The following is a 72,089-nucleotide window of genomic DNA, read 5'->3' as shown; positions in this document are numbered from 1 at the left end:
GCAGGGGTGAATGAGTGGTGTTGAAGAGTTGCTGCGAACAACAGCGAAGAAAGGCTAACAAAAGTCTGGTGACCTTTGATTGGACCAAGAAAAATTGGAGTAAATTGTACCTCAATCGCTAACGCTGCTGCTTGACCGAAAGAATGGCTCAATCAAAACCCCTGAAGGAAGTCTTCAGTTACCTGTCCTGGGTGCATGCGGTCTCCGGCGCCACGGTAATCCAAACATCACCGGATTGTTAGGGCATGCATTAAATCTAATGACTTTTTTTTTGTTACATTTTAGGGTAGCGTTATTGCCATGTCTGCTTTCTACCCACTGGACACGGTTCGTTCTCGTCTTCAACGTGAGTATCGGTTTCAATGACATCATTTTTCTTTAAGGTTGTTTGTCTTAACTTGCAGTGAGGAAGCATAGTCGCGAAACAAGTTTTGCAAATCTACAATAAAATATAATATATTCAAATTCGAGGTTTGGAAGTTTCAGTAGCGGAAATGTTTTACCATCAATAATCTCTGACGTCAAATATTTTCAATCCTTATCATTTATCGCAGATCAATTTTTATTTAAAATTAACTAAAACTAAACTATGTACTGCATTTTTATCTTATCTTATTTTTATCTGGAAAAGATGCATTAAAGAACGTGAGAGAGATAAAGATATTTTTTTAGTAAGCACGATGGATTCCTACAAGTTTGAATAGGTTTATCTTGAGCTGTAATTGCTTACTTAGCAACTAACCCGTTTTTCCATCTGTTCCTTTTTTAGTGGAAGCGCCAGAACGTCGCAAGGCACTAAGCACATGGGCCATCCTGAAGCAGCTGGTGGCGGAAGAGGGCTTCGCTACGCTCTACCGCGGCATGGTGCCCGTCCTACAAAGTCTCTGTATCTCCAACTTTGTTTACTTCTACACATTCCACAGCCTGAAAGCCCTGCGTGGATCTATCACAGGTGGCAGCCAATCCGCGCTGGCCGATCTTCTACTGGGATCGTTGGCAGGCATTGTTAACGTCTTTACCACCACACCATGTTGGGTGGTCAACACACGCCTGAAGATGAAAGGATTGGGCCATCGGCTGAAGGACAGCACCATGCACTACGACAATCTGCTGGATGGACTTATTCACGTGGGCCGAACAGAAGGAGCCAAAGGGCTCTGGGCGGGAGCAATGCCTTCTCTTATCTTGGTCATCAACCCTGCCATCCAGTTCATGGTGTATGAATCGCTCAAGCGAAGAATGATTGGCGATCCCAAGCATTCCTCGTCAGCTGCATTCTTCGCCATTGGAGCCATTGCTAAAGCGATAGCCACAGTGCTAACCTACCCATTGCAGCTAATCCAAACCAAATTGCGCCACGGTAATTCGGATAAGAATTTGGATCTCCCGCCGGACACCGACATGGTACAGATGCTGTTGATAATCCTGAAAAAGCAAGGCGCAGCTGGTTTGTTTCGAGGGCTTGAAGCTAAACTACTGCAGACGGTGCTGACGGCGGCCCTGATGTTCATGACCTACGAGAAGATTGCTCGTTTCGTCACGGCTCTGCTGGTCAGAGGAAAAAAGTGATAATCGAATAGGTTTTTATAGTTTCTCGCACGTATTTATGAAGGAATAGGGTTCTACACTTTTATAAGCAAACTTTTCAATCTAGTCCTACACATTCCATTTTCTTGATCATTGACATGCATTGGCGCTTCTTTCATGCAATTTCCTCTTAGATGATTGGCTCTCTTAACGAATATTTCGGAGGTGAAGTTTTTTAGTACGTAGATATTTGTTGCTGCAGAACACCAATGGTAGGTTTAATTGTATAAAAGGTAATGGATTTTCGTTTAAAACTATGAAGTATCTTTCGAATAGCAACGCATTTGATATACGCATTTTCGACTGCTTAGAATATCTACAGTCAAATATACGGGATTGGTTCCAAGGTCCCGTTTTCATTCTATTATTCGTTTTGAAGTATAGTCAAAATGGGTATATGAGCTAAATAATAAGAATGGTAATAAACCCCTTACATAATTCATTAATTTTAAACCAAAAGATCAATTTATGTTCCCAGTTGAAAATTATGACAAAAGTATTCAGAACAAAGAAATACCACAAAAAACTTTATGTTTATACTAGAAGTATGTATTCTATGAAGTAATAATAAAAGGTTCACATGTCAAGTGTTCAATTCTGGAAATAATATTTAAATCCGAAATGTTTTGAAATGAAATTTGACTAATAAGGCTATTGAAAATTCAGGAATCCTGGGAAACAGAACAGCTATCGGAGGAGTGGAAGGAAGGGGTCATATGTGCCATTTATAAGAAAGGCGAAAATCTGAAGTGTGAGAACTTTTGAGCGATCTGTATTGAATGCGAATGTATTGACCGCGTAGAGCTATGAAGAATTATGGACGAGCATATCTTCCCTGAGAAGCTTACCAGACTGATCAAAGCAATGGTGGATGGTGTGCAAAACTCTGTGCAGATTTCCGGGCAAACACTCCATTTCGTTCGAATCACAACGGGGACAAGGTGATGGACTTTCGTGCCTGTTGTTCAACATTGCCAAGCTAGAAGGTGTCATGCGAAGAGCCGGGTAACAGCCGGGGTACGATTTTCAACATATCGAGCCAATTTATTTGTTTCGTATGTATGACATGAATACTGTTGGCCGAACATTTGCAAAGGTGGCAGAACTGTACACCCGCCTAAAACGTGAAGCAAAATGTTTTGGACTGTTGGTGAATTCTATGCATAGAAGACATGTACATGCTAGTGGGCGGATCCCAGCACGACAGCAGTGTTACGATAGACGGGGATACTTTCGAGGTGGTCGGTGAATTCGTCTATCTTGGACCCTTGCTAACGACTGATGAGAATATTAGTCGTAAAATACGAAGGCGCATCATCTGTAGAAGTCGGACCTACTACGCGACGAGCGATGCGTCGCGTTTACTCTGGCTTGTCCCTAACTCAGGTAGTGCGGGGATGGGTGTTATATAAGAGCTCAACCCGACCCACTAAAACAAAAACCCTTCCATGTTCTTTACCAATTGAGCAACGAGGCTGCTCTCTTGACACGTCGCACTTGCAGCACAGAGAACAGACATGGATGCTCGAACAAAATTTCGTTATATAAATACGTGTGTAAAGATTTAAATCGCACCTGAGCGCCGCCAACGCAGGCTGCCCGACATAAAAACTCAATCTCACTAAGTGATGGCGTTGGCATATACTACATAAACAATGTAGTGCTGCCACCTAGGAGCGAACCTAGAAGCAATTCAGAATGAACCATGAATTTTATCCATGTTTATCAGCACACTTCTTCTTCTTCTTATTGGCATTACATCCCCACACTGGCACTGGGACAGAGCCGCCTCGCAGCTTAGTGTTCATTAAGCACTTCCTCAGTTATTAACTGCGATGTTTCTAAGCCAGGTTACCATTTTTGCATTCGTATTATCATGAGGCTAGCACGATGATACTTTTATGCCCAGGGAAGTCGAGACAATTTCCAATCCGAAAATTGCCTAGACCGGCACCGGGAATCGAACCCAGCCACCCTCAGCATGGTCTTGCTTTGTAGCCGCGCGTCTTACCGCACGGCTAAGGAGGGCCTAGGAGCAATTCGGAATGAACACTAGCGCTAAAAGTAAAACACGGCAAATTCTAACCATATTTATCAGCACACTAGCAACGCGCAACGGGGGCATAACGACATACTTTAAAATGACCAGTACAATCTTTTACACAAGCACGCGAATGAAGATGAACGTCTGTTTTCTGTGCTTGCAGCGAGTCCCTTTCGTTAAAGCACTGCACATCTTTCTCCAGTAGTATGCCTATCGACATTATCCCAACAATGACGCAAATCGCCTCATAAGATATGGTGCGGTATGCGCTTGCGACCCGTAGATACAGCAGCCGGTGTACTCTGATCAATTTCTTGATATTGTACCCAGCCGTGGATCATGCTGGTACGACGTATCGGATTATAGACAACACCACTCTTGATATAGTCCTACGCGCATGGCTATGCACTGCCAATGCGTTGGACAACTGCGTGATAATTATTTTATCGCTAGTGATGCCTTTTAGCATACATAATCGACGAGACTCGTAAAATTGAGCTTATCGCCTATCGTCACGCCTGTCGTGACTTCACGTAGGAAGAGCAGGGAAGAGTACGTCTATCTACCAACACAATCGTTTCAAAACTGACTCATTCGCATTCATTGCTAAGAGCATACACGTTTAATGAAGAGTGCCTATTTTTTTGCAAATTCAGACAAACTTTTGAAAATGGAATATATTTTTTTATTTGCTTAATCTACTCTGTCTCTACATTCACCTTCTCCCCCACTCTAACGGAACTGATTATCGGTAAAAAAATCTTCAACTTGCAATAATTCTCTTTTTAATTCTCAATATCAAGCAATCGTTGATTTGTATGTCCTTTTGGATAAGCTCAAAACACCATTCCAGGATCAAAATCAGAAGATATCAAACATTCTTTACCGCAATAATAAATCTCATATTCTAAATCTCTACATCTAACAATAGCTATTTTATGCCTTCTTAGGTTGAGTTCGCCATGCTCAAATGGTCATTCCAGCATCTCTCGAGTATTCCAACTCTAACTAACCAGCATTTCCAACTCTCGAGATCTAACCAGATATCTAGATTTCAGCATTCTAACTCTCAGTAACTAACAATATCTGATTTTTGTTATGCCTTCTTGGGTTGAGTTTTCCAGGCTCAAAAATCATTTCAGCATCAAAATCAGAAAATATTTAACTTTCACCTCCGCAACATCAATTCTTATATTCTAACTCTCGATGTCTAACAATAGTTGATTTTAATTATGCCTTCTTGGGTTGAGCTTTCCAGGCTCAATAATCAATCCAGCATCAAAATCAGCAAATAATAAACTTCCACCTCAACAACATCAAATCTCATATTCCAACTCTTGATTAGCTTATTCTGCTTATGCCTTCTTGGGTTGAGTTTTCCAGGCTCAAAAATCATTCCAGCATCAACCAGAAAATATAAAACTTTCACCTCCGTCACATCAATTCGCATATTCCAACGTTCGATATCTAACAATAGATGATTTTAATTATGCCTTCATGGGTTGAGTTTTCTAGACTCAAAAGTTATTCCAGCATCAAAATCAGAAAATATTAAACTTCCACCTCCGCAACATCAATTCTTATATTCTAACTCGCGATATCTAACAATAGGTGATTTCGGTTAAACCTTCTTGGGTTGAGTTTTCCAGGCTCAAAAATCATTCCAGCATCAAAATCAGAAAATATTAAACTTCCACCTCAACAACATCAATTCTCATATTCCAACTCTTTTACATCTAACAATAGCTGATTTTGTTTATGCCTTCTTGGGTTGAGTTTTCCAGGCTCAAAAATCATTTCAGCATCAAAATCAGAAAATATTTAACTTTCACCTCCGCAACATCAATGCTTATATTCTAACTCTCGATGTCTAACAATAGTTGATTTTAATTATGCCTTCTTGGGTTGAGCTTTCCAGGCTCAAAAATCATTTCAGCATCAAAATCAGAAAATATTTAACTTTCACCTCCGCAACATCAATTCTTATATTCTAACTCTCGATGTCTAACAATAGTTGATTTTAATTATGCCTTCTTGGGTTGAGCTTTCCAGGCTCAATAATCAATCCAGCATCAAAATCAGCAAATAATAAACTTCCACCTCAACAACATCAAATCTCATATTCCAACTCTTGATTAGCTTATTCTGCTTATGCCTTCTTGGGTTGAGTTTTCCAGGCTCAAAAATCATTCCAGCATCAACCAGAAAATATAAAACTTTCACCTCCGTCACATCAATTCGCATATTCCAACGTTCGATATCTAACAATAGTTGATTTTAATTATGCCTTCATGGGTTGAGTTTTCCAGACTCAAAAGTTATTCCAGCATCAAAATCAGAAAATATTAAACTTCCACCTCCGCAACATCAATTCTTATATTCTAACTCGCGATATCTAACAATAGGTGATTTCGGTTAAACCTTCTTGGTTTGAGTTTTCCAGGCTCAAAAATCATTCCAGCATCAAAATCAGAAAATAATAAACTTCCACCTCAACAACATCAATTCTCATATTCCAACTCTTTTACATCTAACAATAGCTGATTTTGTTTATGCCTTCTTGGGTTGAGTTTTCCAGGCTCAAAAATCATTCCAGCATCACAATCAGAAAATATTAAACTTCCACCTCAACAACATCAATTCTCATATTCCAACTCTTTTACATCTAACAATAGCTGATTTTGCTTATGCCTTCTTGGGTTGAGTTTTCCAGGCTCAAAAATCATTCCAGCATCACAATCAGAAAATATTAAACTTCCACCTCAACAACATCAATTCTCATATTCCAACTCTTTTACATCTAACAATAGCTGATTTTGCTTATGCCTTCGTGGGTTGAGTTTTCCAGGCTCAAAAATCATTCCAGCATCAAAATCAGAAAATAATAAACTTCCACCTCAACAACATCAATTCTCATATTCCAACTCTTTTACATCTAACAATAGCTGATTTTGTTTATGCCTTCTTGGGTTGAGTTTTCCAGGCTCAAAAATCATTCCAGCATCACAATCAGAAAATATTAAACTTCCACCTCAACAACATCAATTCTCATATTCCAACTCTTTTACATCTAACAATAGCTGATTTTGCTTATGCCTTCGTGGGTTGAGTTTTCCAGGCTCAAAAATCATTCCAGCATCAAAATCAGAAAATAATAAACTTCCACCTCAACAACATCAATTCTCATATTCCAACTCTTTTACATCTAACAATAGCTGATTTTGTTTATGCCTTCTTGGGTTGAGTTTTCCAGGCTCAAAAATCATTCCAGCATCACAATCAGAAAATATTAAACTTCCACCTCAACAACATCAATTCTCATATTCCAACTCTTTTACATCTAACAATAGCTGATTTTGCTTATGCCTTCTTGGGTTGAGTTTTCCAGGCTCAAAAATCATTCCAGCATCAAAATCAGAAAATATTAAACTTCCACCTCAACAACATCAATTCTCATATTCCAACTCTTTTACATCTAACAATAGCTGATTTTGCTTATGCCTTCGTGGGTTGAGTTTTCCAGGCTCAAAAATCATTCCAGCATCAAAATCAGAAAATAATAAACTTCCACCTCAACAACATAAATTCTCATATTCCAACTCTTGATATCTAACAATAGCTTATTCTGCTTATGCCTTCTTGGGTTGAGTTTTCCAGGCTCAAAAATCATTCCAGCATCAATAAACTTGCACCTCCGTCACATCAATTCGCATATTCCAACGTTCGATATCTAACAAAAGTTGATTATAATTATGCCTTCATGTGTTGAGTTTTCCAGGCTCAAAAGTTATTCCAGCATCAAAATCAGAAAATATTAAACTTCCACCTCCGCGACTTCAATTCTTATATTCTAACTCGCGATATCTAACAATAGGTGATTTCGGTTATGGCCTCTTGGGTTGAGTTTTCCAGGCTCAAAAATCATTCCAGCATCAAAATTAGAAAATATTCAACTTTCACCTTCGTCACATCAATTCGCATATTCCAATGTTTGATATCTAACAATAGTTGATTTTGATCATGCTTTCTTGGGTTAAATTTTCCAGGCTCAAAAATCATCCATCAGAAAATATTTAACTTCCACCTCCGCAACATCATTTCTTATATTCTATCTCTCGATATCTAACAATAGTTGATTTCAATTATGCCTTCATGGGTTGAATTTTCCAGGCTCAAAAATCATTCCAGCATCAATCAGAAAAAATAAAACTTTTACCTCCATCACATCAATTTTGGATTTTTTGTTGACCCAACTAGGCCCGATGGCGATCCTGGCCACCGACCAACTCACTCCAGAATTGAATTTTTTCTTTACCCAACTAGGTCCGATGGCTATTCCGGCCACCGACCAACTCACTCCAGAATTGGATTTTTTTTCTTGACCCAACTAGGTCCGATGGCGATCCCGGCCACCGACCAACTCACTCCAGAATTGGATTTTTTCTTGACCCAACTAGGCCCGATGGCCATTCCGGCCATCGACCAACTCACTCCAGAATTGGATTTTTTTTCTTGACCCAACTAGGCCCGGTGGCGATCCCTGCCACCGACAAACTCACTCCAGAATTGGATTTTTTTTCTTGACCCAACTAGGTCCGATGGCGATTCCGCCCACCGACCAACTCACTTCAGAATTGGATTTTTTCTTGACCCAACTAGGCCCGATGGCTATTCCGGCCACCGACCAACTCACTCCAGAATTGGATTTTTCTTGACCCAACTAGGACCGATGGCGATTCCGCCCACCGACCAACTCACTTCAGAATTGGATTTTTTTCTTGACCCAACTAGGCCCGATGGCTATTCCGGCCACCGACCAACTCACTCCAGAATTGGATTTTTTTCTTGACCCAACTAGGTCCGATGGCGATTCCGGCCACCGACCAACTCACTCCAGAATTGGATTTTTTCTTGACCCAACTAGGCCCGATGGCGATTCCGGCCACCGACCAACTCACTCCAGAATTGGATTTTTTCTTGACCCAACTAGGTCCGATGGCTATTCCGGCCACCGACCAACTCACTCCAGAATTGGATTTTTTTTTTCTTGACCCAACTAGGTCCGATGGCGATTCCGGCCACCGACCAACTCACTCCAGAATTGGATTTTTTCTTGACCCAACTAGGCTCGATGGCGATTCCGGCCACCGACCAACTCACTCCAGAATTGGATTTTTCTTGACCCAACTAGGTCCGATGGCGATTTCGGCCACCGACCAACTCACTCCAGAATTGGATTTTTTTTTCTTGACCCAACTAGGCCCGATGGCTATTCCGGCCACCGACCAACTCACTCCAGAATTGGATTTTTTTCTTGACCCAACTAGGTCCGATGGCGATTCCGGCCACCGACCAACTCACTCCAGAATTGGATTTTTTCTTGACCCAACTAGGCCCGATGGCTATTCCGGCCACCGACCAACTCACTCCAGAATTGGATTTTTTTTACTTGACCCAACTAGGTCCGATGGCGATTCCGGCACCGACCAACTCACTCCAGAATTGGATTTTTTTCTTGACCCAACTAGGTCCGATGACTAATCCGGCCACCGACCAACTCACTCCAGAATTGGATTTTTTTTCTTGACCCAACTAGGTCTGATGGCGATTCCGCCCACCGACCAACTCACTCCAGAATTGGATTTTTTTTTATTGACCCAACTAGGTCCGATGGCGATTCCGGCCACCGACCAACTCACTCCAGAATTGGATTTTTTCTTGACCCAACTAGGTCCAATGGCGATCCCGGCCACCGACCAACTCACTTCCAGAGATGGATTTTTTTCTTGACCTAACTAGGTCCGACTGGATTATGTTCTCACAAGTTGAATCTCTTTAGCCCAACTAAGCATGGTGGTGATTTCAGGCAGTGATCCACCTATTCTCGAGTTGCATTTTCTTAACCCCATTAAGTCGAAAAGCAAATGAACCGTCGTAACTTGTTTTATATTTTCTAAACCAGTACAAATCTTTCCTGAATATGTTTCACATCTATTTGGGTTTTCACCTACAATGTAGTCAATTTGATTCGGCCGTACCTTGGACAAAATATTTGATTTAAAACTGAAATCGAGGCCACTGCTAATTACGTAATTAGCGGCGACAATACTGTAATGCACCTGCTTCCTATTTCGATCATTCCAGGCTTGTTTCTGATAAAATGACACTTCTAGACCAACATGTACAATATAATATAATTGTTCATAAGCTTAAGAATAATCCTCTTGGCCACAAACTCCACCATGCCAACATCAATGCTCTCACCAACAATCGATAAGCGCAAACATTAGCCATCTACAATGTTTTTTTTAAATAGTCAAATCACGTAAAGGAGATCCGATAATACTATTGTGAACGATGCTAACCCTATTAGTTTTCAGTCCAATTTTCAAGCGAACAAATGAAATTCCTGTTGCTGCCCTCCCAACTAACATTTAATGTCAATGTAAATGTTATTTCAACTCGTCTATACGGCTTCAAGCTGAATAGGTGTGCTATACATATGAACAAGAACTTCTATTCAATGCTTTTACCAGCAAATCTGGCGAATCTATTCAGCTGTTTTTGACATGCCTGCACAACTACTTTACAGCATGTTACACAATTTTTTCTCCATCTTTACTAAACCATTTAGTAATATAATTCGCTTCAATGGCGCTTATTCAGATTTTTTGAATCTGTTAAATAAGTTTTATACAGCCACTGAATTCAATTTGATTAAATATTATTTGAGAGGAGAGTAAATTTTGGAGTTTATTTATTGTTTTTTTTTTTGTGAAAACTCAAATACCAATTTTGTTGCTACCTAGATTCAAACTCCTGATCTCCTTATTCAATGGCCGCTGCTCTGTCATCACCGTCACTTTGACATATGTAAATAACAAAGAAAATTACGGATGTGCTTCTTCGCATACCCTATAGGTTATTTCACTAACTAACTAACCTTTATGCATCATCAATCGCTGAAATTGTTTTTAGGCAACATTTTCTCGATCTGTATAGATGCTACTCTGCTGCTAATCGTTTAACAGTAGCCGTCAACAGCAATATCGCTTCTAAATGGCTTGTTTTCTTACATTATCTGCTAGCATTAATGACAGCGCTTTGTCAGTTGCTATAAGAGCAGGTGAATACCTTTATAGCTGCATTACAGAAATCAATAGCTCGTACACAGCTCCGGCAACAACAATCAAATGTAAACATTGTGATTTTGACGTTCCATACAAATAAGCTATTAAAAGAAGCAGTATAAGGTTTACTTAAACGTTGTGTAATCTTCAGAGATACCGAAGTAGCCTAAAAGCTTCGTTAGTTCATTTATAGCGCCAGTACGCTATATTGTTAGTGCTATAAGAACAGCGAAAACGTTTTCATCGTGAATGCTACTCACCGTAATTTGGGAAGTTGCTAACAAGCAACTCAGTTACATACATGAGCTCATAACCGATAAGCTTTGTTGCTAATTCAGACAGAGCTGTTTTATGACTATATGAAAGCTGCATAAACGATAAAATATGAAATATATTCGACACAAACTGACTAGCTGATAGATATTTGGGTAATAGTCGAGTTGAAGTTTAAGGGATTATTTGCGGAGACTTTTCTTTTATTCAGCATTGGCTGCTTTTATTCAAATATTATACAGCCAAAGGCTAGAAGTTGAAGCTTTTAGCACCAAAATTGTTAGTTGGGCTGTTATGAGACGCACTAAATGTTTTTTTTTTCAAACAAATTTCACGTTTCAGCTCCTGCATACCAATTCGTCACAATTAGCAGGTGATAATTTGAATGATAACAATAATTCCACAGCATCAGCAACTATTTGTATATTTTGCTGGAAACGGTTTGACAATTCAATAAAGATAGAACTCTCTGAAATGTGTAAGCATTTCCTCCATAGATCCAAATACGAACTATTTCATTTAAATTCAGTTTCCAATCAAATAGCCTCTTGTTACCCTGTATGTAAGTACTCCTGTACCACTTCAAGCCCAAGAAAACTTACCTCGAAATGAGTCGCATTCTACTACATGCTTCCACACAAATCATCCCTTCAGCAACACTACACTGAAATGAATATTGTAGTAATTGTAACTATGGAGCTGCTTTTAAAGCAACTATTTTGCAATGTATTTATTTCGACTCAAATAACGATCAAATTAACTACTTATTTGTTAAATATACTATGCTGTCGATGATGCATGGTATTCTTAACAACAATTAATAGTGCCGCTGTCGTAGAGACCTAAAAAAAAGTTGAGAACGCCATTTTCATTCACTTCGCTGGTGCTGGCGCTCTCGAGAAGGAAAATACTTTTGCTTTTAACATTCAAAATCCGGTTTATTAGAAAATGGATTACCAAATTCTCATGGTGATTTCTGTAACTCGGATTGAGGTAAGTGGTTTCTTATCACGCTGTTTACGCTAATAATAAAGGCAGAAAATACTCTTCCATTGCAGTCGATACCATCATTGAAAAAAATCCGCAATCTTCGATTCGCACCCTCAAGTCTCCGGAAAATTCAGTTGGTAGGTTGTTGCCTCTGTTATGTTTACCAGAGATAACTATTTTTATTATTTATTTGCAGTTTTGAGAATACCACAGAAGGTCTAAGCTTGAGGAATATTCAGAATGCTTATTGTGAACGCAACTCGTCAACAGCAGAATAGCACTGCCTTTCCAAAAAGAATGATTTTCGACATAATCTTTCAACTAAATATGGACCGAAGTGCCGAAGTACCGGGTCAAATTTATTAACTGCAATTTAGATGTAATTGTTAAAAATAAAGAAATTCAAACAGATCGTGGATTGGTTGGATTTTGGTTTTTTACTTTGGTTGTTTGTTTTGGTTCTCTATTGACCACACAATAATCGTCAATATAAACACGCGATAATTGTCAATTTCACTATACAGTATAGTTCCGCTGACCATGGGCATGGTATTTTCGCTGTCATCCCATTCTTTGCATGCATAGTAAAATTTACAACTTTTTTCGTTTGAAATAACTAAACTATGTAGTCTGCACAAATTAAGTGGCGTTGTGCATTTAATTTAAACCATCAGAATGGTAATTTTAACCGCAAAGCTGTTTTCAGTGTAGAAACATCCAAGGATGCAACTTTTTTATAATTAACATGTTTCACTAATTTAATCTATATATACTGCAATTGAAACGAATCAACTTTGCACATAATTCTCATTACAAGCTGTGTTGGCTTGCATATAACAAGCAAATGATACATATACGTTCCATTCTTTCATATTTGCATGTATCAACGATATGTATTGCACTTAACAATGAAATGATAACCCGAAAGCAAAATGATGTGGGATGCATATAACCCGTACCAACCATTTTACCTCTGAGTTAACATTCATATGCTATTCCAATAGTGCAGAATTATATGTCTATCTTATAACATCGATCGAGAAAGTTAGCTCAGTGTAGGAAGAGCAGGGAAGAGCACGTCTATCTACCAACACAATCGTTTCAAAACTGACTCATTCGCATTCATATTGCTAAGAGCATACACGTTTAATGAAGAGTGCCTATTTTTTGCAAATTCAGACAAACTTTTGAAAATGGAATATATTTTTTATTTGCTTAATCTACTCTGTCTCTACAACGCCCAGATTCTTTAATGCTCTCACGGACTTAGCTGTGCAGGTCTCTACCTTTGTCTTGGCTTCTTCTTGCAATCCATGGCGGTTATGCACTTTCGTTCTTGTGATGTGCTAACACCAACGTTCTCTAGTTGAGCCATTCCTCGACTTTGCTAATCCCATATGAAGGTTTAAGTTCAACTTCAAAACTACAAAAACCCTGAAAAATTGCTTACGTAATAAAGTCCACGGCCCCATGCTACACAGCTCCTCAAAGCAAACTATCTTACTACGTTTGAACTTGTAGGTTAGAGCTCTGCTCACTGTCTTGACTCTTGAACACTTGAAGTCTTTCGATCCTGATTCATACCAGTAAGATCCTGATTATGGTATACTAGTCACGGCAAACGACATTGGACGATTCTCGGTTTTTGGATTTATTTATCATCAGACTAAGGCCGGAGTGGCCTGTGCTGCACATAAAAGACTTCTCCATTCAGCTCGGTTCATGGCTGCACTTCGCCAACCACGCAGTCTGCGGAGGGTCCGCAAGTCGTCCTCCACCTGATCGATCCACCTTGCCCGCTGTGCACCTCGCCTTCTTGTTCCCGTCGGATCATTGTCGAGAACCATTTTCACCGGATTACTGTCCGACATTCTGGCTACGTGCCCGGCCCACCGCAGTCTTCCGATTTTCGCGGTGTGAACGATGGATGGTTCTCCCAACAGCTGATGCAACTCGTGGTTCATTCGCCTCCTCCACGTACCGTCCGCCATCTGCAACCCACCATAGATGGTACGCAACACTTTCCTTTCGAAAACTCCCAGTGCGCGTTGGTCCTCCACGAGCATCGTCCAGGTCTCGTGTCCGTAGAGAACTACCGGTCTTATAAGCGTTTTGTAGATAGTCAGTTTGGTACGGCGGCGAACTCTATTCGATCGGAGCGTCTTGCGGAGTCCAAAGTACGTACGATTTCCAGCCACTATGCGTCTCCGAATTTCTCTGCTGGTATCGTTATCGGCGGTCACCAGTGAGCCCAAGTACACGAATTCTTCAACCACCTCGATTTCGTCACCACCGATACAAACTCGTGGTGGGTGGCTCACATTGACCTCTCTTGAGCCTCTTCCTATCATGTACTTCGTCTTCGACGTGTTGATGACTAGTCCAATCCGTTTAGCTTCGCTTTTCAGTCTGATGTAGGCTTCCTCCATCCTCTCAAAGTTACGTGCCATGATATCAATGTCGTCGGCGAAACCAAATAACTGGACGGACTTCGTGAAAATCGTACCACTCGTGTCAATCCCTGCCCTTCGTATTACTCCCTCCAAAGCGATGTTGAATAGCAGACACGAAAGACCATCACCTTGCCGTAACCCTCTACGGGTTTCGAAGGGACTCGAGAATGCCCCTGAAACTCGAACTACGCACATCACCCGATCCATCGTCGCCTTGATCAACCGTATCAGTTTATCCGGAAATCCGTTTTCGTGCATTAGCTGCCATAGCTGGTCCCGATCGATTGTATCATATGCGGCTTTGAAGTCGATAAATAGATGGTGGGTGGGCACGTTGTATTCGCGGCATTTCTGCAATACCTGACGTATGGCGAACACCTGGTCTGTGGTAGAGCGTTCACCCATAAATCCCGCCTGGTACTGCCCCACGAACTCTCTTGCAATTGGTGTTAGTCGACGGCATAAAATTTGGGAGAGTACCTTGTAGGCGGCGTTCAGCAATGTGATTGCGCGGTAGTTGCTACAATCCAGCTTATCGCCCTTTTTGTAGATGGGACACACGACACCTTCCATCCACTCCTGCGGCAGAACCTCATCCTCCCAAACCTTGGTAATCACCCAGTGCAGCGCTCTAGCCAGTGCTTCACCACCGTGTTTAAACAGCTCTCCTGGTAGTTGGTCAACTCCAGGACTTTGTTGTTTTCAGCCGGCCGATCTCCTCCTGGATTTCCTGGAGATTCGGAGCCGGAAGTCGCATGTCCTGCGCGCGTGCTCCTAGGTTCATTACCATACCGCCACCGTTGTCTGCCATATCGCCATTTAGGTGCTCTTCGTAGTGCTGCCGCCACCTTTGGATCACCTCACGCTCGTTCGTAAGAAGGTTCCCGTTGTGGCACGTGGCCCTTACGTGAACGGTTCAACTTCTCATAGAACTTTCGTGCGTTATTAGCGCGGTACAGTTCCTCCGTCTCTTCACGGTCTCGATCTTCCTGCTGGCGCTTTTTCCTCCGGAAAATCGAGTTTTGTCTGTTCCGCGCCCGTTTGTATCGTGCCTCGTTCGCCCTCGTGCGGTGTTGCAGCAATCTCGCCCATGCTGCATTCTTCTCCTCAACTAACTGCTCACATTCGCCGTCATACCAGTCGTTTCTCTGATCCGGAGCCACCGTGCCTAGTGCAGCGGTTGCGGTGCTTCCAATGGCGGATCGAATATCAGCCATCTTCAAGAGATGCTGCGCCTAGCTGCTCTTCCGTTGGGAGTGCCACTTCCAGCTGCTGCACGTAGTCTTGGGCTAGTCTACCGTCTTGTAGCCGCCCAATGTTAAGCCGCGGCGGACGACTCCGACGCGTGTTGATCACCGTCGAGAGTTTTGAGCGCAGACATACTGCGACGAGGTAGTGGTCGGATTCAATATTCGCACTGCGGTAAGTGCGTACGTTCGTGATGTCGGAGAAGAATTTACCGTCGATTAGAACGTGGTCGATTTGGTTTTCCGTTACTTGATTAGGTGATTTCCATGTGGCCTTGTGGATATTCTTACGGGGGAAGAAAGTGCTTCGGACTACCATTCCGCGAGAGGCTGCAAAGTTTATGCATCGTTGGCCGTTGTCGTTCGATACGGTATGCAGACTATCCGGTCCGGTGACCGGTCTATACATTTGCTCCCTTCCTACCTGAGCGTTCATGTCACCGATGACGATTTTGACGTCCCGCAGTGGGCATCCATCGTATGTCTGCTCCAGCTGCGCATAGAACGCTTCTTTCTCGTCGTCGGATCTCCCTTCGTGTGGGCAGTGCACGTTGATGATGTTATAGTTGAAGAAACGGCCTTTTATCCTCAGCTTGCACATCCTTGCGTTGATTGGCTGCCACCCAATCACGCGTTGGCGCATCTTTCCCAGCACTATGAAGCCGGTTCCCAGCTCGTTGGTGGTGCCACAGCTTTGGTAGAAGGTAGCCGCTCGATGCCCGCTTTTCCACACTTTCTGTCCTGTCCAGCAGATTTCCTGCAGCGCTACGACATCGAAGTTGCGGGGATGTAATTCATCGTAGATTATCCTATCGCAACCTGCGAAGCCTAGCGACTTGCAGTTCCATGTTCCAAGCTTCCAATCGTGATCCTTTATTCGTCGCCCAGGTCGTTGCCGATTGTATCGAGTCGTATTATCTTCTATGTCGTTCGTAATAGTTGTTTTTAAAGGCGGCTTATTGGGCCTGCGCAAACCTCCTGTCTCGTCGGAGGGCCGTCGTGTCAGGGCTGTTTAGCGTCCCACCTAACACCAGGACTTGGGCTTGTGCGCTTTGAGCGGCACACGGTCGCTTTGGCGGAGCCTACTTGCGGATACATGCAGCTTTTTATAGAGGTTTAACAGGGCCCACTGTCAAACCCCACCACATCCTAGGCAGGCGCCACAACTCGCAGATGGCCTGGGGAGGGATCGTCAAGCCCTTGGACATAGTCCCTGCTGCCCCCGGTTTTGGATAGGATTAGGTGTATATGGCCTGACAGTCGAGCTATTCTGTTTCCTGAGTAAAAAAGAGTGACATCTTTTTGAAATGGCAAGCAGGCTAATGGTTCGTCTGCCTCCGTCCCGGTAAACAACCTGGCAGGCCTCCGGTAACGCTCAACACTTGTCACCTATACCGGTGGGTCGTAGGTTCAGATGCACCATTCCTGATTTACGCCGATCCGGCTCTGAACACGGTGTTATAAGGCACCGGAGTCAACCCTTGCATGGACCTCACTGTTTACAAAGACACCCATGGGATCACAAGAGGCGACTATCTACAACAGGTAGAGATAACGGCCCGGAGGGGGGACCCTTTTAACATGGAAACAAATTCTACAATCAACGAAGGAGCAGGCGGTACGAATGTTTTCGCAAAGAGTGGGAGGCTGCAGCGATCTCCAGTGATGGCGCAGGCAGCAGTAGCAAGTACCAGCAGTATGGCCAAGGCTGCTGAGAACCAGGCAGGCCAACAGGAGCTAGGATCCGGGAATAGGGTGTCCACCCCAAAATCGGAAAGTAGTGCTATTCAGGAGGATCTACAATTTGGGAGGTCCAACCTGATGGAGGTGCGGAAGCGAGTCAACGAGCTCTATGACTTCGTGAAGGACAAGCACAATGTTCACACGAAGATCAAGCTTCTAGTGACGAGCATCAAGTCCGCCGTTAAATCTGCTGAGCACGAACAGAACGCGCTCAAAAGAAGAGCGGAAGCAGCTGAAAAAACACTGCACTGAAAAAGCGGAGCATACAACAGTCGAGGCACTGCAAACACCAATGAGCTCCCGAAATACTCGCTCGGATAAGCGAAGCAGGGACTCTCCAGGAGAGCAGGAAATCCCGAAGAAGCAGCGGAATGTGCAAGATTGTGCTAGCGTACTGAAGGAAGGCGTCAAGAACGGTGATTGGCAAACCGTGGAAAGTCAGCGGGAGAAGAGGAAGAAGCAGAAGGAGTACGTGGAAAAGAAGAAGGAGCAAAAGAAGAAAGAAAAACAACGCTCTTCTCGTGAGCGGGTCAAGGGGGACGCCTTGATAGTCGAAGTGAGCGACAAGACGACATATGCAGCGATATTACGGAAGGTGAGAGAAGACCCGGTGCTCAAGGACTTGGGTGAAAAAGTGGTGAGGACTAGGCGTACTCAGAAGGGGGAATTGCTGTTCGAGCTGAAGAAGGATCCCACGGTCAAGAGCTCGGCCTTCCGGGAGCTCATTGCCAATTCCTTAGGTAGTGAAGGAAACGTAAGGGCTTTAACGCAGGAGGCCGTGGTCGAATGCAGAGACCTGGACGAGATCACTACGATAGACGAACTGAGGGATGCACTGATCTCACAATGCACGCTGGGCGAAGTTCAGATGACCATTCGGTTGAGGAAAGCGTACGGTGGTACACAAATAGCAGCGATACGACTACCGGTAGATGCCGCCAACAAAATGGTGGAGGTGGTCAAGGTGAAGGTCGGATGGTCTATGTGTCCGTTGAGACTCACCCCTCGAATCACCAAACAGATGGAGCGATGCTTCAAATGTATGGCATTTGGACACCAGGCGCGAAACTGCAGTGGCCCAGACAGATCCGGTCTTTGTAGGAAATGTGGTGGAGAAGGACACGTTGCTAGGGACTGCACGAAGCAACCAAGATGCCCGCTCTGCAAACCGGAGGATGGAAACGACCACGGGTGGCTTCCTATGCCCTGCCTACAAGAAGGCGATGGCGGGCCGAGATTAATGGAGATCATCCAGTTGAATCTCAACCATTGCGACACCGCACAGCAGCTGTTGTGGCAGTCGACAACAGATGCAATGTGCGACGTGGCAATTATTGCTGAGCCGTACCGGATTCCTTCTGACAACGACAACTGGGTGGCGGATGCTACGGGGATTGCGGCCATCCAAGTGATGGGCAGATTCCCTATCCAAGAAGTAGTAGACAGTTCAAGCGAGGGTTTCGTGATCGTCAAAACTAACGGGATCTTTGTGTGTAGCTGTTACGCACTCCCAAGGTGGACTTTGGAGCAGTATAACCGGATGCTGGACTCACTCACGGAGAAGTTCAGCGGCCGAAAACCGGTGATCATAGGAGGCGATTTCAATGCTTGGGCAGTGGATTGGGGAAGCATACTAAATAACGCCAGAGGTTACAGTTTGCTGGAGGCACTGGCAAAGCTGGAAGTAAGATTGTGCAACGAAGGTACCGTTACTACATTCCGCAGAGATGGTAGGGAGTCCATCATCGATGTCACGTTCTGCAGTCCGTCGATGGCGAGGAACATGAACTGGAGAGTTTGTGAAGAATATACCCATAGCGATCACCAGGCGATCCGATATAGTGTTGGAACGCGAACGCCGACGGTACGACGGGAGATAAGGTCTAGTTGGCGAAGATGGAAGACGAAGGACTTCGATAAGGATCTTTTTATCGAAGCACTTCGAGTGGACAGCGACGCTACAAACCTTGACGCAGACCAGCTGACGGAAACGCTAGCGAGGGCTTGCGATGCAACGATGCCGAGGAAATGGAGCCAACGAATAGCCGACGGCCAAGTTACTGGTGGAACGAAAATCTTGCCAACCTTCGCGCTGCCTGTCTCAGACCTAGGAGACACGCTCAGAGGGCATGGTCTGAAATGGTCAGAGAGGAGCGAAAGATAGTTTTCCGTGAAGCTAGAGCGGCTTTCAAACGGGCGATCTAAATCAGCAAGTCTAACTGCTTCAAGGAGTTGTGCCGGGAAGCTGACGCTGATCCTTGGGGTAACGCTTATCGAGTTGTGACAAAGAAGATCAGGGGTCCAGCGACGCCAGCCGAAATGTGTCCGGACAAGCTGAAGATCATCGTGGACGGTCTTTTCCCGCAGCATGGTTCTACGACATGGCCGCGTACGCCGTACGAAGATGAAGACCGAGTAACCGCTGCAGGTATGCAAGTCACCAATGACGAGCTATTATCAGTGGCGAAAGGTTTGAAGTTGAAAAAAGCTCCGGGTCCGGATGGAATTCCAAATGTGGCTCTAAAATCCGCAATTTTGGCGTTCCCGGATCTGTTCAGGATGGTGCTGCAGAAGTGTTTAGTAGACGGTAATTTTCCGGACACGTGGAAGATCCAGAAACTGGTGCTGCTGTCGAAACCAGGAAAACCGCCGGGGAATCCAGCATCGTATAGGCCCATATGTCTGCTGGATACACTGGGGAAGCTTCTGGAAAGGGTTATCCTTAATAGGCTTACACAGTTCACGGAGGGTGAGACTGGCTTATCGGAAAAACAGTTCGAATTCCGCAAAGGCAGATCGACTGTGGATGCAATCAGGACAGTCATTGAAGATGCAGAGAGGGCGTCCAAGAAGAAGAGGAGCGGCAATCGGTTCTGCGCGGTAGTGACGATTGACGTCAAAAACGCGTTCAATAGTGCCAGCTGGGAGGCCATCGCCGCAGCGCTGCACGGAATGCGGATCCCCGACTTTCTGCGTAAGATCCTTAGGAGCTATTTCCTAAACCGGATTCTTGTCTACAATACGAATTCGAGGTAGAAGTCGATCAGGCTGAGGGCGGGCGTTCTAGGCCCGACGTTATGGAATGTGATGTACAACGGGGTGCTGATGCTGAAGTTGCCCAAAGGTGTAAAGATTTACGGATTCGCGGATGATGTCGTCCTAACGATAACCGGTGAGCCACTGGAGGAGGTGGAAATGCTAGTGGCGGAAGCGACCGAGGCAGTAGAAACCTGGATGACTGGAGTCAAGCTGCAGCTGGCTCATCACAAAACGGAAGTGATGCTGGTCAGCAACTGCAAAGTAATCCAGCGGATGCAGATTACCATCGGAGGGCACGACATCCCGTCGGTGCGGACTCTGAGACATCTAGGTGTGATGATTGATGACCGGTTGAACTTCAACACCCACGTGGACTATTCCTGTGAAAAGGCGGCTCAAATGATCAGTGCGTTAGCAAGGATCATGCCGAACGTCGGCGGTCCGAAAGGCAGCATTGCAGCGTCTTCTTGCGTCAGTATCATCCTCGATACTAAGGTACGGAGTTCCAGCCTGGGGAGCTGCGCTCAAGACGAAACGTAACCGGAGGAAGCTGAATAGCGTGTTTCGTCTAATGGCCATTCGAGTCGCGAGTGCGTACCGAACTATTTCGTCGGAGGCAGTTTGCGTTATCGCAGGGATGATTCCAGTCTGCATAACCCTAGCAGAGGACATCGAGTGCTACCAACGGAGGGATACCAAAAATGTAAGGAAGGCGGTGAGACTGGACTCTATGGTGAAGTGGCAGCAGGAGTGGGACAATGCGGATAATGGAAGGTGGATCGGCTCATCCCCAATGTGTCGACGTGGGTGAACAGGGAGCATGGTGAGGTGAACTTTTACCTCACACAGTTCCTGTCCGGACACGGTTGTTTCCGCCAATATTTGCACCGGTGTGGCCATGCGTCATCGCCATTCTGCCCGGCGTGTATCAACGTAGAGGAGACTCCAGAGCACGTGATATTCGACTGCCCGAGGTTTGCGGAGGAACGTAGGAGAATGCCTGCCATAAGGGCGGACAACATCGCAGAGCGAATGTGTTGCGATGAAGGTACGTGGCATGCGGTAACCAGAGTCGTGACACAAATAATGTCAGAGCTGCAGCGTCGATGGAGAAGGGACCAGCAAGTAAGCGTCGGTTTGGAGCAAAATCCAGCACAGTGAGCAGTGTTTGGTCTCGAGTCGTCGGGGCGCCAGCGAACCGGAAGTCTTCTGCCAACCGGAATCGTCGGACCGACCTCGGCACTCGAACCGTCAACCTGCTGAAGAAAGAAGAAAGAAGAAGGAAGTGCTTCGGGTATGTAGGGCACCGCCAGTGCGGACGTTATCCACCACCGGAACTGTCGGACCACCTCTACAACCCGAAGACGAAGTCGACGCAATGCGCGAAAGCGTCCCCTGCGATAGCCGCCGGTAGTCGGGGCACCATCAGTGCGGAAGTTTCCTTCACCGGAACTGGTGGCCCACCCTCGTCGCCGGGGGAAGTCAGGAGGATTCGAGTGAGGAAGTTTGTGGCACAACCGCGGAGGGATCGAGACAAAGTAGCAGTGGATCTCAGCAAGCCAGTCGGCGAACTCGGCTAAGGAGGGCATAGGATAGGAATAGGCGGAAGCGCGGGGCGCCCTGAGAAAATCATCGGCCTCATCGAAGCACCACAGTAGGAGGCCTTTTCGTGTAGGGTCCTGTCCGACCCTATCCGGGTCGTAGCTGGTGTGAGGCAAGGATGTATTCTATCACCGTTACTGTTCTTCATCGTAATCGATAAGACTCTGGTAGATGCGATTGACCGTGAACCAAACCGCGGGCTGTTATGGGAGCCTATAACCATGGAGCACCTAAACGACTTCAAATTGGCGATTGACGTTGCACTCCTCGCGCAACGGCGCTCTGATATGCAGAGTAAGCTCAACGACCTTGCCGAGCGCTCCTTCTCGGCAGGTTTAGTCATCAACGTCAACAAATCCAAATCGTTGGATGTAAACACGGTGATGAAATACGAATGTTCAACTCTAACGTGAAATCTGTGCTGTTATAGGGGCAGTAGGGGCAATATGAACATACGGGGCAATATGAGTCACCCTCATTTTGAGCTTATTGACAAGTTTTATCATGTAAAAGTTATATGATCTTTAAAAGGATGCTCCACATATGCCTCAACGTGAAAACCGCATTAAAATTCAATTCAAACATGAACATACACTTGAAAGTGTAAATTTTCGCTGCGTAGGCAAAATTATTATAAGATTTGAAGTTTATAAATAAGGTTTTGACACAAAACTTATTAAAATGCAGGTCAAAAATACACCACAATCAAAAGATATATTAAAATTCAATAATGTGCACACATGTTTGTATTGATACAAATCTGAATTTATCATAAAACTTTTTTTTCCCACAACCAGTCCCTATGGGGCAATATGGGCATATCTGCACAGAGCAAGATATCAGGCCCTAAAAAGCGAACAAGTTCAAATTTCAGTAGTCAAATACAAGAATATTATCATATATGTAAGATTCATTACGGAAAAATTACAATAGCGCATTACTGCGATTGAAACAGAAAAAATGACCATTGACCAATTGAAATGTGGGTGTTCAAACGGTGAGGAGTGGCAAATCGGTTCAGTCCGCTGTTGTGCGGTTTTTTAATTTTATTTGGGATGGAATACTCACAATTGTTGTTGTAGGAATATCATATTCTTCCATATTATGATACTTTTTTCGCCTAAATAAACGTTTTGGATGGGTGGCCCATACTGCCCCAAATGGTGGCTCAAATTGCCCCGTATAGTCGGGGGGGGGGGACACATACATTGAAATCAATACATTTTCAAAAGTGCATTCCAACAATTTCCAAACGCATTTTACGTCATTCATCGACGTAATATGAAAGGTAACATTCTCTAGTATAAATCAACTACATTTAAACGATGTTTTTTTGAGCTTTTCGGCGCTTTTCGGAACGATTTCCTTAGGTGGCCCATATTGCCCCGATCACCCCTACGTCCCCCACGAGCATCGTCCAGGTCTTGTGTCCGTAGAGGACTACCGGTCTAATAAGCGTTTTGTAGATAGTCACACGAATTCATCAACCACCTCGATTTCGTCATCACCAATACAAACTCGTGGCCTCTTCCTATCCTGTAATTCGTCTTCGACGTGTTGATAACTAGTCCAATCCGTTTAGCTACGCTGTTCAATCTGATGTAGGCTTCCGCCATCTTCTCAAACTTACGTGCCATAATATCAATGTCGTCGGCGAAACCAAATAGTTGGACGGACTTCGTGAAAATCGTACCACTCGTGTCGAGTCCTTACCAGTTCAGTCAAGCTGATTAAGCGAAAAACATACTTTTAAAGGAACTTTTAGTCACTTGGGTCGTAAAAAATCGCAAAGCGATAACAAAAAAGCGACCGCGGCGTTCGCACGTTAACTAGGGGCTGTCCATAAACCACGTCACATTCGTCTAGACGATTGAAGTCGCTAACCGCACGGCCACGAAGCCGAGAATGAACTAATACGGGGGGCTAATAATCCGTGATAGATTCCTTTTAAAAAATAAGGAGGCACAGGCTCTGGCTATGCATTTCAGTTTGTTGTACACAGCTGTGCATCCCCGACTACAACTGCTTGGATTGTCCATGAACATGAAAGCTTTATAAAAGAACCCAATGACTATTGATTTCGGAAAAAAGGTAAAACTGCACTTTTATTTTACGGTATCATAATTAACTTACGTTGTTTATTATTCAACTCATGCATTTACAGTTTTTTCCGTTTTGTTTCTGTTTTCATGAATCTGATCTGTTTTCTCGCCTACATTGTATTTTTTACCTTTCTTTCATTTTATGTTTCCATTCCTCAGCTTTAATAGTTTGCACATCATTTTCTGATTTAGTTTATCGCGATGCATTTATATTTACATAAGAGGCTTAATGCTGTAAGGTTTAAGCTTTCGCTTATCGAACCAACAGTACACGGTGTATTTTGAAATATTTCTGTGTCCCGCCTCGTTTTTTAAATCATATTAGAGGGGAGCCAAACTCCACCAGCTACAGCGAAAAGATATTTTTTATTTTTTTATGTTCTATATTACGATATTTTCTAACTTTTTCGACTGCTTACTGATGATTGACAGATGTCTCGTGACACACACACATCTAGTATTACTACCTATGGTTTATAAAATTACGCATGTTTCATGTGGTGATTAGAAGGTTTTATCTGTGCTTCAAGATTCACTTCAATATTCTTCTATTCTATTTCATTCTCCCATTTTGAAGTGGAGAAATCGAATCGAATAGTATAAACTCGTCTTTTAGACCTGTAAAGACATTCCACTATACAAGCTTTAACAGATTTTATCATCATTGAAAATTCTTGATCAATCTGACGACGAATCCGAGAAAAGAAAAGGAACATGAACTCCGAATGAGCGTGTTGATGGAGTAACTTGGGAACTATTTAGGTAGTCACTATGTTCATAAGTTATATGTTCAATATAAATAGTACATTGTTATTGATTTTCCCTTCATTTTATCTTTCAGTTTTTATTTAACACAAGTATTGTTTTGTGTATATAAATGTTAAGATTTTTTTTTATTTTCCATGTTTCGTATCTTTTAGTAATCCATTAGAGAACTTTCAGAATATGCAGAGGTATATTTTTTACTGTTCTTTTTCGAATTTGCATAGCTGGGAATACAGTTTTTCCCACACGCATCTGATGCTTCTTTTTCAGCTGTAACGCTCTAACAGAAAACGGGATTGAATAAAGAAGCCATGATAAAAGAAGCATTAGATAAGCCTAGGAACAGATTCCACGCAAAACTTCCACCGTATTTGATCCAATGGTTTGCACTGTAAATTCTTTTAATTACGATAACTACTACCACTATTTCATTGATAGTGAAATATAAAGAGCTATAAGATTTCTAATAAACTATTTACACAAATTATCCTCAGGCTTATCGGTTCACACAAACGGGGTTCGCTCGCTTGAAAATGCTTTATCTGGTGGATTTCCTTGTGCCCTTGTCCGGATAGGGAATGGGTGGGGTTGGGTAAAACAATTTGGCTGACAAAAGATAAAGTTTCTTCGCGTGACCGGCTCCGCCCGCATTTTTCTACGTACTATCAAAAAGTTCTGTCCTATTTAATTTTACATATATTTACAACAAACAATAATTGAGATGATGGAAGGAAAATAGAAAGAAGAAGGAGAATGGTTGGAAGAAAGTGCACGGCCACTACTACTGCTACTAATTTTACGGCTTAGATTAAAATTTGTCGCGCTGATGATGGTGATGAGACTTATTATAAAATCCATTGCGTCCGTGACGCCCATTACGAAACCCGTTGTGGTTCCGGGGATGATTCCCGTTTTGGTAGTAGTTTCCTCCCCGATTCTGAAAGAATTTCCCTCCGAATTGGTTGTTGTTATTCCATTTTCGGTTGACATTGTTGTTGGCACCGTTTCCACCGTTCATCATTTGATGCATCTGGAACGGGTTTTGACTCTGCTGCTGCTGTCGTTGCTGTTGATGGTAAAAATGCGTTTTGACCTTCTTGGTCCGACCTCGATCCATTTCGGTGTCGCAATCATCTTCAAACTGCCGCTTCCTTTCCTCCCGCCGTTCATTTGACAGTTCACGGTTCATATTAGTCTGTTGGCCGTTCCAGCTTCGAACCGGCGCTCCGTATCCTTGATGGGAGTATTGATGGAGCTGATTGACGACGTCGTTTCCGTTGCCATTTCGGCTGTTGTTACTATTACCGTTGTAGCCGTTGAAGCCATTGTACTGTCGGTTGTTCGGCTGATAACCGGACGCCAGAGGGCCTCCGCTATTACCGTTCATGTGTCCATAGTTGGCCGGAGAGGAATTTCCAGAGGTGGCTGGCGACGTGTTTTTGCTGCTGTTTGCACTACTGCTACTGCTGGTCTGATGGCGGTTGTCGCTCACTTTCCAGAGGCCGGCTTTGGTTTTTATTACGGGTGGTGACTTGGGTGAGTACTCCTCTTCGACAGGATCCGATGGTCGCTGCAGTCTGTTGTTGTTGCTGCTGGGGCCAAGCAGGACATGCGATTGTATCCTTGAAAAAATATTATGACTTTGATCAGAACTAAGTTAAGAAATGTGAAAAAGAAAGTATCGACAAGCTCAATTTATTGCACAGAGGTAGGAAGATGTGTTCAAGCAAAATATTGTAGTTTTGTTAATATTTTCGATTGCAAAATTGACTTACCGTTCCACATCCTCATCACTATCATCATCATCGTCATCTTCCGCTGAGTGGTTGCGGCCATTGCGTTTCTTGCTTCCAACAAATCTCTTCTGGTTCTCCTGATTCTCTTCCTCGTCATCGTCGTCGTCATCATCGGCATCGTATGGAACTAGACTGACCGATTTGTTGCCGTTGTGATGCCCGTTCGGGACGTTACCATTGCTGTTCTTCGAGTGCCCAGGGAATCCAGCACCCTTTGCGGTCGATGAAGACTCACCACTTTCCCCAGAGAAGTTCTTCGCTGCTGCGGAACTATTGCAAAGTTTAGGCATTGATGGTAGTGAATAGGAAGTAGTAGAAGAAGATGCGGCAGAGGATGATGAAGACTTTAAGCTACCGTTGCTGTAATTGCTGACCGGATTTGCAAAGCCGTTGGAGTTGGAACTTGAGCCATATTTGCTTTTCATATTCGACGTTGTGGAGTTTCTCACAAATTTACTAGGACTGGATGATGGTCCATTCGGACAGGACTGTTTGACCGGTGAAGGACTGGATAGCGACGACGTGGTCGATGAGATTGGAGACGCCCTGGACGATGTAACAACGGCTTCACCTTCGTCTTTGACGTACAGGTGACTCATCCCGTTAGCCAACTTTTTGGTTTTCTCTTGCGTCTGCTGCGGCAACATTGGGCCAATAAAGTTTGACCTGTTTTCCAGCTTGCTCGGGATAAGAGGGTTGTGGCCAGCGTTGCTGCCAGGCCCATGAACTCGGAGGGGTGACGTGTGCGAAGAGGCTCCACCGGTATTGGATCCACCTTCGAAATTACTCCCATACTTCCCGGAGGAACTCCCGTATGTGTTGGCAAAAGATGCCGACGTGGCAGTGCTACTGGCGTTAGACTTAATCCCGTTTTGAACACTTTCTAGCTCATAGAAAATTATGTACGCATTGGTGCTGGTGACGTTTTGGAGTGTAATCGGTCTAACTAAGCTGTCATCGAACACGTAATATGTTCCGGTCTCAGTGCCTCCAATTGCTGTGTAATGTCCACAGTGCTGTGTGCTGCCCAAGTGTGTCACCATCGAAACTAACTTGTACGTTAGTTTACCACTTGAGACAGCTGATTTGGACGAGTAAGGTGTCAAATCCAAACGAGTTTTTAACTCTACATGCTTGTTGATCTTTCCTCCCATCATAGAAAACCTCTTAAGTTGAATGCACAATGCAAAGGGTGCGCGTTCTAACGAGAACTGTTTTGTAGCGGCCACCTTTTTCTTACAAGCTTCACACTTGTATTGCATTTCCTCGAGCCGTTCCCTGGCGAAGTATGTTGTGAGAGCCTCCTCGATGGAGTTTACTTTCCTGATATCCAGTAGCAGATCCTCGAAATGTTGGAACGTTGTGGAAACATGTTGACAGGACAAGCATTTGACCTCCGACCGGAGGTATCCGCCCAAGATCTGATTAAGAGGTGTGGTTTCCTTGCTGTACTGGTCCAATTCTTTGCTGTTCTTAAATCGCGCCAGGTAGCACTTCTCCATGGCTTCCACCAGGTAGCGCAGGAACTCGTGCGCATCTTCCTGTCGTCCTGGAATAAGATGCTTGCATACCAACCGAAGCTTGGAGACCACCATGTATGGTTTGACGGAGCCTTGGTTGCTCTGAGAGGCCAGCAAAGTTTTGGCCATGGCACAGATTATGCAGCCTTGACCTGTAATGAGCATAAGATAAACGGTGATGATTGCTTTTTCTGATGGATGAAAACTTGTTTAAGCTGATTTAGTTCTTTGATTGAAATTTTGTAAAAAATATTGACACATTATCACAACAAAATATTACTAACAATGTTATGGCAAATTTGAGATCGAATCGATATTTTTAATTTTATTTACATAACATAATTCAAAATAACGTATTTGACATGTTCTAATAGATTTTATATTTTAATAAGATCTGTTCCACTACATTGCTTTAAATAGAAAAAAGTATTCCTTTTGAGCCATTCACTCAAAGCTCTAAATCACAGAAAAATAACGTTCATCACATAACATACCGTTCACGTTGTCATCGCATCGTTCGCGATGGGCACTGTCCGATATGAGCCAGTTGGCGATGGCCGGCACGTGGAACAGCGCCTGCAGCGTCGAGTTGAGATAGCAAGTGTTGCCGACGTTGGTGAACCCGGCGCCGGTATTCCACTTGTGCCCGGTGGCTTTCCAGCCGATCTGTACGTTCTCTCGCGGGTATAGTACCCTCTTCGGGGCTGGGAGCTGATCCTTCCCGGTTGCCGCCGACGACGAGTTGTTGCCATCTGGAAAGTAGAGAAAGATAGAACACGAAATTAGTAATGCTACTGGATGATGGTCCCGTAATTTGGTGGTACTTGAAGCTGTGTCGTTGCATGTTAGACGAGCGAATGATTTGGAAAGTGAATCCATCAACGATGTTTTGTGCAAGGATTGCACAGCAATTGAGTCATTTGGAAAGGTAAGTTGCGCCAAATAAGAAAGAATGTCAAACACTACCGAAAATAAATAATACATTACACGATCACGGCCTTCTATGATTGTTTAAAATTACATATTACATAGGGGAAGACCACATTTGTGTCTAATTTGGCCAACCCTGAAAAATACATTTTTTTTTACAAAATAATCAATCAGTTGAAAGCGGCATAGGAGCGTGAGAAATATATATCTCCTGTTGGAACTAATAAAACCCTCGCGAATTGCTTTATTTTTGGTGTTACTAGCGAAATTAGCCAAATGAGGAACATGGCCAAAACCGGTATAGTTCCACCAATTGGTAAGTAGGCTGTCTGAAGTTTGTATCCAGCATTTTGCAGGTGGTAATGGTTGCCGTTTTTGACACTTTTCTAGACATCCAAGTGTCAAAAAACGGAAGCCATTACCGTGCGCGAAATGATGGATACATACAATTATTACAGGGCTGTTACAAACTTGTCAAATTTCAATCTGCGAAATCCGCGACTTTCAAAATGAAATCCGCGGTGGTAAAAACGAAGCCGCGACAAACATACATATTATTTTTACAATTGAAACAGATTTTACGACCGTGATTGTGATGAATGATTTGTTTATCGGCTTTATCGGTCAGTTCTACTCAAAGTATGAGGGAGTAGAACTGACCGATAAAGCCGATAAACAAATCTCGCTTAACTTTTCGAAAGGACCTAAGTAACATTTTTTTCATGAATTAATTTGAATACTGCAATCAATAGCTTTCATGTTGTTCTGTTGATTGCGCTATTCAAATTAATTCATGAAAAAAATGTTACTTAGGTCCTTTTGAAAAGTTAAGCGAGAAATCATACATATTATTTTTGGTGTTTTTTTTTTCGAGGTTGTAAAGTAGACTTTATCGAGTGTTCGGAATATGAGTCTCTTCAGGATTCAAAACGCCCAAACTGGTACCAAACTTCAATATGTAAAGGAGGTTCTAGTATGGATTGACAAAGAATGGAACAGATAATCTTCAACAGAACAAAGTAACGAGGTTTATTAAAAACCTATAATTAAAAACAACTGATTAGCTTGAAAGCTTGTCATGGAATGAGGTCTCGGATTTTACATGTCAATAACGTCTCTGTTTCACCGATTCTCCTTCGAATGATTCATTTCTTCACCCCCTCTCGATCGTGGATTCCGATCATTTGACATAGATTACGAAAACGTCCGACCTCTAGTGCTTTGGTGAAAATATCAGCAAGTTGGAGCTCTGTCCCGATTGGTTTCACCTCGATATTTCCTGCAGCCTATATGCGTTGCTCGTTTGCTTTCAAGGTACTTGGCCATCCCAATGCAACCGCGGTTATCTTAATATTGTTACAGGTTTAGTGTCTTGAATTCCTAGATCTCTAAGAAGTCCAGATAGCCACAGCGCCTCTGCTACTCCAGAACCGAGTGCCACATACTCAGCCTCACTAGATGATGTTGCTACGGTCGTCTGCTTCTTGCTTGACCAGGAAACAACATTGCCAAATACCTGGAATGGGGGAAGCCCATATGGCATAATGCCATTTGGCATAACGATTTAAATGTCTAAAGGCCATTTGGCATAAAGACCATTTGGCATAACGACCATTTGGCATAATTTGTTGGGTACCTCGAGGCCATTTGGCATAACGACCGTTTGGCATAATGACCATTTGGCATAATCCTCGAAAAATAACGGGCCGTTTAGCAAAACTACCATTTTGCACAAAAAAGGTTAATCGTAGAAATATGTCGACATTGTTGTTTCATAAGGGCAAAAGTCGCAAACGTAAACATTAACTTCTTCTGCTGATTTCAGGAAGATTAAAGACTTCTGGTAATATTTTCCACTCCTGTTTGATAGAAGGCGCGGAGCGCCACTAGTTCCAAGAAGTTGTTAGCTGGGAGCGGTCCTGATTGTTGAGAAATTTGCAGGAAAAGGCATTGTTTACGTTTGCGAGTATGCATTTCCCCAGGATGAAGCAAAAAAGAAGATGACTCCTTCTTTGAAAGTACGCATTTGCCCGGGATGAAGCAAAAGAGTAGATTACTCCTTTGTATTTACCCGGAATAAGGCAAAAGAGTAAATGATTCATTTTTTTAAATACGCATTTGCCCGGGATGAAGCAATAGAGTAGATCACTCCTTCTTTAAAAGTACACATTTGACCGGAATAATACAAAAGAGTAGATGACTCCTTTAGTATGCATTTGCCCGGGATGAAGCAAAAAAGAAGATGATTCCTTTAAAATTACGCATTTGCCCGAAATAAGGCAAATGAGTAGATGACTCATTTTTTTAAAAGTACGTATTTGCCCGGAATAAGGCAAAAGAGTATGCATTTGCTCGGGATGAAGCAAAAAAGAAGATGACTCCTTTAAAAGTACGCATTTGCCCGGAATAATGCAAAAGAGTAGAAAACTTCTTTTAAAGTACGCATTTTCCCGAAATAAGGCAAATTAGTAGATGACCCATTCTTTAAAAGTACGCATTTGCCCGGAATAAGACAAAAGAGTAGATGACTCCTTCTTTAGAAGTACGCATTTGTCCGGAATAAGGCAAGAGTAAATGACTCCTTCTTCAAAAGTACGCATTTGCCCGGGATGAAGCCAAAAGAGTAGATGACTGCTTCTTTCAAAGTACGCATTTGCCCGGGATGCAGCAAAAGAGTAGATGACTCCTTTTTTAAAAGTACGCGTTTACCCGGAATAAGGCAAAAGACATATGACTTTAAGAATTGTCACACACACACTTTCACTCCAACACTGCTCACAACATGCCGTAGAAACAAAAAATACTTCGGTGCGCTTCGTAAATTTTTCAAGCGAACAAAGATCATGGCAAAAGTACATGGTCGAACATTTGAAACGTGAAAATGTTGTGAAAACTGCTAAAGCATTATTTGGTCTACTCAGCTCTATTGTATGATGAGTGTAATGTATGTGATTGTAATGCCAAAGCCACGAAGCAACTCATAAGCAGGTTCAGAAGCAGCACGGCGAACCACGGAACATATGCCAACATTCATTAGCCTAAGTTTGAAGACTAATTACAACTCTTTGTATAACATATACAGGGCTGGTAGCGATAAATGCTGTTCAAAATAGTGACTTAGTGACCAACGATGACGAAAAAAGTGACCAAATAGTGACTTTCAGATTCAGAAAAAGTGACCAAATAGTGACTTTTGTATGAAGTAATGACCAGAGTTAGTGAGCTGAATTGTTTTTGCATTGTCGCTGTGTAACTCATAGTGGATTGAAAACTAGTGATTGTTGGAATATCAGGTGGTGTGCGACGCTTCGCTGTAGATCAAAGATGGATAGTAAGCAGGCGCCAAAATAGATAGCAAAATGGATAGTAAGCAGGCGTAAAAAATCATCTTCACAGAGGGGAGGGATTTTAAATAATTAATAACTACATTTTTATTAATAACAAGTTTTTTTTTCAGAAATTTTGCGGAAAATACTTCAATTCTTGTGAAATCAATCTCCAGGAGATCAAACGAAAATTTTAACAGAAATCTGATGGCGAATGTCAGCACAAAAGCTTCCGGAAATTCTTTTTTATCATAAATTCAAGGTGGAATATTTTACATACATTACTGCTCTCCTTCAGGAATTTCCGCGGGAATTACGTTATAAATTTTTTTTCCTGAATTACAAGCGGATTTATTCATGAATTCCGGTGGAAGTCGCTTTGGAAATTCCTGTAGATATTATTTGGTGAATTCCTTAAAAAAAAACCCGAAAATTATTTCTCAAATTCAAGGCGGAATTTCACACAATTCTTTGCGCTACAGAAATTAAAGTAAAAGTTCCTCCAAGAGAAAAAAAATCAAATTTTTCAGAGCAAAATTCAGCAGACTGAATGCCATGAACTGAATCCCATCGTATTGTATAATCAATAAGAAACTAAGAAATACCTCGGCATTATGTCAAACTTGACGTGAGAAAAAATGAATATTCAGAAACGATGAAAAATGACCACAAGTGAAGTTCTTACCCTTATAATGCTTGTTAAACGAGTGCTCAAGAGTATAATGCATTCAATAATGGAAAATATCCAAATAATTGGGTAAGCAAAGACTTCAAACGTGAAGTCCTCTTCTCAACAACATTTCGTTATCGAAAACAAAACCCTACGCTTCTTATTTATTGAATTTCCACCCAAAACTAAATCCGCGCGAAGCCTTAAAATCCGCATAGTCGTTACAATCCTGCGCTTTGTATACGGAGTTGTCTAAACGTATGCCCAAGCTTCGCTGTGTGGTCTGCATACAGGCCTCTCGATCCCGACGTCCATGGTTCGAACCCACTCTGCCGCACATTGCACAAAACATTTTTCATTAGACGGCCCTTCGAAATTTATGACGATTTCTTGTGGTAAGCTTCAATAAAGGGTTTGATTAAAATTCTTGCGATCAGTTTCCTCAATGCAGAATTAATTCTGACATATCTTGCTTTTCAATTTTTGTTTTCGAGACTATTATTGAATCATGAAGGATCACAAGACGGATTTCACAATCATAAACGATTAATTATTCTCCCTGGCGTAGAAAAACCTCGCTCGACGTTGTTGTCACTTTAGTCATGATCGTTAAGGTCACTCCTGACGGAATCCAAGATTAAAAGTGCTCGCATTTTCGGGGGCACACCACTCGATTCAGAGGCGGTGCACAACTGTCATTTTTGTTAATTTAGCTTTGCTGCGTCGCAGCATGCGTGAAATAATGAAAATGACAGTTGTGCGTTGCTTCCGTATCGAGTGGTGTGCCCCCGAAAACGCGAGCACTTTTAATCTTGGATTCCGTCAGGAGTGACCTTAAACTTCTTTGAGGGCATCACTGAAATGTGCAGTGCAACATAGTAGCCTGAATTTGTGTCTGCTATCTTTCGCGCCACGAGCAGCAATGTTGCCTGTTGAGTTATGCAATTTTCTCCACAAAACCATGGTATAGATTGAATTTGATTACTAATTATTGGAACGATTAATTGAGATGCGGTTTTCACTGAGTGAAAGCTTTTGAGTATTCCTTTTAGCTATGTAGGTTTTCTTTTAACCTGCGCTTCATGGGGAATCGTCATTAACAGCATAATGAAAAAATAAATTTCCCCATACTAATTTGCATGCAAACTTGAAACGGCTTGTGCTAAATCAGTTTTAATCCAAATGAGCTCAAATTTTCAGAGGACCATCAGAACATGGTAAAGAATCAGATGAGCGCTGTGGAGCAAAATCAATTTTTTGAACCACCCGAGTATTTACGTACAATCGGTTTTTAGTTAAAAAGCCTGGTTCCAGTACTCCTCAACTCTTGTCTTCAGCACTTCTAATTTTAACAACCTTTATTCATGGAGAAGAAGATCATAGTTCACATGAATTGTAAGTAACCTGGCGATTTCCACAATACACTTGATGCAATTTCTCAAATTTGTATATTTTGCTAACAGATTTACATTTGATTTGGTTGATGATAATGATAGGTACAAATGATTTTTATTTTGAACTTTTTTCACAAACGGCGGTGCGAAAATAGTGACTTTAGTGACCATTTTCCGAAAAATAGTGACTTTAGTGACTTTTGGATGCAAATAGTGACTTTTTAGTGACTTGGCTCAAAATAGTGACCAAGTCACTAAAAAGTGACTCGCTACCAGTCCTGCATATATCAGGTTAAACTGTACTTCTTAGAATTTTTATCCCGAGCCATTTTCAATGCCATTTTTTGGTTGCCACCCGTTAGGAGAAAAAGTAAATCACTCCTTAAAATACGCATATGCCCAGAAAAAGACAATAATACAGATGTAAATTGAGCTTTTTCCTAGAGTTTTTATAATTATTTTAATATTTATGCCAAATGGTCGTTATGCCAAATGGCCCTAAAATCATTATGACTATTTTTCTTTATTATGCCAAACGGTCGTTATGCCAAATGGTCTTTATGCCAAATGGCCTCTGGCTATTCAACTCGTTATGCCAAATGGCATTATGCCAAACGGACTTATGCCAAACGACATTATGCCAAATGGAATTATGCCATTTGGGGTAGCCCCACCTGGAATAGCTCTCACAGATTTTTGATCTTGTTGATCAGTTGCCCAATCAGCATCGGCATATCCTTTTATTGCTTCCATTTGAGTATTGCGAGTAAACTTCAGAGAAGTCTTTTCAGTTCCTTTCAGGTAACGTACCACCCTTTTCAGGGCGGTCCAGTGTTAAGAAGACGGCTGCTGCTGAAAACGTCCTAGGTATCCAACTGGAAAACAAATGTCCGGCCGTGTAGCCATCATAACGTACATCAAACTGCCCAGTAATTCTCGGTACGATGCTTCAATTCCTTCCATCGTCCCTTGGCAAAGATGCAGCCCCTTTTCCATTGGAGTTTTGGCCGGGTTACAATCTTCCATGCAAAATGTCTTCAGAATTTTTCTAATACTTGAGTCTTGTGATAATTCCAAACTTCCTTGTTTTCGGTCATACAGAATTTTCATTCCAAGGAAATATTTAGCTTCACCGCAATCAGTCATTTTGAAATATTTTGATAGCTTATGTTTAACATCCTCGATTGTCTTGATTTTCTCTCTAATGATTAACAGATCATCAACGTAAAGAATTACATAGATCACATCGTTCCCCCTCTCGTTGATTCGGGTGTGGTGTACACACAATAATCATGATCTCTTGAAACCAAGTTTCAGTAGTACTTCATTGAGCCTCCAGCATCGCGGACTCTCGTATAGTGATTTTTCAAGTTTGCATACCATTCCAGGAGCTGCTTTTACACCATCAGAAATCGCCATAAAGATGTCTTCTTTGAGTTCTCCGTGTAGAAAAGCCGTTTTGATATCCATTTGGTGAATAATGTATCCCTTTTGCAAAGCCACAGCCAGTACGACCCGGATTGTTGTTAATTTAGCTACCGGCGCGTACGTCTCATGGTAGTCAATACCTGGTTTCTGGAAAAATCCCTTCAAGACCAGTCTTGCTTTATGCCGAAGAACATTACCATCGGTATCTTCTTTTATGCAAAAAATCCATTTTGATTGCAATAGTTTCACACCAGTCGGACATGGAACGATTTTCCATACCTTGTTAACTTCCATAGACTGTAGTTCGTCACCAATAGCTACCATCCAAGCATCTCTGTCGTCACGTTGATGAATCTCGTTGTACGTAGATGGCGAATCTGTAGGTTTGGAATAATCAGCAGCAGCGGATGCACTGTCTCCAGTGAAAAAATATAATAGCTTACCTGGGAGCTTGCGCTCTTGCGTATTTGACTCTAAACAGTCTTCACGTCTTTCATGCGAAGGGAGCGCGCCAGGGTTTGGTTCATCAAGTATTTCTTCATAAATTTCATCATCTTCAGATTCAATATTTAAATCTTGTCTGGTTGTATTTTATATATTTTGGGGTTCAGCTATGGTACTTAATTGTTCCCCCTCTGGCTCATAGACTAAGGGAATTATTCACAGTTGTCTATCAACATCATCACTAGCATATGGAAAATTTTGTTCATCAAATTTCACATCTCTTGCTACGACAATCTTCTTTGACGATCTATCCCACAAGCGATAGCAATTGGGTGTGTACCCAATCATAACGGTTTCACGGCTCTTTGGATCCAATTTCTTTCGTAGTTGGTTAGGGATCCAAGCCATGGCCTTGCATCCGAAAATTCTAAGTTTGCTGAGGTCTGGCTTAGTATTTGTCCACTGCTCTACTGGGGTAATGTTTCGGTCTAGTGCACTTGTAGGAGACCGATTGAGGATACGTCGCCGCCAAGGCCGCTTCTGACCACATTCGCTTTGGCATCTTGGAATCAATAAGCATTGATCTAACTTTTTCAACCAGGGTTTTGTTGAATCGCTCAGCAACGCCATTCTGCTGCTGTCGATTGAACTTGAATGCCTCTGTCTTGATAATACGGTTTTTGCTCATTAGAGAAATATTCCTGGCCTTGATCAACTGTCAGTTTACTAATCTTCGTTTGCCAGTGGGTGGTAGCCATTGCTTCATATTGTTTGAAACAATGAAAGACTTCACACTTACGCTTGATAGGATAGATAATTGCAAAATGTGTCCAATCATCAATGAACGAAACGAAAATCTGTCCCAGGTCGGTGGATCAATCGGCTCACACACGTCAGAATGTATACGCTCTAATGAACGCGTGGCTTTCTCTCGGGTGTCATCGAACGGTTCACGACACTGCTTCCCCATCACACACGTATCACAGAATCCAATACGACATACTGTATCTATGAAACCGGTAACCATTTCATGCTTGACAATATTTTCCATCGCTTGTTGACAAGCATGTCCCAAGCGACGATGCCACAACCAGCTTGCATCCATCGTGCTGATGTTAGCTTGACCAACATAGGCTACTTCCAGATCCAATTGATACAAGTTACCTTTTAAGTAAGCCACACCAATTCCAGCTTGAGAAAGTTTCTTTACCGAAAGCAAATTTTCCCTCAGCTCTGGAATGAATATTACGTCCTTCATACGGAATTCAACATTCGTGTTTGACAATCCTGTCAGCTCTCCGACTGATTTGTCGATCATAGATACACCTTCTTTTGCGACTTCGACCACGAACGGATTCTTCAGATTTTGTGATGACTTCAGATAATTTTCTTTATTAACGAGGTGGTCTCTACATCCTGAGTCCACACAAAACAAGATGCCACTAGGTGCCTTCGTTCCGGATCTTCCCATGAAAGCAACTGCCTTTCGATTTTCGAAAACACTCTCTTGGACTCCTCAGCTAGCAGCTGCTGCTTCACTGTTTCCAGGGTCTTTTCGTCCAGGTTCTCGAGCGCTGTTACCAAAGGATCATAGCTATCCGGTAGTGTTAGAAATAGCTGCGAAACTAAGTCATTTTCTTCCAGCTTGGCACCTGCAGACTTCAGTTGCCGGACTATGTCATCGAACACCACGAAATGGCTACGCATAGATGATCCCTCCTTCATTCGCAATTTTGTAAGCTGCTTTTTCAAAAGAGTTTGACTGGTCACAGAACGTTTGGCGAATGTTTCTTCTAGGGCCTTCCACATGCTCCAAGCTGATTCTTTCTCACGGACTTTCTCACGGACTTCTAAGCATTCGTCCGAAATGAATCCCACCAACAGCGACTTTGCCTTTCTGTCCAGCTTATCCCATTTTGGCCTAGCTTTATCAGTAACAGCCGCATTTTCTTCCTTCAACACTGACGAGACCTCCGCCGCATCCAGATAAAGCTTGACTCGGAACTTCCAATTTTCATAATTTGGTCCAGTCAGCTGTGGGATACCAGATCCTTCTTTCATTGACGAGCCCATAACCTAAAGGAGGTTCTGGTATGGTTTGACAAAGAATGGAACAGATGGTCTTCAACAGAACAAAGTAACGAGGTTTATTAAAGAGCTATGATTAAAAACATTTGGTTAGCTTGAAGGCTTGTCATGCAATGAGGTCTCGGATTTTACATTTCGGATTTTACAACGTCTCTGTTTCACCGATTCCTTCGATTGATTCATTTCTTCAATATGTATTTATATTCAAACAACAATTTGAAGATGATATTTTTGGATATTTAAAAAAAAAATAAAACTTCATATCCATATTATCGAGTACGTAGTTTTGTTACGATGTTCTATAAGCCCAAACAAGTATCAATAATTATCATAATTACTTACCATTCATATCATCGGCATCTATCACTGGCTCGCATGCTGATTCGTATAAGTTACTAATCGTCCTACCCTCCGCCAAATCAACAATTCTTCCAACCGAACTGATTCCCCCGAAAAGGCTCCCAACGAGCAAAACAAACCGCAATATGAACCGATACAGCAACAGGAACCTCCGCTTAACGAGCCGCACCACCAACATGACTGTCGGCGGAACGGTCAGCACGAAGGGGTTGCCCCGCTGAAATCGTTGTTTCTGGGCGACCACTTTCCGAGTTCGAGCCCTTGATGGCCGCCGGGTAGCGGTTCTCGAGTTGGAAATCATCGCGTAACAAACAAATCGAAAGAAAAATAATCGATAGCACCCGGAAGGTCATAGCTGGCACGGTGCGATGACGGTTGGTCTGACGACCGAAGAAGCCTCGCACTACTAGGTGATGTGTTTGTCGGCCAACGGCGATGGCTGCACGTGAGTATCAGCGCCGAATCTAACGGCGATTATTACCATCGCGGCGTGAGGGAAAATAATTGCTCTTTCCGTATCGGCGCCGGCACATGAATGTGTTCGTATATGTTTTTATTTCTATAGTTTATTGGCGGACAGCGAACACGACGACGGACAGCGGTCGATGAATGTAATTTCACTTTCTTCCTTGAACCTATATAGGGGTAAAATTTTATCGTACTTTTATGTAAGTGAGAATAGCTTGATTGAAAATGCAAGTGTCAAATGAATTTCTTACAATATCTTGAAGCTTGATGCATAATGCAGATCTTTCAAATCTTCAACTCATGTATCTATATAAATCATATCGAATACATATAATACAATGGAATATTTTTTCTGTTATACTTTCTGAATACTTGCATTGCATCATTCGAAACTATTGCTCGATACACGGTACTTAAACATTAACTGTAGCTGATTTTTGATATTTGTTATTTGGAAGTAATTTAAACTGATCAGCTATTCCGTGACGCTAACTTTTTAATGGGCAGTGGTCTTTCGGATCAGTGGTTAAGTGTGACTATTGCAATTTAAAATTTTGTTAGATTTTAACAACTTAGCTGTTCTTTTATTATTTCGTTTTATGGCAGCTTTGTCAACCTCCGTATCCGCATGCCACAGGATTCGATCTCTCGAGCTCGATATCTACCTAAGAGAGAATTTTCTCTCATAAGTGGGTAGGTTGCAAACATTCTTAAGTTTGCAGCTCGTTATGAGGTGAGAGCTGAGCAAATACTTCTGTAGATCAAAGCTGAAGATGCTCGCTGCTTCATTGTGTTATGCATCCAGCTGTTTATGACCATAACCTGTTTGGCACACTACTGGTGCTCATCGCGATGCTATAAGCTTTATCTCAATTCTTGAATTATTTGCAAAATGCATACAATGTATCATCTTTTTTTTTGTTTCCAGCTGGAGCTACCTGGCAGCTTAAATTATCAAGACTAGACCCGAACGGAAATTTTACTTTCCTTTTTCCTTTCGCATAATCGTTTTTCCGTATGTTAAAATGTTTTGCGAAGAATTAAAATGTAAAATTTGCAAATTATTTAAATGTAAAGTTATGTTTACATTTTTTTCTGATTAATGACTTGTGAGGGAAGTCAGATTTTTTTCTTTTTTTGGAAAAGATGTTAGGTTTTTATACACATAGTTAAGTTTGTCACTTTAAGGTGTTTTTATGAGATATTGTAAAAAAAGATTCGGGACTTGAACCCACACTATACCATTAAATACACGGACGTATTACCAATTATACAACAGCTGCCCTTGCAAGGTTCCATAACCAGCCAATAAAGATGAGATATCAGGCAATTCCCTGTATCCATCGAATTTAGGCAACATTGCACACCTTATCTCTCTACCCAACTTTCGTTCATCAACCAAGTCTATACTTGATGCAGATTATGTTGGTCACTTGCCATAAGACGAGTAATATTTAATTCCACCACTAAAATTACCGATACGTATTTCGTACCTTAACTGTAAAGCAGTTTTCAGTGTCTCGTACTTGACTCGACTTGAGTAAAACAATCGCAGTTTACACTATTATACTACTATAGATACCTAATCTTATCTTATTTAGTTACCTTATTTACCTATACCCCTCTTATCGATCGGTGTCAGTGTTGTTACTCCGTTTCGGCGGAAGGTGCTTTCCTTCTAGTAGATGATTGCTCGTATAGTCCTCTCCTGACATCCATTGATCTTCGTTGTTTCCAAAATGTGTTGTAGTTTCTTCGTTTATTTACTTCTTTGCTCAGGGGTATCGTCTGCATCCTGTGGATAATGTGATGAAATGCTGCCATTTTATGTTAATTCTAGTGGTTTGATGTATACTGCCGTGAATCGCATATCTATCCCATATTTGTTGGGTTTCCTATTCATATGAATCATATGAATCTCATGGCATTCGTGGGCTTCCTGTAGATTTCGATGCTTGATGTCTCTCTGATGAACAGTAGATCCAAGTAAGGTAATTTACTTTCCTTTAATTCCTTCACACGGTTAAATTTGCTGTTCTTATGTACGTTGATCATCGCTTTCAAATCTTTTATAGATTCTTTCGATTGATGATGCTGAAAATATCGTCGACGTGTCTTCACCATTTATCGGATAGTACTCCTTGATCCTGTAGAACAACTTCAAATGTGCCCTAGTTCGCACAGGGGTCCCCTTTAGCCAAGGGGTGAGATGTGCAGCTGCAAATCAAGATCATGTTGATGGTGGCTGGTTTCGATTCCCGGTCCGGTCTACACAATTTCCTCGACTTCCCTGGGCATAAAAGTACCATCGTGTTCGTGTTGGCCTCATGATATACAAATGCAAAAATGGTAACTTGGCTTAGAAACCTTGCAGCTAATCCTCAAGAAGATTCAGAGCATCTTTCACTGGAACGCTTGTCATCATGTCCACAGTTTCTGGCGAACTCCTAGGTGCTTATAACTGATCTGATGGGAATGGTTTTGGCATATTTTGGAACCCTTTAACTAGGGGTGGCATTGCGCACCTCGACTCGAAACGAGCAAACCATCCAAACTGTCATACGAAAGAGATATCGAAAGGAGATGCGCAATGTGGCCTCAGGTTTTAAGTAGGGGAACCCACTGATGAAACTATCTGTTGCATCCTCTCCTCCTTCCCGGGTTTATGGATCTTTGGAAATCCTTCCATCCTTGAAAGCATCCGGTTTACTGTAGCATCTCCGATGATGGCCTTACAGTCCTTTATCGTTTTCTCCATTAGTCTTATTAATCCTGCTAGTGGATCCACTCTCAAATGCCTGTATTGTTGATTTTCGGTGTCATCTGTTCGTCGTAGTCCTCTTCATCAATTATTATGACTACTGCGTTGCCCTTGTCCGCTTTTATGTAGCAGACTGGTTTCTCTTTCAGCTCCTTTAGAATAGTCCTCTCATCATGGTTCGTTGCCCCGTGCTGTGCTTCTTTTATAGCGTCTGTTACGATGTTCCTCGCTGTATTTTGATTCTATTACTCTATGTGTCGGAAAATTGTTGGCCATACCCACGATGATCTGTTCCACGTCTGATTTCTGTGTTATCGCATCTCCTAGTCCCTTGTTGATATGGGCAAGTTATTCTTCTGTAAACTACAGCGTCGGATGGTTGACGACTAATCATTCGATGATCTGTACTGTGGGTTTTTTAGTTCAGACTATCTTTGCTGATTTCGCTCGCAAGATATCACCGATGCAAAAGGCCGCTGGCTCCAGGACACAATGTCCGTTGAATCACATGAGTAGATTCCGTGCGTCATTGCCAGATTATACACACATAATTTTTATTTCTGCAGCTCGACAAAAAGCCGCACAGCCGTCCGCAGGCAAAATGAAAAACAGATATCCCGGCAAAAATGACGTTTGTTGGCTGATATTTAGCAAATTATTTGCTGATTTTCAACAACTTTGACAGAAATCTCGGCAAAAGTTCAGCATTTTTCTGAGATCCCGGTAAGAAAAATTAGGTGTGTATATAACGCGGCACCAAACGAACATAATCTACATGTGATACCACCACGACAGGATATGTCTTTGGTTGTCATCGCATTGCTAATGGCATAAGCCCATCCATCGCAACAACATCACATATTAGAGGGAGCGGTGTGTATAGGAAGAAACTGCATTTTTTTAAAATTGTTTTAACAACAGATTATGTGTATTTCATGTTAAATAAAGTTCAATCATGCTGCATTTAAGTATTCACTGGTTTACCGAGATTCGTTCGATACCCATATCGATGACTATGTTCGGTTAGTTACATATGCAATTAATTGCATATTATTCGGCAACTCGGCCGTACGAAAACCATTTTTTTGTTAAATATCTTGGCTGTGCATATGCACAGCATATGTTTCGAAATGGACAAATTGATATGAAATTTGCGAAAAAGAATCCACGTGTCTTGGAGGGACTCGAACCCTCAACCTCCTACTCTCTAGATAGGCGTGATAACCCCTACACAACAAGACCACTTAAAGGTCACGTTTGCGGAAAAGCCATCAGAATCCGAGTACCAACCTCCACCGCGGTTAGCTCTCTTTTTTGCAAATTGAATATCTTTCGGATGCTTGATTTGCCCAATCTCCACATTTGCTTTACTGTTGTATATCCACAGCCAAGCGAGTGCACATTGTTTATTAAACGAGAGGATCGCACTCCATGCCCCCCAGCAACGGACTGGGCGGACGGTATAGAATGCGAATTCAATCGCACTCTGCTGTGCCAAAGGCTTGCTTGGCTAAAGCATTTGATGAGTTTGATTGCCTTTACGTAAACGGTCGCGTGTACTCAGACGACTAATGACGGTGAAAGACCGACACTTGATTACAATTAATTGCATATTATTCGGCAACTCGGCCGTCCGAAAACCATTTTTTTGTTAAATATCTTGGCTGTGCATATGCACAGCATATGTTTCGAAATGGACAAATTGATATGAAATTTGCGAAAAAGAATCCACGTGTCTTGGAGGGACTCGAACCCTCAACCTCCTACTCTCTAGATAGGCGTGATAACCCCTACACAACAAGACCATTAAAGGTCACGTTTGCGGAAAAGCCATCAGAATCCGGTACCAACCTCCACCGCAGTTAGCTCTCTTTTTTGCAAATTGAATATCTTTCGGATGCTTGATTTGCCCAATCTCCACATTTGCTTTACTGTTGTATATCCACAGCCAAGCGAGTGCACATTGTTTATTAAACGAGAGGATCGCACTCATCAAATGCTTTAGCCAAGCAAGCCTTTGGCACAGCAGAGTGCGATTGAATTCGCATTCTATACCGTCCCGCCCAGTCCGTTGCTGGGGGGCATGGAGTGCGATCCTCTCGTTTAATAAACAATGCACTGCTTGGCTGTGGATATACAACAGTAAAGCAAATGTGGAGATTGGGCAAATCACATCCGAAAGATATTCAATTTGCAAAAAGAGAGCTAACTGCGGTGGAGGTTGGTACTGGATTCTGATGGCTTTTCCGCAAACGTGACCTTTAAGTGGTCTTGTTGTGTAGGGGTTATCACGCCTATTCTAGAGAGTAGGAGGTTGAGGGTTCTGAGTCCCTCCAAGACATGTGGATTCTTTTTCGCAAATTTCATATCAATTTGTCCATTTCGAAACATATGCTGTGCATATGCACAGCCAAGATATTTAACAAAAAAATAGTTACATATGTTTTATCCAATCTGTTGCATTATGGATTATAGATTATAATCAATAATGCAACAGATTGGATAAAACATATGTTATAGATTTCATATCAATATGGTATTGTTATGCCTACGGCGGCAGCATAGTTGACATATGTATTAGCATATAGACGATTCGGTCTCATTATCGTTTCCCTTTGTTATTGTGGATTAACAACATGTTGCGCCACAGTTCTTTGCTTAAAACCTTTAGCAGCTCAGCATCAAAAGCATTTATCAGTTCTAGACCAACATTTGAAGAGAGCGTAACAGACACAATACAATCATTACAGTTTTTTTGAATCCTATATTTATAGTATTATATGAGCATACATGTAAGGACAAAAACAGAAAGGTTTAGCTGTTATGCCCTTTTGGAATGTTGGCCTGAAGTTGTCTGTTTTGTTGGTTCCATCTTCCATCACAAACAGCTATCAATTATTTTTCTCATAATGTTGGTTCCTCTACAAATTCCATGCATTATTGCTTATCCAGCTGATAAGAGCTTCTCTTATCAGTTCTTTTCTTAGTAGGTAGTAATGTTTAACAGTGATAAAAATTGTACATCTTGTAATAATACGTGATCAATCGCATAAGTTTAAACTAGTGCATTGATTCATTATGCTGAAACAATGATTGATAATTCAATTACTGCAGTCTCATACGATAAGAAGTTGGTTATTCGGCACTTGGAAATGCAAATCGAAACCAATGCAATGAGGTGAATTTCGTATTCACCACGGCATCAACTGTTCACTGTCCGGTACCCCGCGCACGCATGAAACTGAAACCACCTGCACGACCTGCACCACCATCAGTGTTCACCGAGCTGTCAAAAGTTTTGTCGATCGTTGGTTTTGTTCTCGGCCCGGCGCGTCTCCGTCGTATCCACACACAGAGTGGCAGAGAGGCAGTGCTCGGATTTATTTTTGTTCTGATCTTTCCGTTTCTCGTCATGCAAACCCACCGAAAACACACACCACCAAAAATTCTTATAGGACCACCGCCGAATGCAACGAGGAAAACTAATAATTGGGTCACTTTCGTTCTTTGCCTTGCTTTCTACGATTTCGTTGGCAATAAGTAATCGACCGTCACTTGATCAGAAGATGTTCCGCCAAAACATTGATTTAAATCACGAAAATTGCGCTAAAATGCGATATTTACAACACGGGGGAAAAGAATCGAACCGTGACAAACCGCGCGCCGCACACGAACAAGACTGTCGTCAAGTAAACCTCGCTCGTCAGCCGCTTCCAAGCCGACAACGACGACGAGAATCCACCACATTAGCCGAATGCAGGAGAAGAAGGAAAAGAAGAAAAAACTACATCGGTAAAGTGACAGCAGGGCTGTTGCTGACTTCAACTCAAATAAGTCAAAAATGCGGATGTTTATAGAATCAAATATGAACATAATTTTAAACTTCATATTTTTACCCTTTTGATATTCTATGACAAAATATTGAATGTCTAAAAAATGTATATTTTTTTGTGAATGTGTGCTTCGCTTGACTGGGTATATGATTAGCATCCTCAAAATACTAACTAGAACCTGACCATAAAATTCAAGCCAAAATTCAACAAAATTTTCAAAACGACTTATCTGCTTTTGTAAAACAAAGATTCAAACGACGATTTGTCGAATCTGATAGCTCTCCCACGCAAACCAACACCACCAACAGGTGGGTGAAGGTTTCCGCTAACTTACAAAAGCAGATAAGTCGTTTTGAAAATTTTGTCTTGATTTGTTATCGAATTTGAGATACGCATGTAGGGTAAAGTGCCCAATAGTGGACCCTCCAGCCATTTTTGCATTATTACAGCACAATGTAAACATTTTGCTGTATGAAATTCCATCGGGAGAACCTACCTTACAGTCCTATGATTTGATTATATGCATTGGAAATGCTATGGAAAGTAAAAATAAATGATTTTTTATTGCTTTTCTCACCGAAGAATAGACTACCGTGCAAATTTGTCGAAGTACCAAAACAAATGCTCACACGTCCAATTGTATAGAAATTAGCGAAAGCACAATCCAAAACATCATTCTTGCACCTTATTTCACACCCCAAAAAGCTCTTTCTTGTAGTGGAGACGTCATCCATATATGGAGAAACTGGTGGGAACATATTTTGGTGGGACAATATTTTTTGCATGGGAGTCGAACACGGCGCAAAATGCGCAATACAATTCTATAAAAAATAAACACGAGAGTGTCCATTATAGGAATATTTTGGGGGGTCCATAATAGGGAAGAAGAACGTCTAGAAAGGGAGCATAAAAATCAAATGAAGTGTCGACTATAGGGGAGCAAATTCCTATTATGGACCCCCAGGGGGTCTACTATAGGGCGAATTCAATCAGACTTTAAAATGTTAATTTCAACGAATCACGTCGTATATTTGAGTGTTTTATGTATGTATCGTGAAGAGGAGATGCAGAACTTGGTATTAGATGTCAAGCAGAATTAATATGTTGAAAATTTCTACTCCTTATGACAAAAAATACAAAATTTCGCTACTAGGGGGTCCACTATTGGGCATTTTACGCTATGCATACTACAGAGATTGGAATATGCAAAGTGATTATTTTACTCGCAACCTTTCAGAAAAGTGTTATAACTGTAACAGCCCTGAGACTGAGAAAGGTGTTTGAAAAGCGGAAGGGACACACAAGTCGCAAGTTATTCGTTCAAGAATCTGTTGGTGTGAGCGAGCGAGGGCGATGGGTTTCCGTTTCTCTCACGTGCAAAAATGTTCTTGTGTCCACTCACTGATGGGTGGTTGTGATAATATTGCCTCTTTTTCTTTACAACCGATCTGTATTTTCTTATTGGAATGGAGAGCTGCTTATTGACAATAAACAATAACATTGTCAACAGGATTTTATTCTCAAAGGCTTTACGGATTAGTATAAAAAATTATCATAATCATTAGTACCGTGTATCGGCTTCTTCTTAGCATACGGTAGTTAGTAGGAATCACATTGGACACTTCATACATACACACACGTGATTCACCTAAAACGTGTGCGACTCGAATAGGGGTTTCACCACTACAGCTGCATGTTGGAATAGTGGCATCTCTTACAGATTTATGTGTCCAAAAATAACAAATTAAAATTTACTTCACTTTACTTTAGCAAAATATTCGAAAAAATGGATAATACTCTAAATATCGATGAAAAAGACTGAACGTGTGAAGCCGAAACATTAAAGTAAATATTGATGCAAATTATGTTTGATTTTCTTTTTTATGTCAATCTTCCTCTTAGGCCAATAACATACTTAAGCGTGTGCGTGCGTCCAAGACAAAGTAATTCTTTTTGCTTATAGTCTGCTTTACGAGTGCTTGGACGCGCTCCGCATCGCCCTTAGCGACGACAGCGTCGGATGCGGTCAACGTGTGCATGTCTTGTGGATTTTAAATTATAACCCCTTTTTAATCATATCTCGCGTAACATATGATTACGGCTTATAAACCAAAACCATGATTTTTGATTTTCTTGCATGAACGATTGCTTTGTAAATTATTCTTCATGCTAGTTTAAAACTCCGTACTTGATATCTCGTAAGAAACACATTAATTGCTATTTTGAGTGAACGTCTCATGAACCATTTGCACCATAGTGGTTTTTAAGTCCTTTGTTGGCGCCCTTGACTACCATGCGGAATGTTTTCTTTGGTTTTTAGGCCATTCACTTTATATTGTTTATTTAGAAAAACTAGCTCCAAGTTATTTTAAAATCTATATTCTTACTAGGTTTTCGATATATCGCATAGCAGAACTGATCTGGCTAACAAATCTATACAAATCCGATGGTGTTAGTAGCTTTGAGCAAACGGCTTAAAAACCAGACGTGTTGCCGGTGATGCGAGTAAACGGCGCGATTTTTGTTTTTGCAGAAATTTTGTAGATTTCGAATGGTTTTTCAATTAATCTTGATCTGCTGTTATAATATAATCATTTACGTATAGTATTGACATAGTTTTGGCAATGAAATGAGTTTCTACTTCAATAAATGAATTAAATTCTCGAGCAACATATGATTAGGGCCGAAAAACCAACATTGCTGAACCAAGGAAAATGAGGTTCAAGTTTTCTAGGACTAATTTAATTCATTTATTGAAGTAGAAACTCATTTCATTGCCAAAACCACATCAATGCTATACGTAAATGGTTATATTATAACAGCAGATTAAGATTAATTGAAAAACCATTTGAAATCTACAAAATTTCAGCTAAAACAAAAATCGCGCCGTTTACTCGCATTACCGGCAGCACGTCTGGTTTTTAAGCCGTTTGCTCAAAGCTAGGTACATCATCGGATTTGATAGCCAGAGCAGTTCTGCTATGTGATATATTGAAAACCGAGCACGAATATACGTTTTAAAATAACTTGAAGCTAGTTTTTCTAAATAAACAATATAAAGTGAACGGCCTAAAAACCAAAGCAAACATTCCGCATGGTAGTAAAGGGCGCCAACAAAGGACTTAAAACCACTACGGTGCAAATGGTTCATGAGCCGTTCACTCAAAATAGCAATAAATGTAATTCTTAAGAGATATCAAGTACGGAGTGTTATCTAGGATGTAGAATCATTTACAAAGCAATCGTTTATGCTAGAAAATCAAAAATCATGGTTTTGGTTTATAAGCCGTAATCATATGTTACGCGAGAATTAGTCTTAGAAAATTTGAACTTCATTTTTCTCGGTTCAGCTTTGTTGGTTTTTCGGCCCCAATCATATGTTGCTCGAGATATGGAAATATTTCCAGACTTCAGTATTTTAAGGTGAATCGCGTTGAAATCCAATTTAAAAACTACATTGCGCTTTTAGGAGCACATAACTTCAAAAGCGACATATGTGATAATCGCCCAGCTGGGAAGCTTACCAGACTGATCAAAGCAACGGTGGATGGTGTGCAAAACTGTGTGAAGATTTCGGGCGAACACTCCAGTTCGTTCGAATCGCGCCGGGGCTAAGACAAGGTGATGGACTTTCGTGCCTGTTGTTCAACATTGCGCTAGAAGGTGTCATGCGGAGAGCCGGGTGTAACAGCCGGGGTACGATTTTCAACAGATCCAGTCAATTTATTTGTTTCGCGGATGACATGGACATTGTCGGCCGAACATTTGCAAAGGTGGCAGAACTGTCCACCCGCCTGAAACGTGAAGCAACAAAAGTTGGACTGGTGGTGATTGCGTCAAAGACAAAGTACATGCTTGTGGGCGGAATCGAGCGCGACAGGGCCCGCCTGGGAAGCAGTGTTACGATAGACGGGGACACCTTCGAGGCGGTCGAGGAATTCGTCTACCTCGGATCCTTGCTAACGGCTGACAACAACGTTAGTCGTGAAATACGAAGGCGCATCATCTGTGGATGTCGGGCCTACTACGGGCTCCAGAAGAAACTGCGGTCGAAAAAGATTCGCCACCGCACCAAATGTGTCATGTACAAGACGCTTTTAAGACCGGTTGTCCTCTACGGACATGAAACATGGGCAATGCTCGAGGAGGACTTGCAAGCACTCGGAGTATTCGAAAGACGGGTGCTTAGGACCAGTATCCAGAAGGTGCGGAACCCAGTATCCAGAAGGTAGCTAAAGCCGGAAGGGTACGATGGGCAGGACATGTTGCAAGGATGCCGGACAGCAACCCTGCAAAGATGGTGTTCGCTTCCGATCCGGCAGGTACGAGACGGCGTGGAGCGCAGCGAGCGAGATGTGCAGACCAGGTGCAAAACGACTTGGCGAGCGTGGGGCGTATCCGAGGATGGAGAGATGCGGCCTCGAACCGTGCATTGTGGCGTCAAATTGTTGATTCAGTGTTATCTGTTTAGATGTTAACTGAATAAATGAATGGATGAATGAATGAGCGCAAACATACGGTCATTGTGGCAGCCATTTTTTGACTCTGTCGTAACTTTTCACGAAGATTAAGCGAGTAAAGTTCATAATTAATTTTCTACCAATAGGTGGATTTTATGAGTTGAGTGAAACGGGCTTGGTGGTCATATGGCTACCATTTCTGCCTCATACGCAGAATCTTTCCGAATATTTCTCATGTTCTAGCAATCGCTAGAATTGGAAATGGGGATGCATACCGTTTCCATCTTTTATTATTCACCTACTACTTTAACTAGTTCTAGGTAACTGTTAGAATTCAAAATTAACAAAAAAAACTCGTTTTGGCATCAAATTAGAATATACCACCCTTTCATTCATATCACATTGGCAACCCGTTGACCAAGATCAACTTTTGCCATAGAACCTAACTCTGAAAATTCCAATAAAATTCCGCATGAACTTGTGGCGAGTGCAGAGGTGTTCTCGGCTTGCAGTAGGCGTTTGATTGCTTCAACAATTCCTTCCCATCCCCGATGACCGTGAGGACGAGGCTAACGTCGTTATCGACCATTTAAAAAATACTAGAGCTCTCGGACTGTGCACACTGAGGTTGGAAAGCAAATCCCATGCTTCCACCCATTAATTCCCTGTGCAATTGCGATTGTTCTAGTCAATCACGGAGTAGCAACTACGAAATGCCCGGTCATCATGCTCATGCTTATTGCTCATGTTAATAGGTATATAGGTATTGTATGGATTGAGTGACAATAAAACGAATAATAACGCACTGTAAGTCAAGTTGCCCATCTATCAGGCGTTTGTTGGATTGAATACAGTAATATCCCGATTTTATCACCCCTTGCTACAATGCATTCAAATGAACGCAAACGAAAGTGAATAAGGCAAAGACAAAGGTGCTGTTTGAACGAGATGGCGCCACCACATTTAAAGTAAAATGAATTTTCTTGTATGGACAAATCATCCGTTCTCATCAACTACGCATCGCATCAATATGAAAGCTAGGTCAAAAAGCCACAAATAATTTTTAGATTTTTTGTACCCACGACTTGTTTTACAGTTCTAAACAATAAAAGATATTTCATTGTACCTCCATACAATATTCTAGCTGTATACTTTCAATTTCTCCAAGACTGTTCTCCACCTTGTGTGTGTGGAAGGAACATTGAAAGCTTACGATATCGAACAGCAGATGTCACTAGTATATTTGCAATATTACATTGATACAAACACGCAGCAACACCACCTGTCGCCTGATAATGGAAATATTGCAATTATGCCATCAGGTGTAGTGGCTGTTGTTAAAATGTTTTGAAATGGCCTCAAGCGGAATTTTTGCTAGAATGCAACGGACGACCTCCTTCTACTTCTTCTTCTTCTTATTGGCATTACATCCCCACACTGGGACAGAGCCGCCTCGCAGCTTAGTGTTCATTAAGCACTTCCACAGTTATTAACTGCGTGGTTTCTATGCCAGGTTACCATTTTTGCATTCGTATATCATGAGGCTAGCATGATGATTCTTTTATGCCCAGGGAAGTCGATACAATTTCCAATCCGAAAATTGCCTAGACCGGCACCGAGAATCGAACCCAGCCACCCTCAGCATGGTCTTGCTTTGTAGCCGCGCGTCTTACCGCACGGCTAAGGAGGACGACCTCCTATTGATGGAAATAACTGAATCTATCTCCCGGCGAAGCCTCAATGAAGAAATAAAAGAAGTCGAGCGAAATCTAATCTGGCAACAGGTTAAAGCGATAGCAGGGCAACGCTCAGGATGGAGATCTTTCAAGTCGGCCCTTTGCACCACCAGAGGTGTACAGGATCCAAAAGCAATCTCCCTAAAGTGCAATTTTGACCTCTCTTATCTGCTTTTCTTGATACATTTTTATATACGAGAAAAGCATCATCACCGCTAGGTGGACTATTCTGGTTTTGCCTTTCTCGTATACTAAGTATACGGTAAAGGCTATATGATCACTCCAAAAACAAACTTTTTATAGGAGACCCGGAGACCCATAGTGTTATATACCGATCGACTCAGTTCGACGAATTGAGGTGATGTCTGTGTGTGTGTGTGTGTGTGTGTATGTGTGTTCGTCTGTGCGCACCCACGTACCAAAATGTAGCAAAAGTGTCACTCATTTTTCGGGCACTTAACTTCAACCGATTCAACCGATCCTCGCAACAAGTTGCATTCGACGCAGAATTGTGTCCCATTGTTTTCTATTGAAAATTGGCCAGATCGGACTATGGGATCGAAAGTTATGGCCAAAATACTTTTTTTACGAAATAATCGCGTAAAAAAGTGTCACTCATTTTTCGGGCACTTATCCTCAACCGATTCCCTCGATATCGTTGCATTCGACGCAGAATTGTGGTCCCTTATTTCCTATTGAAAATTGGCCAGATCGGACTATGGGATCGAAAGTTATGGCCAAATTACTTTTTTACGGAATAATCGCGTAAAAAAGTGTCACTCATTTTTCGGGCACTTATCCTCAACCGATTTCCTCGCAACACGTTGCATTCGACGCAGAATTGTTTCCTATTGAAAATTGACCAGATCGGACTATGGGATCGGAAGTTATGGCTAAAATATTTTTGCCTTTCTCGTATACTAAGTATACGGTAAAGGCTATATGATCACTCCAAAACAAACTTTTATAGGAGACTCGGAGACCCATGGTGTTATATACCGATCGACTCAGTTCGACGAATTGAGGTGATGTCTGTCTGTGTGTGTGTGTGTGTGTGAGTGTGTGTGAGTTTGTTTGTGCGCATCCACGTACCAAAATGTAGCAAAAGTGTCACCATTTTCGGGCACTTATCCTCAACCGATTCCCTCGCAACAAGTTGCATTCGACGCAGAATTGTGTCTCATTGTTTCCTATTGAAAATTGACCAGATCGGACTATGGTATCGGAAGTTATGGCCAAAATACTTTTTTTACGGAATGATCGCGTAAAAAAGTGTCACTCATTTTTCGGGCACTTATCCTCAACCGATTCCCTCGCTATTGAAAATTGGCCAGATCGGACTGTGGGCTCAAGAGTAATGGCCAAAATACTATTTTTATACTGCACGAGAAAGGCACCATCACCGCTAGGTGGATTAATCAGGGTTTTTTTAATTCATTTCACAAATATGAACCAGTTTATGCCATAGAAAGGCAAAAAAAGTTAACAGTACCCGTTATTTCTTGACGAAAATGCTTTCAGAATCCTTCATAGGTGCTTATAAGTCATTTATAATAAACCACTGGCGGTAAAATTTTTTAATGAAAGTTATTCTTGTTTGCGGTACTATTTACGAAAATAAAAAGAAAGTGCAAAATTTTTTGTGGTGGCAAAATCGGGTCGAGAACGTGATAAAATCGGGACGTGGTAGAATCGGGTCGAAAATGTGATAAAATCGTGGACTGACAAAATCGGGCTAACACTGTAGCTATTTTAACATGGTTAGTAACTTTTGTAATGCAGTAGGTATACTCGTTATTTATATACCCTGAATAATTCAGAACTAACTAAATCGGTCCTTATTCTGCATGAAACTCAATAGCTTTCAATAATAACATGTATTTCGCATGATGGAGCCTAATTTTGCAATGTTTAATATCTGAAAAAGATGTGAGATTTATATGTTAGTAAAAAAAGTGAGATTTATATGGTAGTCAATTTGAGATTATGCGCACATACGCACACTTACATACGAATAAGTAATCTATTAATGTCTCAATTTTTATCTAACTTCCAATTAAGAAATTTTTGGAATCCCTTTTAATTTTTACGTTTTTGCTTTCTTAAGATTTTTTTTTGTACATGCTTCTATACGTTGCTCACAAAATATAAACATGAAACAAATCGGAACAAAATGTTTAATTTCATATCGTATTATTTGTAATAGTTATGTTTACAATATTCAATGTGTAAAGTCAATGTAAAATGTGTAAAGTCAAAATATGTGAAGGTTCACCCTAAGAGAACGGCCAAGTCACTCGTTTTTTCAGATAAGGTACCCCGGGGCAAGTGAAAATACGGGGTAAGTGGGTACTATGGCTGCCGATTAATCGGTGAACGTTTTTAATGGTAACAATGTTCTAGAAAGATTAAGCAGAATTATCAACGAATTCGCCTGACACAAAAAATTGTTGAATCAAAACCATTTGCGACACCATACTAATGTTATTGTTTAATAATGACTTTAAACTACTGGCAAATTCTATCACTTTTATTTTTATTCAATGAATTTCCAAAAAAATAGTCGTTTCTAAATTCATCATCGATGTGGAAAGTGATTATTTTGAGCAATTAAATAATTGTGTGACATCGAAACTTCGACACTCATATATCATATGGATCTGAATCAAATGCAGTTGATATCGTTGGTTTCGTTGTTAAGAAGTAGTGTACAGTTGATTTACCAAATGTGTATTTTACTTTCTGGAAATTATCTTCCTCATGGAAAAGAGCAATGGTTATAGCTATGCTAAATTTTCGTTTACAGAGTAAACAATCTATTTATTCTACAATAGATCAACAGGTTTTTTTCTTGTGTTTTGTTATTTTCAAACATCGTATCAGATTAACAGATTTTCAGATAAATAAATTGCTTAAGACATAAATTGGCCATTGGTTCTATTACAAATTTACAACACTTGCGCATCGCCTGAATAAAAACGTTCCTTTTAAAGTTCTAATTTATGTAATAATTTGTGTTCTAAACAGAGAAACATTCATTCGAAAAGTGACCAAGATTTGCTCATCTCTTCCATCTAACACATTTGGTAAGAAAGTAAGCTAATGGAAAGCCAGACAAAAGCCAATTAAACAGTAAACTGGCTGTTGTCTTGTTTTTATATTTGCTAACATTGTAATCCCTTTCTTTTTGCCAAAAACAAAAGACTGACAAGCAAAAACCTCCATCCATGATCGGAAATACTACGACTCAGAAATTACCTGAACATTATATCTGCATTCTTCAAATTAGTTTCGTTCGACAGTATAAAGCAGAATAGGTCCCACTTGCCCCGTTTGAAGGGGTAAGTAGGTTTCACAGGTAAATTTATTTATGTCACTACCAATATTTTTGTAACTGAATAAATGGCTTACAACACGTCTGCACTTCAACAACGGAAGCATATAATGATGTATCCGTGGTTAATGTCCTGAAATACCCTGTTTTCTAAATATGCGTTAACGATTTTGCTGAACTAGCGTTTTTTAGGTCCCACTTGCCCCGGGGTACCTTAAGCCTACTGCAACTTCGGGGCTGAAAATAATTTTAATTTTTGCCTTTCTCATACAACAAAGTTGTACCGAAAGGCTATATGATTGCTTCAAAAAAGAACTTTTGATAGAAGGCCCGGAGACCCATAGTGTTATATACCGATCAACTCAGCTCGACGAACTGAGGTGATGTCTGTATGTGTGTATGTGTACAAATTTTGTAGACACACTTTTTGGAACTTAGCATTATCCGATTTACTCGCAATAAGTTGCATTCGACGGGGAATGCGGTCCCATTGTTTGCTATTGAAAATTGGCTCGATCGGACATCGCATTTTGGAATTATTGAAAAATCATTGTTTTTTCACAAGGGTCCCCCCTTGGAAAAAAAAATTCAAAACCAAAAAAAAAATTTTTTTTTCGAAAATTGTGGCGATGCATTTTAACTAATACAAAAACATGCAGAATGATCGAAAACAAGTGATCTCTTCTCCTAAAGATCTTTTTTGACCTTTCTAATGTGATTCTTTCAATATATTTTATAATGCACAAGAAAGGCATCATCACTGCTAGGTGTATTAATCTGGGTTTTTTTACTGGTTTCGAGATGTTTTGTTTTTTTTTCGATGCAATTATGATTATGGTGATAGACAGTGTTTATTATGTGGTTTTAGAAGTTTTTGCAGCTTGAAATATCAAATACCATTTGTTAATGGAAATATGTTTTAAAATAAAAATTTTAAGCGAGATTTAACCTTTCTATCAACATATCCTATCGAGACATTCAATAACCGTTCGACAACAAGCGGAGCGATGGTAACGGCAAGAAAAGTGGCACATCAGATCCGAAGAAGTTCAGGATGGTATGGATCCAATTCAAGCGCCGACCCAACATTTTGATCAGGGACGTTGCGGAAAAGGCGAAGGTTTCAAATTGTTTTTGTGGAAAGAAAAAGGAGGTTCTGTACTACACGTATAAAAGATCGGAAGATACCGAACCGGAGCGATAATCAGAACACGGTGGCCACAACTCGCGCACCTTCAGCATTGTAATGGACGATGAGACATATATCAAGGCCAACACCAGACAAATGCCGAGACAGGAACACTACGTTGCCAGCTCTAGACTGATTGTTTATGAAAATGTAGAGTAGGGTGGGGCAAGTGTGCGCGTGGGGTAAAAGTAAGTTTTCGATTTTTTGAAGTAATATCCGGCGTCCTCCGCAGCTAAGCGTGTACTTCTTCTTCTTATTGGCATTACATCCCCACACTGGGATAGAGCCGCCTCGCAGCTTAGTGTTCATTAAGCACTTCCACAGTTATTAACTGCGAGGTTTCTAAGCCAGGTTACCATTTTTGCATTCGTATATCATGAAGCTAACACGATGATACTTTTTATGCCCAGGGAAGTCGAGACAATTTCCAATCCGAAAATTGCCTAGACCGACACCGGGAATCGAACCCAGCCACCCTCAGCATGGTCTTGCTTTGTAGCCGCGCGTCTTACCGCATGGCTAAGGAGGGCCCCTAAGCGTGTACTGATAAAACCAAATTCCCAGCACCAGGCACGTAGCCGAACTCTCGCAATCCATTTTCAGAACTAACTCTCTCATATGTATTTTTTGTACAATGCCAACCAAGTAGGAATGTGGGATGAGTATTTAGTATAGACTTTTTCCGTACCGTACATCAATCAGATTTTAATTACATTTTGTCTAGAATTTATTAAAAGCATTTTAAAATGATCTCCCTATGCTGTGCTGAAGGATCTGTCAAAGTTAACACCGTCGTGTGTCTTCTTCTTATTTTTACTTGGATTCGTCTATTGTCTGGCGCCTACACACTTGCTTTATCAGCAACATCACTCGATGAAGTAGGGTTGTGAGAGATTGTACCAGTTGGTCGTCAGATCCCAACCCGACTACAGTTCATTCAAATTTAATTGCCTATGTTCCGGTTGGTATCTGACGACCAACTGACACAACTTCAACCCAGTGTCTATTATATAGAGTTGCGCAAATAGTGAAGCCAAATCTACAGCTATTGAACTGTCAAACCGTCTAACTATCGAGCAAAGTTAATGCTTGTTGGTAAGGCGGAATTATTGTTATCGCCTAATGAATATTATGGCAAATTAAAACACAAAAACTAAAAAGTATTAGATTTGTTTTAGAAGCAGTGCAAAAACACTTCAATACACCCCCTAATAAAGTAGCAACAAGAAACTGACTTGTTTGCACTCTGTAGGAAGCCTAATTATCGAATTTAAAAGCTTTTGAAGTGAACACTCCCGTGAAGTCACTTGGAGGGTAGAACAAAAATGCAAGTTGCCATTCAACATAATAACATGAGCATCATTCAGCATCAGTGTAAGCAGATCCTCTATGCGCAACTCTATATATAGACTCTGACACAATCCTACTTCATCGAGCGTTGTTGCTGATGAAGCCAGTGTGTAGAAGCCAGACAATACTAAATCTCGGGTACTTATTCAGGACGTATGTGATTTTGTAAACAAAGATTCAAACGTCGATTTGTCCAATCTGATGACATTCATACGCAAATCAACACCACCAACAGGTAGCCAAAGCCTCCTCCTATCTGTCTATGGTGATGGTTTGCGTGGGAGGGTTATCAGATCGGACAAATCGACGTTTGAATCTTTGTTTACAAAATCACATACGTCCTTTTGAATAAGTACCCGAGAAATATCTACTCATCCTACTTGGAAATGTGTGTTCAAGTAAACCAACAAATTGCTCAATGCGCAATCCATGGGGGGTTCGGTTTCATTGCTCTGGAAATATTGAGTATTTTAAAGTTTAGCAGATAAAGCACGTTCTTCTGATCTCCAGCAGATTTTTATTTTATTTGTTAAACTTTTATTTGCATTTTAAACATAAAATAAGTAACCATTTCAATCGATAGAATGACACTTACATTTATAAAATGACATTTGGCCCGTGCAGCTTAAAAGGAGTTATTATAAAACATTGTTTTAATCTCCATTTTTTTCTTTAAGAAAAAACCCAGATTGATCCACCTAGCAGTGATTGTGCAACAATCAAATGCATTATCGGGAAATTTGTTGAAATGCTGAATAATTATTGTTATATTGATTTTAAAATCAATAGGGGGAAAGACGGCTTTGGCAGGTTTTGTTCTATTATTGGCAGGGGGTTTTTTGTCGAACAAATTTTATGAAATTTGGCCACAATGTTTTTTGATATGCAAATAATGTTTAGGCCAAATTTGAGCATAGTCAGACATAAAAAACCCCCTGCCAATAATAGAACAAAACCTGCCAAAGCCGTCATTCCCGCTAAGTAAAGTATTATTAGCGTGCGCGTTTTATGCGACCTTTTTTTATTATACCAGAAAGCTGCAGAAACGTTATATGGCGTTATGCGTTGTAACTTGTATGCAATCAAAGCTTGCGTTGCATACTAAAGTCGTGTACAAAATCGAATAGAAGAGCTTGCATGGGTAGATACTTCAAGGCATTTATGACATGCTCAGGGAATCAATATTCGAGCAACGCCTAACAATATACTCTTTGTCATCAACAGAGTTTGTTACTGACAAACGCATCTAACGACAAACCTTTATCAGAAATTGAACACAATATGACAAGAATCATGTGCCTTGCTTGCTCTGATATTTCCGAAAATACGATGGTAATTTTGTAATCATTGTTCGATTCTCGAATATTTCTATAAACGCAGCAACTATGATAGCATAAAAGCAAAATTTTCTCTAGAAATAATGCAAAATAACGGGATGAAAAGTTAGCAACAAGATTGTCTTCTTTTTTGTTGCTGACAAAATTTTGCGGATCTTTGTTATTATTATCTCCGACAAAAACAAAGCTTTGTCGTTGGTTCTCTTTTGTCGCTTGTTTTGCATGCGCATTCCAAAAAAAATGATTCCCTGCATGCTATAACTTAATTACTATGTTCCATAACTATTTTAATATTAAGATTTTTTTTGGAATGCTCAATCGTTAAGAAATTTGATAGTGATCAACTAGGGTTTGTACCCCGTCGAATGCAACTTGTTGCAAGAAAATCGGTTAAGAATTACTATATGAAAAAGTGGCTAATGTTTTTCGGTTTTTGTGTGCACACACACACACACATCTACACACACACACACACACATACACACGGACAGACAGACATTTGTTCAGTTTGACGAGCTGTGTCGATTGGTATATAACATCATGGGTCTCCGAGACTAATATAAAAAGTTCGATTTTGGAGTGAAATGCTAGCCTTTTGGTAGGGTAAGACACCCAGAAATCGCCCTCCCCCCAGTTTTCGCCCACCTATTTTAAAACTTTAATTTCTCGTAAACTAGTTGTTGAAAACAGTTACAGTTAAAGTTTTTCCATACAAGCATCAATCAATTATGAAAAAACCTGAACTTTAACTGTTCCCAACAACTAGTTTTCGAGAAATTAAAGTTTTAAAATAGGTGGGCGAAAACTGGGGGGAGGGCGATTTCTGGGTGTCTTCCCCTACAACTTTGTTGTACGAGAAAGGCAAAAAAAAATCAAAATCGATTTTTTTTTAACTCAAGAACTGCTGCAATGCATTCAAATGAATGCAAATAAATGTGAACTCATGGAAATAACAGAATCTATCTCCCTAAAGTGCACTTTCCACCTCTTTCATGTGCTTTTCTCGTTACATTTTATAATACACGAGAAAGGCACCATCATCGCTAGGTGAATTATTTTGGGACTTTAAGCAGTGTACGCACTAAATATATTCACAAGCGTGACACTGGAAGCCACGCAATTGTAATTCACCGTCTTCATCAAATTTTGACCAGCGTCAATAATGAAGTGGTTTCACTGTCTCACCTCATCAGTCACTTTCAGAAGACGGTGATGCACGATTTCAACTGCGCGCGTAGTGGCTCGACCAGCAGACTGATAGGTTGCTAACTGCACATTGGTTTTAGCGTGAAACACGAAAACAAACACAACTGTAGACCAGACCCTACACGGACGGGCCAATTGAGACACACAGGCAGACAACAAAACTGGAGAGAGGGAAAGTGTAAGTGGTTTACCCACATCGTCAAGTTCATTGGTCGTCTTCCCCCCAAAGTTTCCAATAAAAACACCCCCTAGCAGTAATCAAATGTACTTACTTTGGTGACTGATGCCATTGCAAGTGGCGTTTACGACAGACAGTTTGGACGTCATCGTCGACGACGGGTTTCCTCGGCCGCCTCCATTCATCACCTGTGTGTTGGTGCTTCCGTTGACGGGCCCAGCTCCTCCACCAACACTGTTGGATCCATTGATGCAATTACTGGAAGTGCTGGCGGGAGCCTTCAGTACGATGTATTTCGATTTCAAATTTTCCTGCTCGGCACTGTAGTTTGGCACTTCCTCGTATCGGATCGGCTTCAACTGTTTCCGCCGAAGAGCGTCTGCAAGCTGACCCTCGAAGTGGCCAACAAGGTCGTCGTCATCTAAATCCGCGAACCCAGAGCTTTTACCGGACGAACCAAGGCTAAAATACGACGACGAAGAGGCTGCCGACGATGGGACTCTTCCGTATGACGATGACGAGGAAGCCGCAGACATGGAACCTCCTCCTCCAAGACCGCTACTGCTGCTGCTGTTGCCACTGCCGCCAGACGAGGTCAAAGAGTCGCGCAGCGCCGCACTCACCAACGATGTTGAGTCGCAGACCATTTGTACGGGCATGGGATCAGCCGTGACCAAAACAAATGTGTTTGTAAAGCTGCCCCGCCAATTTACACCACTTTTTCGATACACAATTCCTCACGAAACTGCAGCGCTACACTCGCCTTTTTATTGCGTAGCTGATAGAGCGGGCCAAAATATATGTTTATGAAATTTCACTGCTTAACCTTAAGATATTTGCAGCATTTTTGTAGAACATTTCAATAGTCTAAGAATTTAATTTATTTAGTAAAACAAACTTTAAGGATTTATTCTAATTTTGAAAGTGCAGCTGAAGTTCACTTTAATTTAATAAACTCCGCTTAAATAGAGTACGGTGACTAATAAATAACAACATCCATGTTTTATTATTCTTTTTCAATTGAATTGAATGTTGTTCCTCAGGTTAAAAATAAATTTGTTTTGTTTCATTGCAAGGTAAAACACAATTGAAATGGTTCTACAAACATGCTTTACAATATTCTAAACGTGAGCCCAGACTTCATAAACTATCATGAAAGGTGTTCAAGGCTCGCCCTATTAGTTAAAAGCACGTAAATACCGAAAAATATTCGACTCCCGCTCAATCGCCGTCGAGATCCGAGAAGGCCACGGCACTTTTTCTTCCACTACACGTTTTCTTCTTGTCGTCGTGTTTTCTTCACACGCACAAACACCAACACAAACCCCCCCCAAAGAGAAGAGGCTGCTGGCTCTAAAATGGAACCGCACCGAGACAGACCCAGGCTGCTCACTTTCAAGCGGATTTTTCACTAGCAGATTTCACCTTTCCGTCACTAATTTCATTCTGTACGCGTCGGAATGGCTCTCGGGAACGATTTTCACATATTTTCGCGACCGGAGCACCACTATTTACCGCAGAAAATCAGTCGAATTTGACACGATTTCGGTTTTATCGTAAATCCTGGACGACGAAGTAGGCACGGAAACACCATGCAATCACTCTGAACGCACATTGTGCTCTTTTTTGCGCTTGTGACAGCTCGAACGGGACAGCGGAGAACAGGAGGCGATGATGGGGACCGAAGCGGTGGACAAACAGAGACAGATATGTTTTCGCCGCGTGCAAGGTGAGTTAAAAAGGTTTAAATGTTCCGGTTGGCTGCATGGGCTCAATCATTTTATGACAGCTCGAAACTAAAGAGGCTGCACTCATAACAAAGAGACGAAGTGTCAAAATTGGAACAGCGCATTTGCTGTCAAATCAGTTGTTCCAATCGAGCACAAGGTTGTTAAAGGTAGGAGTATTGCGTCTCTTTGTTTTTCCAGGCTCGTTACTCGAAACGTCAGTGTCATTGAATCGGAGTTAACATTCGAAAATGTCTCAACTTCAAAAATAGATTTATTTCTTGAGTCCATATTGCCCTTCAAACCCATTTTTTATGTGGAAAATTCATACGCTACATGGGATCAAAGAAACTTGAACGGTTCTGATAATGTCGAGCTCAGTGATGATTGGCATGAATAGCTTTTATGATTTAAATTTTATCTAAAACTTGACCTTTCTTAAATGTTAATCTATATACACGGTGAAATGAATCTACTTGAAAGGAAACAAAATATACACGCACGGAGATTTGAGAATACTCATTAAATGTTTTAAAATCACCCACCTCTAGAACCTATATGAAGCTGTCAAAAAGATGGGTGATTTCAAATTTTGCTAAATGGGTGAAAAAACCCCATCTTCTAGCAGTTCCATTCAGTCAACAAAGAGGGTGATATTCATCCAATTGGGTTGTTTAACAAAGAAAAATATGAGATTTTTTATAGTTTAACATAAAGAGCATGCTTTGCTGATCTCCAACATATTTTTATTATGTTTGTAAACCTTTTATTTACATTTTTATACAGGTAACAATAAGCCATTTCAATCGATAGAATGACACTAAGATTCATAGAATGACAGTTGGCCCATGCAGCATAAGAACAAATTTTTAGTCCCATATAAATTTAAAATGCAAATTAAAAATAGTTCCGGATTTCCAAAAATTTTGAAAAATTGGGGTTAGGCTTAGTTTTTTATGCAGATTTAGAATATGTAAAAACATATATACCCCTAAACAACTCAATTGGGTTGTTTAGCAAAGAAAAATATGAGATTTTTTATAGTTTAACATAAAGAGCATGCTTTGCTGATCTCCAACATATTTTTATTATGTTTGTAAACCTTTATTTACATTTTATACAGGTAACAATAAGCCATTTCAATCGATAGAATGACACTAAGATTCATAGAATGACAGTTGGCCCATGCAGCATAAGAACAAATTTTTAGTCCCATATAAATTTAAAATGCAAATTAAAAATAGTTCCGGATTTCCAAAAATTTTGAAAAATTGGGGTTAGGCTTAGTTTTTTATGCAGATTTAGAATATGTAAAAACATATATACCCCTAAACAACTCAATAAAATCTGTTAGTAGTTTTACGAGAAACTTGTCTTTAGAAAAATCAATGCCTGTAGTGATATGGCAAATTAAACAATAAATTCGAAAAATAGAGGACACACACTTGCATCCAAGTCTAAACAGCAAACGTGAGTAAAATTTGAATGTTTCTAAAGTAGCGAAATGTATTAGAATATAAAAAATAGTTTACAAAACCTGTTTCAAAATTGTTCCAAACTCTGATCTGTTTTTTGCTTTTTCCAGTTCACTTCGTGATGGATTGCTCGTGCATAAAAACAGTACAGCAGAGGACAATATAAAGGAATTCGGATGCCTGGATTGAGACCTAAATGACCCAGAAGTCTATCAAACTGCCTGCTACTAGAACATCTTTGGACTTTCCAAAACAAATGGCTGACCTAACTATTTGATGTGATTTTTAATATTGTGCTTTTAGATCAAAACTGTTTATATGACGCTGATGAACTGGCAGCAAGGCCCACTTCCGACGAGATTCACACGGAAAAATAAAATAAATTTGCAGCACTGCACGGTGTTATCTGTCACAAAATCGAGCTTGTTTTGTCGTTGACAACGTCGCTGGCACCAAATTGAGTTGTTTAGGGGTATATATGTTTTTACATATTCTAAATCTGCATAAAAAACTAAGCCTAACCCCAATTTTTCAAAATTTTTGGAAATCCGGAACTATTTTTAATTTGCATTTTAAATTTATATGGGACTAAAAATTTGTTCTTATGCTGCATGGGCCAACTGTCATTCTATGAATCTTAGTGTCATTCTATCGATTGAAATGGCTTATTGTTACCTGTATAAAAATGTAAATAAAAGGTTTACAAACATAATAAAAATATGTTGGAGATCAGCAAAGCATGCTCTTTATGTTAAACTATAAAAAATCTCATATTTTTCTTTGCTAAACAACCCAATTGAGGTTCGGAAGTCGATTTCCACATTTCCGAACGCTCTTCCGACAATGTTTTGGTAGCAAATTCAAATTTTGTTCTGACGTTCATGATGTCGGAAGTAAGTTCGGAAGTAAAACGTCGGAAGTCGGAATACAATTTAGTGCTGGCGACACAATAGGTTCAGCGGGTTCAGTATCTTAAACTTGTGTCATGTATAAAATAAGTGGAGTATTGCGATTTTTTTCACCATTTAGACTCTTATGATAAAAATTTCGTCTTACTCAGATTTCGCTTTCGATTTCGCTGCTGGCTACCGTGCGCATTTCACTTGAAGATCGTGACAGCTGCCGCAAGCCCCCTCATGTTTACATATTTTTTCATTGTTCTCAGCTCTCCAGCTGATCATGTTTACACAACAAAACCAGCTGGTGCTTCGATGTTTACATTCAGTCCCATTGTTCTCAACCGACCACGTGCTTGACAATCAAGGTAATCTATGAAAAGGTTGTCGAAAATGCCTTGAAATACAAAATTGACAACTCTTGAATTTCGTCGAGCGAATCTAATCATTCGTGAAAAATACAATAATAAATACGTTTTTGTTGTACGCCCAATGTTTTTAAATTATTTAAATCACAATCATCAGCGCTGAAATTATTTGACTGCAGATGGGTGTTTTTCACCCATCCAAAAGAATTTTTTTATTCGAGAAGGTGAGTGAAAAATACACATCTATTTTGACGTACAAGCCTTCTTCCCATTTATGGGTAAAGCCACTTTACCCATCTTATGGGTTAGTCCACTTATCTCGAAGGTGGGTGAAAAAATACCCACTTCTGGGTGTTCCTATTTCTCCGTGCGGTTGTTTTCAAAAGCCATCAATGAGTGAAAAAACACCCATTTTCGCTAGAAGTGCCTCTCCCCATTTAATGGGTAATGTTACTCTCAAAAGAGTAATATTACAGTTAAAAGCGTAAGCTACTTATTTCTCCGATTAGGAGAGACCTTTCGCTTAGCTTTTATTGACAGAAATAGAGGTTACTTATTTCTTCTTTTTAGGGAAGAGACATTTCGCCTTATTCTGAAGTTTTCCTCAAGTAATTGCTACTTATTTCTTCGTTTTAAGGAAGAAACATTTCACAAGGCTTGATTGAGCCTTTTGTAGATCCTCACCAGGGTGAGTTCGGAGTCAAAAATTAGAACTATTGGAGTCAGCTTAGAAGTTGTTTATTTCGATTTTTCTTTACAATAGTCATCTTAAATCTACATGTTACATTAACGATGGATTGTTATACTAGTATCTGAACTATGGCTAAATATTGTCTGTTTATCCTTTTCTAACTCGGGGAAGTCTATTATTAACATTTCGTTCTTTCTCAATCCTTTATGATTTTATATGGAAACATACTATGTCATTGCAACGCATTAACCTCGTTTCACTCACTCCTTTTCCTAATTGGGTTGTTTAGCAAAGAAAAATATGAGGTTTTTTATAGTTTAACGTAAAGAGCATGCTTTGCTGATCTCCAACATATTTTTATTTTGTTTGTAAATCTTTTATTTACATTTTTATACAGCAAACAATAAGCCATTTCAATCGATAGAATGACACTAAGATTCATAGAATGACAGTTGGCCCATGCAGCATAAGAACAAATTTTTAGTCCCATATAAATTTAAAATGCAAATCAAAAATAGTTCCGGTGCTCCAAAAATACTGAAAAATTGGGGTTAGGCTTAGTTTTTTATGCAGATTCAGAATATGTAAAAACATAGGGTAAAATGCCCAATAGTGGACCCCCTAGTAGCGGAATTTTGCTCTTCCTGTCATAAGGCTTAGAAGTTTTCAACAAATTAACTCTGCTTAACACGGAAGCCTGAGAGTACCCATTAATGGGTATTCTGGTACCCATTTTGAAGAAAAGCGGCATAACTCATTTAATGAGTATATCGCGTTTACTCATTAATGGGTACTCTCAACAAACTTCATTAAATGGGTATTTTAAACTCTCGGTATTTTTGTAGAAAATGGGTAAAAAACCCGCATTTCTATAAACAAAAAATTGAGGTTAGGACGTGGAAATCCAAAATAATTTAAAATAAACCAGCATTCAGTTTCTATAATAATGAACAACATTTCATTTATTTATTTAAATTCAAATCATAATTACACATCGAACAAACATTTTACATTCGGAGCGCCTGATAGCAAATTGATTTGCACAGTTTGGTTTCATTTTTTTCGGGAGTGGCGGTTCTCCTCGAAACGAACGTCCCCGTGAGATATCCCATCCAAACTGCTAGAACTGGCCTGGCATGTTACCGGCTTTATCCATCGTGCGGATAAGCAGAGTGTACTCCTCGATGTGCTATCGCACCGATTTCCTACCATTTTGGCCATCCTCATCCAGCGGGTCTTGTGACGGAGGAACAGCAGCAGCGGTAGGTTAGGATAAGGAAACTAAAAAGTAAAATCTTCGGTCACAACCAACCGGAAACAAAAGAATGCTTTTTTCAACATACCTTATGTCCTGCGGGAATATAAAACACTATTGAAATGCCGAAATACAGGCAGATGTTTGTTTTTAATTTCACAACTTGTAAAAGTGAAAATGGCGATTTCGCGTTCCGAATATTTCTGTGGGTACCATGTACCCATTTTTTAGTTCTAACAATCGATCTCGTTAATGGGAGAAAAATACCCTTTAAATGTTTTTGAAAAAATACTCATATTTTGACATTTTCGAATAATTTAAAAAAATGGGTGAATGAACCCCATTTAATGGGTATTTTCAAGCTCTGCATCCCCTCTTCACGATACATACATAAAACACCCAAATACACAACGTTATTCGTTGAAATTAACATTTTAAAGTCTAACTGAATTCGCCCTATAGTGGACCCCCTGGGGGTCCATAATAGGAAATTGGGTTGTTTAGCAGTGAAAAATATAGGATTTTTTATAGTTTAACATAAAGAGCATGCTTTTCTGATCTCCAACATATTTTTATTTTGTTTGTAAACCTTTTATTTACATTTTTGTATAGCAAACAAAAAGCCATTTCAATCGATAGAATGACACTAAGATTCATAAAATGACATTTGGCCCATGCAGCATAAGAACAAATTTTTAGTCCCATATAAATTTAAAATGCAAATTAAAAATAGTTCCGGGTCTCCAAAAATTCTAAAAAATTGGGGTTAGGCTCAGTTTTCTATGCAGATTCAGAATATGTAAAAACATATATACCCCTAAACAACCCAATTGGGTTGTTTAACAAAGAAAAATATGAGATTTTTTATAGTTTAACATAAAGAGCATGCTTTGCTGATCTCCAACATATTTTTATTATGTTTGTAAACCTTTTATTTACATTGTTATACAGGTAACAATAAGCCATTTCAATCGATAGAATGACACTAAGATTCATAGAATGACAGTTGGCCCATGCAGCATAAGAACAAATTTTTAGTCCCATATAAATTTAAAATGCAAATTAAAAATAGTTCCGGATTTCCAAAAATTTTGAAAAATTGGGGTTAGGCTTAGTTTTTTATGCAGATTTAGAATATGTAAAAACATATATACCCCTAAACAACTCAATTGCTTCCTTATAGTCGACACTTCATTTGATTTTCATGTCCCGTTTCGGGACGTTCTTCTTCCCTATTATGGACCCCCCAAAATGTTCCTATAATGGACACTCTCGTGTTTATTTTTTATAGAATTGTAAAAAGTCATCTAATTTGACTTTCCATATCATTTCCAATGCATATAATCAAATCATAGGACTGTAAGGTAGGTTCTCCCGATAGAATTTCATAGCAAAATGTTGACATTGTGTAGTAATAATGCAAAAATGGCTGGAGGGTCCACTATTGGTTGGGGGTCCACTATTGGTCACTTTACCCTATATACCCCTAAACAACCCAATTCTTGCATGAGCAAAGGGTTAGCTAAATGCTCTTCTTGGACAGCCGTCTGAAGGTGATCCACGAAGTTTTGCACTGCCAGCCCGAATTCCAGTATGGATTCCGGACGATCATGTCTGGGTCCATGCGTTTGGCGGATCTTCTCGTGTAGCGAGCGAATCAGCAGTTCTGGGCGACCATAAAGCGTGCGAAGGGTGCTAATGATTTGTGGTACGTTAGCGGGTAGTAACAGTCTGCTGCAAACTGCTTCTCGCGCGTGTCCTGTGAGGCATCGTTGCAGACGTGCAAGGTTTTCGGAGTTTGAGTATCCACACGTCATTGTTGACTGCTCTATGCTGCTAATAAACATCGGCCAGTTCGCCGGATTCCTGAATGTCGGCAGATCCTTGCCTACGACCCGCCTTGCGGCCACGTATTTGTTGCGAGTTGAGCTCATTCCGCGTCCATAGATGGGCCTGTGACCTATCTGGATGTTTTGATGATGGTTCTTGATATACCGATTCCAAACGACCGTCATTTGCAGGAACGAAGGAACGATGACTCGCCGGCTGGGGATTTGCTATTGCGCCATACCGGATGGGGGTACTGGAAGTTGGTTCTAGCTGATAACAACTCTGGTGGACATTAGCATCTACATCATAAGCTGGAGCGTTGGACCGATGAATTGCCGGAGGACACGAGTATACTGACGCGGGTAATGCTTGCAATTTCCTTGACGACGTCGTGAGCTGTTGGAAGGGCTCACGGATGGTAGCCGATCGTATGGCCTTGCACTGGATTCCGTACTTCGTTGAGCGAGAATTTGGCCTTGGAATGTCCTTTGCAATAATTGAGCCGGTGGGATGTATGGGGTGAAAAAGATTTGCAGCTGTTTGAACTTGTGATACGGATGTTTTCGATACGAATGCCCTGTTGGAAGGAACATCGATGGTTATCGGCCTGACATTTTTTGGGGCCGGAGGAACCAATTCAGCTGGGACATCGTTCCGATTACCCAGTGTTAACCAACCGGTCTTCCCATGAGCAGAATGGGCCACCAAACAGTCCGAGACCTTTTCTCTAGAGCTTCTACTCGACTCTATCATACTACCACGATCGGAAATCTGCAACATCAACTAGTTTTTCTTCTCCAACGACTCTTGACGAATCGTTTGTTGTTTTAACAGACGCGCTTTATCTGCTTCTAGCTTGAACTGTCGAAGGATTGAATCTTCATCCTTCAGCTTCCGTTCCTCCTCCAACTGGCGTTTCCTTTCTTCCAATTTCCGTTCGGCTTCTTCCTGTTCATGCTTTCTGAAGGCTTCTTCTTCTTCTAGCCTAATCCTTTTCAGCTTCGCTTCTTCCTCGATCAAGGCCATTCGGGCTCTGACAACCGACGATCGACTACTCCCACTTCGGATCGACGATTCCTCCCCGAAAGTATTCGCGCTTGGTATGCCTTCCGGCGCCTTAGCTAACGGTACATACTCGTTTGGTTTGAGACCGCAATCGAGAAGAGATCGTAGAACCAGCGGCATTGCCTTCTCGGCACTGTCCACAGATGAATGGATGACTCTGAATGGACTCGATCATGCCGGCACAAGCTGCCATTGACGGCACTGATCGCAGGCAATCATATGGGCTCCCGACGAATCAAGCTGATTGTATAACTTACACACTGTGATATTCACATTATAACCTAATATGGTCCGCGAATTAATTATAATTTATTTCGGTTTATTTAGCACTACTTTCAGTACACCGGAGTTTAAACCTGTGTCCACGATCCGAACTATTTTTCAAAACTAAGACTCTCCTTGTTCAAGGCCTACTCTATTTCTAATTCACCACACACACGAATCCCGTTTGGCTGTGATAAAAGATATTTTAGTTACTAGATAAAGATTGTCGCTACTGTTCCCTTTGTTCTGCTGTCCGAAACATGTGTGGTACATACCTGTCAAATCGTATGGATTTTCCTTCTTTGACATTTAGCTCCCCTATCCTCGCCAGCAAAAGATGTTCCGGACAGCGACGACAGCGACAATCTTTATCTAGTAACTAAAATATCTTTTGCTGTGATGTCCGTCCATCTTTGCTACCCACGTACAAAAAAATCTTTTAGAATGTTGTGGTGGGTAAAGGTTCCAAATTCCTTTGAGGAAACCCGATTTTGTGATGGTAAGCTAAAAGATTTTCTGGATACCTTAGAATGTGGGATCTTATCACCCTCTGGGATCTGGCTATGCTTATGCTTCTCACTTTGGATTTCTGTGCAAACCGCGGTGCAAAGTTTCCTGATTGTCGCCGAGCTATCAGCTATAGACTGGGTGTAAAATCTACATTAGGTCTGTATGCAGTTATTGGCACTCTAGTCTTAGAGATATAAGTAGCACAATAGTTTTAAGTATACGTTTAAGATATGAATTGACTTATTGTAACAACTTTTAATGCAGCATGAAACTTCACGAGGAACAATTTGTTTTTGTAATAAATAGTTCATCATCTATTCCATCCTTCTTTGCGCTGGTGGTCAATGTATCGCTGTATTGGTCAACGATTGAGTGACCATAATGATGACTGCAGCACAAATTCGCCACAGTGGATGATTGGCAGGGGGTGACGTGACAAATGAATAATTTGAAATTTTTCATCTGTATCATAAAATCATATATGAATTATATAAGAACGCTATTACTTGAAGAATTATCATACCATGAATTGAAAGTGAATAATATTACCGATTTTTTTTTAACCAGTTCATTTATTTGGTAGGCTCAGTCGTGTGTGACACTCTGCGGAGCCGCAATTCTCAAGTATGATATTTTTACATGGTATATCATCTTATCTTAACAGTTAGTTGGAAGGGGACTCGTGGCGACTCAAGGTTAAAAATTACTTAGTACAGGACGGACGGGGTAGGGATTTGGATTTAGGTTATTTCAGCTGCTCATCCGGGCGTTTGACGTTGAAAACGGTTTTGCGTGGCGTCGTACTCGATTTTGGTTCGTCAGGGAGCATCTTCCGGATGGCCAGAGCTTCGTGGTACATGGTACAGAGAATATTACCGATTTGATGAATGGTTCATTTCTATTCGGGAAGAAGTTTCGGGCCAGCTCAGATAGTAAGAAAACAGTTTAAGTTTGTTTCGATAGATGAACAGTTATCTCTTTATTATTCTTGATTCATTTACTTTTTTTTCGAAAATAGAATTCCATTATCCAATTACAATATTAGTTCAGCTCTTAAAAGTATAAATGTGTATATATATATACCCTTCGATTGAATCGAACCTCCAAGATTTCTGATTGATCTGGCTTTAATAAATTTTTGTTTGTAAGTTTTGTTATGAATGTTTTGTTTTCTACAATTCTTTTTTATGAAAAAGTTTCACATACAGACGAGCATGTATGCTTG

General features: G+C 41.0%; 2 protein-coding genes across 13 annotated transcripts in view; one reads left to right on the top strand and one right to left on the bottom strand.

Moving 5' to 3' along the window:
* Nucleotides 1-2,182, top strand: part of LOC134217860 (peroxisomal membrane protein PMP34) — a 2,685-nt gene extending 503 nt beyond the window's left edge. The window contains exons 1-3 of the mRNA XM_062696692.1: nt 1-215; nt 286-346; nt 770-2,182. The exon at nt 1-215 is cut by the window's left edge and continues 503 nt beyond it. Of these exons, the coding sequence (XP_062552676.1) occupies nt 144-215; nt 286-346; nt 770-1,569 (933 nt within the window). The 5' untranslated portion in view covers nt 1-143 and the 3' untranslated portion in view covers nt 1,570-2,182. The remainder of the gene's footprint in view (nt 216-285; nt 347-769) is intronic.
* Nucleotides 2,183-25,345: 23,163 nt separating this feature from the next.
* Nucleotides 25,346-62,399, bottom strand: LOC134217853 (ubiquitin carboxyl-terminal hydrolase 36). 12 transcript variants are annotated; one of them, XM_062696674.1, is made up of 5 exons: nt 61,984-62,399; nt 60,878-61,650; nt 28,786-29,043; nt 26,751-28,443; nt 25,346-26,597 (listed from the first exon to the last, which is right to left on the bottom strand). In XM_062696674.1, the coding sequence occupies exons 2-5, from the start codon at nt 61,440-61,442 to the stop codon at nt 25,784-25,786; spliced, it is 3,330 nt and encodes a 1,109-aa protein (XP_062552658.1). In that variant the 5' UTR covers nt 61,443-61,650; nt 61,984-62,399; the 3' UTR covers nt 25,346-25,783. The 12 variants fall into 12 exon arrangements, with proteins under 12 accessions (XP_062552658.1, XP_062552656.1, XP_062552657.1 ...); XM_062696672.1 differs by having other exon boundaries at nt 60,878-61,609; XM_062696673.1 differs by having other exon boundaries at nt 60,878-61,561.
* Between the last annotated feature and the right edge of the window lie 9,690 nt (nt 62,400-72,089).

Source organism: Armigeres subalbatus, chromosome 2, assembly GCF_024139115.2.
Source record: "Armigeres subalbatus isolate Guangzhou_Male chromosome 2, GZ_Asu_2, whole genome shotgun sequence".
Taxonomy (NCBI): domain Eukaryota; kingdom Metazoa; phylum Arthropoda; class Insecta; order Diptera; family Culicidae; genus Armigeres; species Armigeres subalbatus.
The sequence above is the reverse complement of the archived record's forward strand: the minus strand, read 5'-3'. Positions and strand labels throughout refer to the sequence as shown.

Bases quoted from the DNA above. Each gene is read 5' to 3' on its own strand.
- LOC134217853 (XM_062696674.1), bottom strand. From the start codon at position 61,442: ATGCCCGTACAAATGGTCTGCGACTCAACATCGTTGGTGAGTGCGGCG. The intron at 29,044-60,877 runs GTAAGTACATTT...TCTACTTTCCAG, and splicing joins CAATGGCATCAGTCACCAAA to ATGGCAACAACTCGTCGTCG. The intron at 28,444-28,785 runs GTATGTTATGTG...TGCTCATTACAG, and splicing joins ATGCGATGACAACGTGAACG to GTCAAGGCTGCATAATCTGT.